Below are 72,089 nucleotides of genomic sequence, written 5' to 3' on the forward strand. Positions count from 1 at the left end.
TAACGGCTATTTTTTTTTCCGTTGTTTTTTTACCGTTAGCATTGATCGGTTACTAATTTGGAATGTTACCGTTGCACTGTAATTTCATGTTTACCCTCATGTTTTTACACCGCCTGCCTTCGACCATACGCATTTTCACTATTTTGCAAACCCTCGCATCATTTTCCTGAAAATTTGAATTACTCTCTGCAATTTTCTCCTGTTTTTATCACTTATATTAGATTTACAAACAATGGCAGGAAAGAGCTTTGATCCCCACGATATTCGAAGTGAAATGGACACGCAGACGATGTTGCTCTCAACAAGACAACATCTGCTGCAACACCCACTGTTGAGCCGCCCCTACCGTTGGTACCTGCTGTTGAAGAACCAGTGCCCCTGGAGATTATTGAACCAGGTGAGCCCGGAAATCCACATGGTCTTGATAACCCCCCAATAATTCCAGTGTTCAATCCTCCGCGCCAGCAAGTTCGATGCTCCAAACGACAGGCTGGGTATAATCCAGACCTCACGTCGGGGCAAACGTTTCCGATATTAGGGTCAGCCATCCATTCGCCCATCGCTGATTGATCCAGCAGAAACCTCGGGTGATGATTCTGATGATGCAAATTACGAGTTTGTGGCTCGCAAGAAGAGTAGTCCTCCGCCTAAGGAAGACAAGTCTACCTCCAGCAACGCCACTGGCTCTTCTGAGAAAACAACCCCTATTCCTCCACAAGAGCCCTCTCCCTCCACTGAAGAAGAAATCACGTTGGCCCAATTTATGGCCACCCTGAAAAATCAGAAGAGTGAAGCCTCTGAAGCTCCCGTTGCTTCCCCCGAAACTGAAAAGTCCACTGGTTCTAGCAGTTCTGCTGATACTCCTGCTGCAGTCAATGAAGCCCCTGAAACAAACGAGGCAGTGGACGAGGATGCTGTCAACGATGTTGCCGACACCTCTGAAAACACTGATTTTAGCGAGTATGACCTAGATGGTTGCTACAACTCCAAGTTTTATACTGAGAAGTCATTCTCCAACTGGGATCTCTATACCAACAGGGAATTTATTGAAGAACGCAACGCTGATATGGCAGCCTTCTCCCAAAACAATTTGATCGAGTTTCTTTATACTCGTGGTCTGCTCTCTACCGTCTCATCTGTATTGCCCTTTTGCCATAAAGTTGTGGCTGAATTCTATGGCAATCTCTCATCGGGGGTCAGTGATCCAAGATCGACCAAATTTGGCAAGTTTTTTGTACGGAACAAGATATATAACTTTAACCCGCAAATCATTAATGATTACTACAGCACCCCATCTGTTCCTGAAGGCCCTCCACCAAATCTTGATGAGGTAGTCTCTGTACTAACTGGTGGATTGATTGGAAGATTCCCTGCCCATCCACACAAAGTCTCAGCTGCAAAACTCAGGACTCTGTCCTGCACAAGGTTGCACCCGGAATTGGACGCCGTCCACAAACACCACGGTGGTTACCAAATCTCATGCACTGACTATGTTTGCCATTGGCAATGGCACTCTTAATTTTGGGCGTATGGTATTTTCCACTGTGATTCAGTATGCTGATGGGGGATTAAAGTCATCCAAGCTCCCGTTTCCCAGTCTGATCTATGGGATACTAGTGTCCCAGGGGTTTGTTCGAAATGTTGATGAGGGTCTGTCTGATTCCCGCGAAACAATCAAAATTGCCAAGGCGCTGTTCAAAGGAAACCGCAAAGTTGACCTTCCATGGAAAGACTCATCCAAAGCACCTTCTGCTACTGGACCAACTACTGCGTCTACCTCTAGACCACCTAAACCTGGTTATGTGAAGATTACCGTAGCGGGTGCCCAGACCCATCTCGATCATGCTCTTAAGAAAATTGCCCAGGCTAAGGCCGACTTGGCCTACTATGAGAGTTTGGCTGCTGCTATCAGTGTCATGTTAGAATTGGCCGTTCATAGACAAAAAGGGGGAGATGATCAAACTGGTGATCAAACTGGTGCTGGTCCGTCAGGGACCAAGGATGATGAAGAGGAAGAGGACAGTGAGGATGAAGAAACTGAGGATGAGGAGGATGAAGATGATGATGTTTAGATTTTGTTGGCTTAAATGTTTCTATTTCTGCTCTTAATTGTCTATTAATATTTGTGTTTGTATTCTTGTCTTGGCTAATATCTCTAACTGTTAATTGAACTGTTGCAGGTGTTGTGTAAAGTGTTGCCAACAATTCTAACAACACCCCGTACTAACAGTATTTTATTCAGGGGGAGAAAATCTAAAACTCAGGGGGAGTTGATTTGATCTTAACAAGGATAAATGGGTTTGATCTCATTTTGTCCAAGAAAGGCTAAAATGGGGAGATTGAAGGGAAATAAGATTTCGATTTTAAATGATATATTTTATTTATTTCCCTAATAGAGTTTTCCTTGTTGATTTGATTGAGCAAATATTTAATATGATTTTGGCTTCCTTAGATAATGAGATCTTAATTCAAGAGATATGATATTAGTGTTTAAAAAGAGTTTATTCCAAATAAAACTCTCAATTTCTTTTTATTTTAGGTTTCCTTGAGGAGATATGATTCTTCACCTATAAATAAGAGGTAAAGCTCGCTGATGAAGGTGGCTTCGATATCGACCATACAAACACACACGTTGCAGAGATTTGTAGAGAAAAATTATTCACAAAGCCGTTGTTGTTTGGAGTGGTGATTCCCGTGTTAAGCTAAATGTTGCCAACATCTACAGACAACATCCGTAACGGTGTTGACTAAAGATTGCATCTAGTTGATAGTGGTTTCCGGGATCAAGTTTTGCTTTCTTGATTACGTTTATTTTTGTTTTGGTTATTTATTTTAGAAAGCTTTATTTTCTCAAATTGTTGAGGAAATTGATTTTGGTACAATCACTAGTGTTAAGTTTTTTTTGTAAACGATTGAGTTTTCTAGTGATTAATTTTTTCCATAAGGCACCGCACAAGTATTTATACTTGTGCATATTTTAATCGCGTCCATCTATTTATTTCAAGTCAATTTGTATTATAAAAGTTAATTTTCCGCTGCATGTAGATGTTGTCCGAGATGTTGTAATATCTGGCACAACATCTAATTCTGACAAAATACAAATTTACTATTTTACATCCCATTCTGATATTCTCATTAATTTACGTATCTGTCGGACAAAATAATCCTCACAGAGCATATTAAATAAAATAATTCCAGGCACACAACAATTAAATTCATTAAAAGAATGAATCTAGAGCTATGAATTTACTTGGTCTCCACTCTGAAATTATTATTGATAATTATACGATTAAAACCCAATTTGTTTATTAACTAAAAACACTAAATCTTTCTATTCCCTTTCACGAGTGTTAAATAGATGTGTATTGTTTACAACTGATTTTAATATTATATCAAAATTTAGTACCCAAAAAAAAAAATCCACACGATGTTCTTATATATCAAGAATTCATTGGGATTATATGCCTTTCGAACAATATAAATACCCAAGAACGTGTTTCCTACTATCTTAATTTATATCTCCTATCCTGACAGCTGGATATCAATTATTTGTTCAATGAAATCATGTCTAATAATTCGAAAGCGCTAATAACATACAAACACAAATAAAGGACAAGGAATGAATTCACGTGTCTCAATAATTTAATAACATAGTTTCGACCAAGTTATATTGTTCTATAGAAAATAGAGCTAGTTAATATCAAAACAATATTCAAGACGAAACATGTTGTTCATAAATAAACTAAGGAAACAAAGAAGCAAATGTGAATAAAAAGAAGAAGAAGAAAGAAGGAAGTCGAATCATAGTTTCGTCCCCGGAATATATATTCTTCAGTCTTCGATCTACGATCCTCGTTTTCCGTCTTTGTCTCTTGTGTTCTTCTCTCAAATTTTGTGTGTATGGCTCTACCCTCTCTTCAAGAGCCTAAGTTTATGATCTTTTATGTAAGAAAAAGTCAAAACTTCCTTTCGTTGTACATCGTCACGCAGCCACGCGTATACCAATGTCATAACATTTTGGTTTGTCTTGTGTGAGTGGCTGCGCGTGCCTGCGTGATGTCCACTACCTCGATTCTCTTTGTTGTCTCGCGTGCACAAGACTGCGCGAGTCGTACTAACTCAAGGGCTTAATTTCACGTCTTTTACTTGGCTGCACGTTGATATCGCGCAGCTGGGCATATGCTTATGTTTCATCCCCATGTTCACTTATTCCTGCTCCAATTTTCCTTCCATTCCAAATCTGCTAGGCCCCGATATGCATGTTGTTGTATAAATATTTATGAAAAATCAAGTGGGCAATGAAATTTGTATATAGGTTAGGCACATCAAATTTGATGCTATCTTAAACGGTATTAATTCCTCCAACGAAAGGTGCAAATGGTTCACAAAGAATTAACATTCCAGGATACAAAACCTATAATCATCACAATTCGAAGTTTGCACTCCCTCGAATTTTCAGAGCAAGAGTTTTCAAGTCTTTATCAAAGTTGAATGTATATATTTTTCTTTCTGTGAAGAACGTTTTAGTATTTATGCAAAGAAGATGCAATTTAAAATATTAGTTATGAAAGGTTGTCATGATTCACAAAGGGACAAAAGACGCATCCAAATGAGAAAAATGTAACCTCTCGATCAGAATGCATCTCTTCAATTCAAATTTAAAATTTAAATCGTTTCATTATTATTTAATTTATTTCTTAATTCAAATTTAAAATTTAAACCGTTTCATTATTATTTAATTTACTTCTTATATTATTATATGTAAATATATTAATATATAACAATCCCCCACTAAATTACATATATAATACAAGAATAATTACAAACTTGTTTTACATAGTGATATCCATGAAGTGGACAAAGCCTTTAACTTATGGTTGAATATGAACACGGAGGAAACATATTCTCACTATGTATGATTTCTTGCTCTTTTAAAATTTTGGCAGCACATTTATATATTACATATACGGGCCTTGTGCTGAATCCTGGATCTCGCAAGTACTCTAGGACTTAACCGTTTTAATCCATAAGAAGCGGCCTCTCACTTCTCTAATTGCATAGGTAGACTCGTCAAGAATGTCCACAACTCATTCCACAAAAGCTACAAGTCTATTAAGGATCTTAGAACCAGCCTTTTCTTGTTGTGGTAAAATAAGTGCATAGGTCAAATATGAGAATTTTAGTAGTGATACCCCCACTATTTTCATGTATGCACTTTGAAATGTATCCAAGTTTCCATTTCCCCAATGTCTCATATTGAATTGCCTTTTTAACTCATTCGTTAAGATGACAAATGCTTGACTTGTACCTTAAGATAGAGTTGGTTTCAATCAAGACATCCTATTTATCGGTAATAGTCTCATATTTCTCATGACCTTAGTAATTTTTTCTCCATTCAAGGATTTTGTTAATGGATCCGCTAACATTTGATTTGTTGGAAGATACTCGAGTACAATCTTTCCTCTTTTAACCATATCTCTTACATGGTTATACCTCGTAGCAATATGTTTTCTATGATTTGATATCCTCTCATTCTTTGTATTGTAAATGGCAGCTTGATTATCACAATACAAAGTAGTAGGACACTTTCTAGGATCTATGAAAGGAATAGTTCGAAGGAATCTTCTAAACCATATTATATCTTTGCTCGCCAAAGACAGCTATATATTCAGATTCCATAGAAGATAAAGCAACACAGGTTTGCTTTTTAGAAGTCCAAGCAACTATGACCCCTCCAATTGTAATTAACCAACCACTAGTCGACTTTGAGTCAGTTACATTAGATGCTCAATTAGCATCACTATAACATTCAAATACAGACGTCTTACACTTGTAATGTAAGCCATAGTTCATTGTGTACTTCATATATCTCAACAACCTTTTCAATTCCTTCCAATGTTCGTTACTAGGGTTGCTAGTAAATCTACTTAATATGCCAATAGAACATGCAAGATCAGGTCTTGTGTGATTCATTACATATATGATGCTACCAATTATTCTAGCATATTCTTCTTGATTTACCGCTTGCCCTTGGTTAGGAACTAACTTCACAAGAGGATCAATAGGACACTTACTAATTTTACAATCAAAATAGTTAAATTTCCTCAATATATTTTCAATGTAATGTGATTGAGTTAAAATGTAAGTTCCATTACTTTTAAGAACTTTAACACCTAAAATGACCTCTACAGGACCTAAGTCTTTTATTTCAAAAGTTTGTTTCAGGAAGTTCTTAGTTTCTTCTGCACATTGTATATTAGATCCAAATATGAGTAGGTCATCAACATACAAAGTCATAACTACTTTATACTCGAGAGTTACTTTAGTAAAGACACAATTCTCTACTTTACTACTTTTGAACCCAAATTTTCTAATTTCTTCTTTAAATTTCTTATACCATTGTATAGGTGCTTGTTTAAGTCCACAAAGTGATTTATTTAATTTACATACTTTATTTTCTTCACCTTCAACTACATATCCTTCGGGTTGGTGTATATAAATTTCTTTTTCTAAAACTCCATTTAAGAATGCAGTTTCAACATCCATTTGATGAACCTCAAGTCCATAAATAGATGCAATAGCAAACATAGTCCTAATTGATATAAATTTAGTAACAGGAGAGAATGTCTCAAAATAGTCAATATTTTCTTTTTGATTATATCCTTTGGCTACTAATCGAGCTTTGTATTTATCGATTGTGCCATCGGTTTTGAGTTTCTTTTTCAAAACCCACTTGCAATTAATTGGTTTAGTACTCGGGGGTAAATCCACGAGAGTCAATGTTTGATTGTCAAGAATAGATTTGATTTCATCATCCATGGCTTTTTTCCACATAATAGAATCAGCTGATGACATAGCTTCTTGAAAAGTTTTAGGATCCTCTTCCAACATGTATGTCAACATGTCAGGACCAAAATCTTTTTTAATTCTACGTCTTTTACTCCTCATTAACTCAATTATTTCTTCATTCTCACCCTTTTCTAAATTTTCATCATTCTCATCATTTTCTACGTTTTTATCATTCATAGAAATGTCACTAGATTTACCATCATGATTACCACGTTCAAGTAGTAATTTATTATCCAACTCTAATTTATTAGCATCCTTAATATTCAAATGTTCATAGAATATAGCATGTGCAGCCTCAAATACGACATTCTCTTTAAGTCTAAGGAATCTATATGCTTTACAAAGTGCAGAATATCCAATAAAACAGATTTAACAGCTTTACTACCAAGTCATGGTCTTTTTATTAGCGCATCCAAAACATATGCAACACAACCCCATACCTTAAAATGTTTAATACTAGGCTTATGCCCATTAAACAACTCATACGGAGTTTTCATATGTTCTTTATTTACAATTCTATTACTAATGTAACAAGAAGTCAATAATGCCTCCCCCCACAAATTCATTGCTAATTTTGAAGGCAAAATCATGGCACTAACCATTTCCATCAAAGATCTATTTTTTCTTTCGGCTACTCCATTTTGTGGTGGAGTATTCGGTGATGAAAATTCTCTAACAATTCCACTTTGTAAACAAAATGATATGAACTCATTTGAGAGATATTCACCCCCTCTGTCCGATCTTAATTTTTTGATCCTTAAATTTGTTTTATTTTCAACTTCTTCTTTGAATATTTTAAATTTTTCCAAAGCCTCATATTTGGTTCTAAATAAGTACACATATGTGAATTTAGAAAAATTATCTATAAATGTAATAAAATAACGTTTTCCTCCTCTAGTCAAATAATTTTTATTATCACATATATCAGTGTGTATAAGTTCAAGTAAACTAGTTGATCTTTCTACACTTTTAAATGCAATTTTAGTCAACTTAGATTGTGCACAATATTCACAATTCTTCATGGAATAATTTTTTATTTACTGGGAATTAGCTCATGATTCATCATTCGATTCATAGCATTTATACCAACATGTTCTAATCTAAAATGCCAGTAATCATGCTTTTCAAGATTAATTAAGGAATCAGTAATATACGCAGAAGAACTAGTAATAATATCATTAATGTTTAACAAGTACATCCCATTTTTCATGCAGCCTTTTCCAACAAATATACCTCTCTTGGTAATAATAATTTTTTGAGACTCAAAAGCTACTTTGAAACCACTTTCATCTGACTTGTGGACCGACACAAGATTTTTTCTCATCGACGGGATGTGATACACATTTTTCAAAGTCAAAGTCTTGCCGGATGTGAGGGGGAGAAGAATGGTTCCAATTCCATAAACCTTGCTTGTAGAGGAATTGCCCATAAAAACTGATTTTTCATCCTTCAACTCTTCATATGTTTTGAACAGATCTTTATTTGGGGTAACATGACAAGTTGCTCCGGAATCAACCCTCCAATTAGAGTCAACATTGTTCACGAAACATATTTCGGTCAAAACAGCAATAAAGTCATCATCTAGAAAATTTGTTTGATCAACATTTTTATGTCCCTTACGGTAACGGCATTCTCGGGCGTAATGATTTGGCTTGCCACATACATAGCATGAGCCTTTTTTCTTTTTCCCAATTCCATTTCTGTTTAATTTTAAAAATTTCTTCTTCTTGATCTTTCCTTGATTTCTCTTGGAACTTTCAGGAAGGTTTTCCACTTGATTCACACCATCATTTTTTAAAGAAAATGTACCATTTCTTTGGAGACTTTCGGTCTCAATTTGGATCCCTTGAAGAAGTTCATCCAAAGAAATAGACTTTTTCTTATGCTTTAATTTCTTTTGGTAATCCTTCCATGACGGCGGAAGTTTACCGATGATGGTGGAAACTTGAAACATTTCAGAAATGGGTTCACCCGCATCGGCACACTCGGTGGCTATATTGTTTAACTCATTCACTTGATCTATAACATTACGTGTATCCACCATCTTGAATTCAATGTACTTGTTAACCAGAAATGATTTATTACCAACATCTTCATTGACATACCTGAATTTGATTCCGTTCCGGAGTTCCACGTCAGTCTTGTGAATGTGAAACACATTCAACAATGTATTGTTGAGTGACTGCAATATCGTAAACCATCACATAAAATCATCGGCTTTCCATTTCTTTACTTTCTCTACAGAATCCTCATTTGATTCAGATGGTTCCCCCGGGTATGGATCAATCAATACATAGAATACCTTTGCAATGGTTAAAAGGTATTCCATCTTCAAACTCCAACGCTTGTAATTCAGGCCATTCAACTTCTCAAATTTTTCTCCATCATTGAGTTGCGCTTTCATCAGAACGGATTTCATTGTAACTGTTAATACCTTTAAAACTGTTGTGGGCAATGAAATTTGTATATAGGTTAGGCACATCAAATTTGATGCTATCTTTAAAAGGTATTAATTCCTCCCACAAAATGTGCAAATGGTTCACAAAGAATTAACCTTCCAGGATACAAAACCTATAATCACCACAATTCGAAGTTTGCACTCCCTCAAATTTTCAGAGCAAGAGTTTTCAAGTCTTTATCAAAGTTGAATGTATATATTTTTCTTTCTGTGAATAACGTTTCAGTATTTATGCAAAGAATATGCAATTTAAAATATTAGTTATGAAAGGTTGTCATGATTCACAAAGGAACAAAAGACACATCCAAATGAGAAAGATGCAACCTCTCGATCACAATGCATCTCTTCAATTCAAATTTAAAATTTAAACCGTTTCATTATTATTTAATTTACTTCTTATATTATTATATGTAAATATATTAATATATAACACATGTATAACTTAGATTCCTGCAGCGACACTAAAACAACCAAAACCGTGTAATTTCGCTCGACAGTGAACATCATTCATCGCAAATCTCAATATTATTTGAATACAAAAGTTACGCCTACAAAGAAATTGAATTTTCGCAGCGCCATATCAACAGCGTGCGTTTAATGCATGGTGTTCATAATATTATTAACAGCGTGCTTATCGGTGCGCGCTGTGGATAAGCTTAAAGCTTATACTAACAACATCGTGCACTCTTTGCACCCTGTTAATAATACACGAGCTGTACCATTAACATCGTGCTAACACTGCACGCTGCTAATAATACAAAACAACAGCGTGCATTCTTTGCACGCTGTTAATAATACACGAGCTGTACCATTAACGGCGTGCTAACTCTGCACGCTGCTAATAATACAATAGTTATACAATAAACGGCGTGCACATTAAACGCTGTTAATTGTAACCCAAATTTCATCTCAATTTCATTTCTCTCAAATTTCATCTCAATTTCATTTATCTCAAATTGGGTTTCTTCTTCGCACCCAAATTTCATTTCTCCCAAATTTCATTTCTCTTCCCCGCCATCCACCCATTTCCCTCGATCTTTATGGGACGTATTGAAACGTCTGCCTTTTTTATTGCTTTAAAAGTATTAGAAATTTTTTTTTCTATAAACACTCAATTTTTGGCAATACACATAAACCTCATGAAAATATTTTTATAAAATATTTTACCCTTTAAAATAAAACATCATCCAACTAGCATTTTAAAATCAAGTGCAATAGTCATAAAATGAAATTGTCAACTGTTTTACCCAACCTAAAAAGCAATAAGTTTGAAAAGTATAGCTCATACTAAACCTCTCAAAAATCTCTCAAAAAGCATAAATAAATAGTCTTAAAATGTTTAACATAAATCATGAGTCATAAGTCGTAAATGAGGAAAAAGTAGAAGCGCTGGTCCTCGGATTGTGTGCGCCTTCAGCCCAGTCAAATCATCCGTCAAGACCTCCCTCAACCTCACCTGCACCCATCACACCTAGTGAGTCTAAAGACTCAACACACCATCATTTTTATAGCAAGTAATACGTAATACAATCAACATATAACAGTGAAAAATACTTGTACTTAAAGTATCGTTTCATGAAGATGCATAAACTTCAAACATTAACATTTTCGTAAACATTTTATAATGCATGAACTTTAAATAAAAACATTTTCATAATGATGCATCAACTTTAAGCATAAACGTTTTCATGACATGCATCACATAAATCTTAACATTTTCTTTTCTTTTTCCTCAACATGATATAACATAAAACCTTTTTCATGATCATAAACATTTTTCCTTTTCATTTTCCTTTTCCTTTGTTGAATTCAGATCGTTAATTGTGACTTTCCTTAAACCTCAACAAGTCGATGGATCCATCTACATGAAACCGCAGTACTGGGCGGCAGGGACACCGGCAATACTCTCACCGGTCAACTGGGCCCTGGCCTATCCTCTTTCGAATAGAAAACGATCGTCGGGGCTCCCTTTGGGGCCTTTTCCCCTCACGATATTCCATTTTTACCGTTACCACATACCGTTTCCTCATATTCGAAATGATAAAAATACGATCGTTAGGCTCCCACTGGGACCGTCACCCTCACGATATCTCCAACATTATCGAATTAGTCACAATTAATTCACTTCTTTCAACGTTTACATTCTCATCACTTTATAAAATCGTGCATAACATATATTTTTACTTTTTGAAACCAAGCATGCAACATGTCTTTTAAATGTCTTCCTTAAATCATAAAAATCCCATTGACATTTAAAAATCATAATTTAATCATGAACATTTCATAAACATTTAAAATGTCATTTTAACCTCAAATCATTTAAAATAACATTTTGACATATTAAATCATAAACATATAAAATTCCTTAAACATTTAAAATATCATTTTAACATATAAAATCTCATAAACATTTAAAATATCATTTTAACATAAAAAGTTCCATAAACATCCATAACTATAGAAAATAATCATATTTGCACATAAAACAGCATTCAGGGCACTGCCATGACGTTTACTAATTTTTAGGTGTAAAAAGACCGTTTTACCCCTGTACGTAAAATTCTTCGTTTTCGACATTTTCTTGGATTCATTAACTCTAACATGTCCCAATAATTATTTAATCTTACATGAATTTTTCCATAATTTTATTTAGCTTAAATATTAGACTTTTAAATTAATCTTTAAATAAGACGTATTACTGCGTTTTAATCCCGAATTAAACCAAACCTTAATATAAAATTTCCAAATTAAAAAATTAGACTTTTAATAATTATTTAAGCTTAAATATAATTTTCCATAATTTTATTAAGCATAAAACTAGGCGTTTCAATTAACTCGTTAATTAGTGTTTCGTGCGGCAATTACATCCCGAATAAATCCAAAACTCATTATTTTGATCCCAAATTTTTAACATAACCTTTTTATGATTTATTCTACCCTTCCAAATCATGAGCCACCCCCGTGGAGCCATGGATTCAAATTTACTTCTTTAATTTTTGTTTTAGACACTTTATCGAACCACCCGAGCCATCTCCCAATTTACTCGAGCTACGCCCGATCCACCTTGAGCCAAAACCTAGCCAACCCATCTAGGGACCCTACTGTGCAAGCCCAGCCCAAAACCCAGCCCTGGCCAGCTCCAAAAACTCCCTGGAACTCGACCCAATATTCTCCTGTGTTGTGTGTGTGCTTCCTTGTATGTCTAGGACTCCTAACCCAAATAGGACTCTCTCAGCCGAGCCACCACAGAGCCCACACGACCCTACCCTTCCCTGGACCACGCCCAGACCAACCCAGCCACCAGAACCCCAAGCCCGAAGCACCTGAATCAAAGAACACCAGCTGCGCGACTTGCTCTCCGTCACGGCTTCCATTGTTTCCTCGAGCCAGCAGCGACCCAGCCACTCCAGCCCCTTGCCCAGCCCCTGTCCATGACCCTTGGACCCTGATGGACCTATCCTGAGCCACCTAGCCCTAGCAGCGAGCCCCCTTGGCTACTGTCATCTTCCAGATCACGCGAGAGGAATCCCTGCTGCATGGGACTCCTCCAAGGCTGCGCACCAGGGGTCCTAGCAGACCTGAACCTCGTCCAGAACGAGCCCCCCCTCAGGACCTGGTTGAGCCCTCTTGCCCCATGCTTAGTGATCGAGCCACATGAACCACAACCAATGACACAACTTACGGTTCTTGTTCTTGTGTGTTTCCTACGGTTCCAGCTTCTATTCTTGTGTGTGTGCAGCATATTGTGCAAGATTCTAGGCCCTTAAATTCATGTAAAACATGCCCTATATCATCCTAATTCATGGCAGCCCCTTTTACAACATAAAAACATGATTTAAGAATCAAATAACACAAGTTTGAAACCTATGTGAACATAGTTACGAAAATAAAATTGTATGTCATGTTTTCTTTCAAATCATGATCAAATAAATATTGTGGTGTGATAGATGATTGAAAGAAAGAAGTATGGCGTGCCTTTGCGTTTTAAGCGCACGAAATAACGTTGACGACGAAGAACGGATCGAAACCTTGGCTTGTTTTCCTTGGACCCTTCGAACTTCTCTTCCAAAAAGCCAAGAGTATAGTGCCGTGTGTGTTTTGAGTTGGGAGAGAGTTTTTAAGAATTTAAAAGTGAGTGGCCGAGAGTTCTTTGTTGCAAAGTGAAGGATTTTGGTGATTTAGCAATTTAAATACCAATTAAATACCATCAAGGTTTTTAGGCCTATTAAGCCTCTAAATTAAGCTCAATAGTTTTAATTAGGATTTAATAACATATTAACAAAGTTTTTGTTTAAATAAATTTATGAATTTATTAGCCGGGTTGCCAAAAAGCTCGTATTTTAGTTGAAAAACCAACACCGATAAAATTTACGTCTCGGCGTATAAAATCACCTCAAAACCCCTTATTTTCAAAAAATAATAAAAAGCATCACCCATATTTTAATTTTAAATAATTAAAAACAATTATTTAATAAAAACATTTTCTATTTTTCAGCCCTCGGTCTCCGTTACTCGATCGCAACTCGAATAACCTTTAAAAATACATTTTAATGCAACCATGTAGAAAAATATATTTTAAACATGTAAATATGCACAACATATTTAATTTATGCAATTAAAACTATTAATTGAAATGCACAAAGAATTTAATAATTTGCGCATGTGGTTCGCGTGGACCTTAAATTTTCGGGGCGTTACACGTATTCTTCTTCTTTACGGGACGAAAAGAAAAGGCAATCTAGACAAAAATCCTCTAATCTGAACAAAAAGAAATTGCAATCGATGTGTATGTAAAGATTTGAGGGCTTGCACTGTTCTTCTTCTTCACGGTAAATATTATTCTTCTTTACAATTTCTCGGTTTTTGATTGTCTACATAAAGTTTTTAGGCTTTCATTCAACATATCTGTGTGAAGGGATCGAATGGGAGGGATTAATGGGAGTGCAGTTTCCTCGTGACGTAACTATTGTCTACCATCTATGTTTCGCATCTTATTTCTTATTTTGATATGTTGTAATTCGATCATTTTCCTTCTTGTAAGAACTAATTGATTTTTACTTGCTTTGTGAAAATGTGCTTGTTTTATAGTTTTTTTAACCACTGTCATATGCCGTAATGATGTTTATTAAATAATATAATGATTTTTTAACCAAAAAAATCACCAAGAGTATATATTGCTGCAGTGGACTTTCATATGCTTATCTGAGTCTTAGTTCACCAACATAAAACTACTCGTTTGAATTTTTAAAACAGAGGTCTTCACTTGGATGAGAAATTGACAGAAAAGATGGTCAAGTAGAGGCCACGAAAAAACTAATTTGATTTGACCCGTCTGATGTTCAAGTTTTTTGTTGGAGAGCTGCCTGATTACCTTGATTCGCACTACTAGTGCGACTGTTTTCTGGTTTATGCGTTGAAAATTGTAATTCATTGCTAAACATAATAGTTTCCTGAAAGAAAGGCTTGTGTCTTGTGTGGGAAATAGGAAGGGTTAATTTGAAATATAGCCTCACTCAAACATTTTATTTTATGATAATTTTTCATTGTTATTATTAATGTTGTCGTTGTCGTCAAATTAACAGCAAAGAAGTAGTGTCCTCAAGTTTCTTAGTTTTCTTTTGGGTTTAATGATACTTGCTGTGAAAATTTTGTTCCTAGCACAGATTATTGTTCAACTTTTGCATATGTGATTACGTGTGCTCGTAAATGATAGCAATGGTAATTATTTATGTAATTATTTATGGATGCTGACTTTGACTATTGAATGAATATATCTTCTCTTCGCATTCTCATTCAACAGTGTTTTTCTCTCCTTAATCTTTGGTTTGTTACCATGTATTCTGAAATCTTTCGAGGTTTTTTTTTCTCTTTTATTTTTTACATTATCTTGTCTTACTGCTTTGTTTGGTCATGCATTTTCGTTTATGTATTTGTGAATTGAAGTGTAACATAGAGTTTATACGAGGAAGGGTTAATCTTTCTCTCTTTCTTTATTTTTTTCTTTTAAGAATTGAAGTGTAACACGGAGTTTATAGTTCTGATTCTGATGGGAGAGTGTTGGGTGCAATAATTGTCCCTGCTTGGTAGAGTGATCGAACCGTGGTGCTTGAGCTACTGTACGGTTTAAAAGATTTGAGTTGCACCATTACTACTAGCTATAGATTTTGGTAAAGCGGCAAGCGCATGGTCCTACAATTGATATCAGAGCCAAGGTCACGGGTCCGATTCCCATTGATTGCAAGGAGTGCAATTATTGGGAGGGAGATTGTTGGGTGCAATAATTGTCCCTGCTTGGTAGAGCGATCGAACCGTGGTGCTTGAGCTGCTGTGCTGTTTAAAAGATTTGAGTTGCACCATTAATACTAGCTATAGCTTTTGGTAAAGCGGCAAGCGCTCGATCCTACATAGAGCTTTGGCATTAACTTCCACAGAGCTTGTGTTCCATAGTAGACACTCCCCCACCACGCCCTTTTTCATGTGCGTGTGTTACATACTCTTCCACCGGTTCCTGTTATCTATTTTACGTCCAAAAATACAATAAATCCATTTTATTTAATATCGTTTTTTTAATTATATATGCGTTATATAATGATATATATTTTAAATGTATTCATTCAATGTAAAATTTTATAACGTGTAACTTGAAATGACAACTAATGATTAACGAATGCGATATTCAAATATAGGTTTAGGTCGATTTTAATGGTGGTTGGTTATAATCGTTTGTAATTGGTTATTTGATGGTGTTGTTGATTTGTTTGTGTCCCGGATTGTTTAGTTGAAAAATACATTGTAATATTTCTTCAATTCTTGTTTTGCTCTGATATGCATATTCGTTTTTATTTTAATGTTGCTCTGATATGCATATTCTTCAATTTCTTCAATTCTTTAAGAAATTTTAGGCTTTTTACTCATGTATGCTTTATTCTACTAGGGATTGATTATATTTTTATGTGTGGTTTTTATTCGTAGGAACTCTTCGGTGAGTAGTATTTTTCAAGGACCAAAAACTTTGAAGAATCCTAACTCTCATTTGTGAGGTAAAACTTCAATTTGAATTGTTTCCTACCGCATGTGTGACCATCCTTAACTGCATTATGTCATTGAGTATCAATCTTAACTGCATTATGTCATTGAGTATCAATCTTAACTGCATTATGTCATTGAGAAAGCTCCTCAAGGCCTAAATTTCTTTTCCCTAGGGAATATCAAGTCTGAAATCTTTTATGTACTTTTTTTGTAATCCTATTAGATCACTGAGAAAATGCGATTACAATTGTTTGCAATATAAGATTGCAATATCTTCGTGGCAGAGCCGTACCTGTGGTTCACAGGGCCTGAGGCAATATGTTAAAAAAAGTTTGTTGTGATAAATAATCGTAAAGTTCATTTTGAAAATTAAAAATAACCAAAAAATAGATATAAGGAAAATATAATTTACGAGTTATATATTTATTTTTTTGCGATTTTTTTTTCGTGCGCCACAACATCAACCTAAGTCTAACGTAATGCAATATCATATGAACAATTATATTGAGAAAAGATTGAAATTGACAAAAAATGTAAGATATGTTGCCAAAATTGAAATTTATCAATATAAACTATCAAAATAACAAAATGATAAATATAATGAACCAATATTGTAAAAATATATGATTTGTTTTAAATAATAAATATAATATTTTATTCAAGAAAATAGAAAATAAAGATATGTAAAATAGGAAAGTATCACAATTTTTTGTGTTTTATTTTTTTGAAATGGGTCCAACTACGTAAATTCAAGAAAAGATGTCAAATAATTTGATTAAATCCACAATAACACAATCATCATATTTAATCATATTTTCAATGGATCAATGTCCAAATTTTTTTAAATGTCCATTACACATACTATTTAGGTGCATACCTAAATAACATGAGACTTATGGTTTTTTTGGGCCCCTGTGGGCGATGGCCTCTCTCGCCTCATAGGAGGTACGGCCATGCTTCGTGGCAAGAATATTTGATAAATGTTGTGTATGTTATTTATTTTTTTATATATATGGAACAAATATAAAATCTTATTTGTATTAAACATAAAATTTGTGTGTGTATTGTTGTATATATGATGATAATAAAAACAATAATATTTTATACTTTTCATTAATTTTTCAGCTGATAGTAAAACTATGTAATGAATGGTGAAGTCATATGTTTGTATCTTAGGGTTTGGGTGATTTACGAAATGGATAAGGAATTGATTCATCTGCCTTCAAAGCTTGTACTTGAGTATGAAGAAAGGGTACAAAAATTTATTACACGAGCTAGGAACTACGTCAAAACACGTGAAGTTGTCTTATGTCCTTGATGTCCTTGCAAGCGTTGTAAAAATAAAAAATATAAGAAATTTGACCAAGTGTACGACCACTTAATCATTAAGGGATTTGATCCTTCTTGCACTATTTGGGTCTTCGATGGTGAAAGTTATAACTCAGAATCTCAAGTTGAATGTAGTTCAGGAATTCATAAAGAAGATGAAAGTAGAGAGGCATATCACTTATATAAGGATGTCTTTGTACCTGAAGATGAGGTTGGACACAATATGTCTGAAGCAAAAGATTATGAGTTTGCTAATTTATTAGAAGATGCAGAAACTCCTCTCTTCCCTGGTTGTACATCTTATACAAAGTTATCAGCAGTCGTCACGTTATATAATTATAAGTCTACTAATAGTCACACTGACAATAGTTTCAGTGAGCTCCTGAAGATCTTAGTTGACATGCTTCCAGAAAAAAATACACTTCCAGAAACTGTTTACTCGATGAGAAAATTGTTGAAACCATTTGACTTAGGATATGAGAAGATTCATGCTTGCCCAAATGATTGTTGTCTATTTAGAAAGAATCTTAAAGATCTTGACTCGTGTCCAAAGTGTGGTTCCTCAAGATGGAAGGTGGACAAGTCACCAAAAAAGTTCGTAAAAGAGTTCCTGAAAAGGTGCTACGGTATTTTGAAGCCCGAATTTATGGACCAAAATCAGTGGGACTTGTTTGTAAAGAGGACACTATCACCCACCTTTCAAGTAAGTATTAATTCACTTTTCTTATCGGTATGAAATAATATAAAGAGCCTAAGGCTTTCGGCATGGTGTGATTCATTCTTTCTGTCAACCGATTTTGTTGTTGTTAGTCCACAAGTTGAGTTATGTATTGTTTCCTGGAAATATGTTGGTTGAAAAGTTGAAATGAAACAATGAGTAAGATTTGGAATATAATGTGAAGGATATATATGGTTATGCTTTTAAAGAACTATTCATTTTGATTACAAATGCTCTTCCGCCAAAGAAGTTTATAATGTTTCTATTTTTTTTTATGAAAAAGGTTCTTTTCCCAGGCTTAAAAATCAAGATTAAGAATCTCAGATACAATTTTTTTTTTTTTTCACATTAACCTAATAAAAAAATAGGCTATAGTAATCTATCTACATTAAGGGATTTGATCCTTCTTACACTATTTTGTGTCTTGTGATCTTTTTCGACTTACCTAATTCATTGAACTGTTATGATAAATATTTTTGTATGTTGTTCTTGTTTAGATGCTTCTCTCTCTTGTCACATTTATTCTCTATCGTTTGAAGCCATTACCCCAATTAACATGATAATACTTGTAACTATATCTTGGTTATGTCATATTTCAGGAAAAGAATGCAAGATTTAGAGCAATGAGGGTAAAACAAGACCACATTCACACAATGAGCCAGAGAGGTTATGCTCGTTTGACTCACATTATGGTAAATATTATTTTTTTATATTTTCTAATCTAAGTAATAAGTAATGGTATATATATACATTTTTTAAATTTATATATTTCTATATTTAAGGAGAAGACAACTCAGGGAGATACAAAAATTACAAGATCGCAAGTTTGGATTGAAGGACACAAGAAAAAAAATGGGAAACCTATTACTCAAGCTGCTGGAGAGAAAATGGTTATAGAATTATGTCTTTTTTATTTGCATCAGATCCTAAGAAAAAAATGACCAACCTAAATTTGTTATTTTCTTAAAAATTATCTTTGTTATTTGCAGAAACAAATACAAGAATGTCCAACTAAATCTCAAAATACAACTAACATTGCTGATGATGCAATTAGCCTTGTGTTTGGCAAGGAAGCTCGGGGTACAGTGTGTGGGATGGGCTTCGGAGTTACACCATCTAAATTTGGAGCTTATGTACAACAAAATAGCACTGTTAAACAACTTCAAGATATGGTGCATAACCTTCAACAAGAAATGCAAGAAATGAAGTCCATGTTTTTACAAAGCATGAGACAACAAAATCAACAAGAACAGGTTAGTAATTAAACAACATACAAAATCAGTTTGATATATTGTACATTTAAATGCTTTTGATTTATCATGAAGTCATGATTGACACAATTTGTTTGTAAACTTAGATTGTTAGTGGTGGCAATGGTAGCGGTATTGGGAATGAAGTTGGTAGCAATAGTGTTATCAATATTGGTGCAAAGAGAAGTTGTGATTTTGATAATGTTAAAAAACATTTTGCTACAGCTCAGGTAACTATCTTAAAAGTATGTGTTTCTAAACTACAAGATTGTTACAAAATAGAAATCGTAAAATTAATAAATTTGTATTGTTTATTTGCAGTCAAATTTGAAGAATGTGAGTTGTGGAGATATATGTGCTAATAGTAAATGTAAGTTGCTTAATTGGTCTGTTGATGGATTAGTTGTTGCGAAAGGTCGAATTGCATCTACAGATCCAAACACAAAAGTGCATCATATTGTTCTTGGTAGATCTTGTTGGAAAGTTTGGGTTGATAAGGTTTTGGTTGAGAAGGTGGATCTAATTCGACCAAATGATGAAATGCAGTTTCTTGATGATGCAATAGGAAGCACAGCCGCGTGGTTATCTAAATTTGTAGTATTGTGTGATTGATATATATATTCTACATATTTATGTGGATTGAAAATTTAATCATCGGTATGTTCTAGCTATTTTGTATCTTGTTTTGAATCTTGAGATCTTCTGTTTTGGTAACTTTTATTAATTTTGTGTCTCGATTATACTTAAATGAATCTGAATTTTTTGTTAGTGAAAGAATCTAAATTTTTCGTTAGTGTGAATGAATTTTTTGTTAGTGTGAAAATCTGAATTAGTGTGAATGAATATGAAATTCTGTATATTTCTCGTTAGTGTGAATAAATCTGAATTTTTTTGTACATATTTATTTTAACGGCGTGCAAACAGAGCACGTTGTCGACGTTTGTATCCACGGCGTGCGTAGCGCGCTGTGGCTTCTTATATCCACGGCGCATCGAGCGCGCTGTCGATTCCTATATCGACGTTTGAATCCACGGCTTGCCGAGCGTGCTGTCGATTCCTATATTCACGGCGTGCGTTGCATGCTGTCGATTCATATATCCACGACGTGCAATGCGCGCTGTCGATGCTTATATCCACGACGTACAATGCCTGCTGTCAATATCATTATTCGCAGCGGGCATTGTTCGCTGTCAATACTTCTGAGTTTCAACAGCTTTTAACTGCGCAGCGTGCGCTGTGCGCTGTGAAAAACCAATTTGCGTGCTGCGAAAATTCATTTTGTTGTAGTGATTTCGGCAACTTTACCGGCGACGTGAGACAAACGCCTTTAAGAGCCTTTAAAATCCTATGATGTGATCAAAGAAACATCATGCCTACGACCAACGAATAAAATAATTGCACCTTGTGTAACTTGTCAAGTATGTCAATTCTCCTTGGTGTGTGGAAAAGGATTTGTTCAAATTCCCTTTTCCGAACAAGGAAAGGATGGTTATTGTTTCCTTTGTCCAATTACTTTTAACAAGTCAAAAAGTATTTAATACAACTTGTAACATAATAAAATAATGTTGGAATCCTTGTTGACGTGTGTATATATAAATATATAAACATATATACATACATGCATAAGCAAAGCAATATCCATCCTAATAAGGATTCGTAACCTTGCAAAGAATATATAATATACCTTGTTTGGAACAGGAAACTTTCTCACATCATTAATCTTTAGAACAAAGAAATCGGCATGATCCTAAAAGCAAAATCATCTCATTTCTCACTTTTACAAATAACTAATTGTGACAAACCAGCTATTAATATATCGAGAGCTTCTAGTCTTCAAGTTCATGGCAGGAAAGGCAAGAATTTGTTTCCTTTTAATGCCTGTTTCCCGAATTCTCCATCATCAAAATCGTGCTTATTTACCTTTTTCATGTATTTTACCCCACAAAACAAGACAAGATTATAAAAATACAAATTATCTGACATCATTGTGAACAAACAGGCTCATTGCATGGTGATGAGGGTCAACCTAGACTGCAATGCTTGTTGCAGAAAAATGAGAAGAATCCTCCTAAATATGAAAGGTAAAACCTCATCATGTATAAAAAATAATTTAATTATTTATATCTTTTTACAGCTCGTAATAGTAAAAAAAATTTCTTGTAGAAATAGAGACACATCTAATAGAGAAACAACAATACAAGGTAAGCGTTTGCGGGAGATTTGATCCCGCGAATGTGGCCATAAAGATAAGAAAGAAGATGAAGAGACGGGTGGAGATTCTTGAAATTCAAGAGTTGAGCAATGTGGACAATGGATTTGTAGATGAAATGCATCATTTTCTACCACAACCTTCGTGATCAGGACCAACTATGTTGTATAACTAGTTGATACGAGTAGAGAATTTCAACGTATTAAATCTACATAAAAATTTACATAGAGTTCCAATAATTGAACAAACCACTTGTCATAAAAAAATCAGGAAGTAAAATTAAAGTAAGAGCGAGCTGAAATAATATTTGAATATTACTCGTGAAGTTCAATAAGAATTGCAAGAAAGGTAATCGAAGTGCCACGTTTCTGGAGTTGCAACTCCATCGAACCCGAGGCTTTGTACCTCGTACAGGTTCATCCTGTACGAGATATGGAATTTAAGGGACAAAGCAAGATACTTTATCAAAATCAATCACAAATTAAAGATTGAAGAGTGCTCAAACGAAGAAACTATGTGGCAAATTCTACAAGTCTGTTGACTCTGCACCATGGTCTTTGTCTTCTATCTTCATAAATGTCTTATATACAGTGTCTGAAAGTAAACTATCTTTATATAATTTATATAAGTAGTAACAATTATTAAACAATCTCTTTCTTTATCCTGATCAAATATTTATTTAATAAAGATTATAGAAAGATATACCCTTTTTTGCTGCAAAAATTATATTCTTTCTCATCTGTTTCCATTTATATGAAAAGCCAGCAGAAAACTACTTTTATAGGGAAACTTATTCTTGTTTCTGCATATGAAAAGCCATGGCTGAAATATTCATTAATTGCCCTTTTATATTCATTAATGGCTTCTAATTAGCGCCAGCAAAGCGGAGTTTGATCCATGAAGATAATTTTTTCAAAAAATATAACATGATGAAAGTGAAAAAATTTAAGAGTTGAATTTCAGAAATATAACCAGGCTTATTTTTTTTATTTTTCAAGTACTGATGAACGCGTATTCATTAGTTAGTTTACTTTCATCATCAAAGATTGACTTCTTCTTTTTTTATTTTGTTTCAGTTTAGAATTATGATATCTGTTGTATCTATCTTACAAGACACAGTGACAAAGGCTAATATTCGTGGTGTCATTTAATTTTAAAATCAAAATTTCTTCCCTTTGCTTGATATCCAAGTTACAAAATTCTTGTGGTTATTACATTCCACAAATACCATTTGTTCAATAACGATCATCAGCCGATATGAGCAAGGAAAGATTGCTTCAGTCATTCCATGGGCTGGAAGGAAATGATGGCGAAAGATGTTCTTGCATTTGGCTTAAAAAGATGCATGATAAACTTACGCGGCGTTGGAACGACTCATTCAATTTTTCCAAGAAAGCAATGGAGTCTGGAGATGGGACGAAATGATCCGAGAAAAATTATGTTGGTTGATATAAAGAAAAACAATATGCAATAGAGAATAAAGAAGTAGTATAGGGAAAAATTCGGGTTTGAGGCGTATTAGGAATACTTTCCTTTAAGGTTTTATTTTCTCTCACTTCTCAAAGTTTGCTAATCAGTTTTGGCAGCAAATTACCCCCAAGATACAATAAACCCTTCAATACCATAATGTAGCAATCATATTGTATTGGAGAATATATATTTATAGATAGACAAGAATTAAATGGAGAGTTGTGTCATTTCAAGAATCAATGTGTCTTTCCATGAATGAATGTATCTTTCCATGAATGAATGTGTCCATTAACAATGCAAATTTTAGTAAATAATTGATAGAGATGCATTTTGGAATCAAATGATACAACCAAGAGACACAATTATACAACCCAAAAGTTGTGAGAGTTGGTTTGACAATTTTATGCTTTAATGTTGCTTCAATTACAATCTCTTACAAATTATATATGCCCTCAAGATGGGATTTGCATTGGCACTTGTGTCATTGTTCATATTCTGGAAAAAGCCTCTTCCTGATATCTCTTAGTTCTCAATTTGGGCAATCCTCACTGTTATTGTCATGTTCGAATTCAGCGTAGGTATTCCAAATCAAAATAACAGTATACCATATGAATTATATCCGTGTTTTATATTTTAGTCCTGCTATACTATAAATCATGATATTTGAACTGTTGAATAAATTTGCAGGTGCAATATTCATAAAAGGATTCACCGTAGTTTAGAGAGGTTCTGTGCTGGAATGCTTGCCTTTCTCTTCGCTGGGTTGTATTAGAGTATTTGCTCAGCAAGCTAACTTGTGGCTTGGGCTTTTATTGACTCTATTGTAAAACAATCTATATTTTAATAATGTTTTACGATTTTGTTCAATTATGATATTATACTTTATCTTTATACCATGCAAACTGCGTAGACAAAGTAGTTGAATATACAATAGGTACCATGAAGTCTACCTCGCAACGTAAGATCATGAAACTCATTAGGACGTGTATCGTAAGTTCTAAACAGGTTCCTAGTCGAATCAGCTGCCTAAAATAAGGATAAATGTCGCTTGAGTTTGAGACTAGATTTTGTGATATAAATACCATGTTTCATTGGCAAGGGCATGAAGATGTTCATTCATATAGATGAGTGATCATATAATGATACACTGAACAACCTTTCCTCAGACTGTCCAAGTGGTTCTCATTTATCGAGTGGAATAGTCCGTGGTTATGGTAAAACACTATTATTCCTTTGACCTGGAACAATGTAGGGGCTATATGTACTAGCATACACTTTAATCCGTTTTCCGACTCCATTGAGGGTCATCAGGTGGCCAGGTTGGGTGCAGCTCCGAAATACGTATGAAAAATATGAAATGTAGTCGGAGATTCACCGTTTGCCTACGAGTGAGGATATCCTATGTGATCTCATGAGTTAATTGTGCAAAGCGTTTATGGCAAGATCAAGAAATGTGCTTTAGGAAAATATGTTTTCCTTGTTGCACGTACGATGCCACTATTAATACTCAAAGATAATGAAACTTTTGCTTATTCGTTTTTTTAAAATATGCTAGAATTTTTTTTTCAAACCTCATTTAGCATTCGACCAAACCATAAAATATTTTTGACATCATTTTAAAATAATAAAACAACCAACTGACATTTAAAAATCCAAAGGAAAATAGTTTGAATCATAAAATCGTCAAACATTTTATCAACCTCAAAACATTATTTGAAAAGTATAGCTGAAACTATAACCTCTCAAAAACCACTCATAAATAAATCGTCTTAAAAATATCTTTAACATCACTTAAAATCATAAATCATAACTAGTGCGGAAAACTAACGTCGGTCATCGGGTTATGTGCACCTTCAGTCCAGCAAAAGTCAACCATCAAGACCTCTATTAACATTATTATCACATTCACATGGATCAATCACACCTAGTGAGTTTAAAGACTCAACACATCATATTCTTGATACCAAATAATACGTATAAGAATCACATACAACAGTGAAAATACTTGTACTTAAAATACTGTTTTAATGAAGATGCATAAACTTCAAACATGAGCATTTTTGTAAACATTTTCATGATGCATAAACTTTAGAAACATTTTCATGATCCTTTTTTGTAAACATTTTCATAAACATATCTATATCATCCTCAACATATTCATGTTCATATTATCATCAACATACGTATTCCTTTTTCCTTTCATTGAATTCAGATCGTTAATTGTGACTTTCGTGTTCATCTAGGTCTACGTGTTGGGCGATGGATCCATCTACATGTAACCACAGTACTGGGCGGCGGGGACACCAGAAACACTCTCACCGGTCAATTGGGCATTGGCCTATTATATCCTCATATGGAAATACGATCGTCAAGGCTCCCTCGTGAGCCTTCTCCCATAGACGGGCTCCCTCTGGGCCTTTTTCCATTAATGGGTTCCCTTTGGGGCATTCTCCCGTAAATGGGCTCCCTCTATGGCCTTCTCCCCTCACGACATCCCCATTCATATCATCATATACGTATCAATGGAAATAAGATCGTCGGGCTCCCACTAGGACCATAACCCTCACGATAACTCCAACATATCATCACATTAGTCACAATTACTTCACTTCCTTCAACGTTTCATATTCTCACCACTTAATAAAAATTAAACATGCATATAACGTTTTTCTTTTAAACCAAGCATGCAACATATCATTTAAATATCAATATTATATCATAAAAATCCGTAGACATTTAAAATAAACGTTTTAACATATAAAAATCATAAAAAGCCATAAACCTTTTAAAATCAACATTTTAACATATTAAATCATAAACATTTAAAATAAAACTTTGACATATTAAATCCATAAACATTAAAAATACATATTTTATCATATAAAAATTATAAAAATCCATAAACATTTAAATAATCATAGTAGCATATAAAACAGCATTCAGGATACTGCTATGACGTTTACTAATTTTCATGTGAGAACCGGATATTTTTTCCTATTAATCAACCTTGTAACTAAATATTTTAAAGGAAATGTTAGGATTTTTATTTTTGATACATATATTGTGATGAGATATATGAGAATTAATTGGAAATACAAGATCAAGTCATTAAATTAAGCATAATTTCGAATTTAGGAGAATAATTCAAGATCATGGAAGATTTGGGCAAGGTAAGGACATAAGGAAACTAAATAATGCATGATTGGTGGGATACAACTCTAGATTTCGAAATTTCCCACTAGATTATATGACTGATTGTGGTAATGGATAGATACATGGTTACTTGGAAGCAAATAATCAAAGATTGCTCAAAATCCTCCCCACATAGCAACCCAAATTTCGAATCAATGGAGGCAAGGAGATCAAGGAATAAATCTCCCCATTTTGGTAGCTGAATTTTCGAAATTTAGCAAGGAGATTTGGAGTCAATATTGTAAGATTGAGGCAATTTTTAGCATGATTTATGTAAGGCCCGAGATTTTATTACTGTAATATGAGATTAATTTGAAATGATTTATTTATTAATTAAGATGATTATGAACGGAACGGATCAGACCGAGAGAACCGAAAGAAGATTTGACGTGAATTACAAGAAGAGTCCCCCACGCACATGCGCGACAGGTTTCGGCGCACATGCACGAAGATTACAGAAGCTATGACGCACATGCGCGAAGAAATGCGCCCATATGCGCGACACGTCCAGAAACATTGGCGCACATGCGCGAGATAAGGCGCGCATATGCGCGACACCTCTAGAGACTTTGGCGCACTTGCGCGAGATGAAGCGCGCATATGCGCGAGTATTGAAATGCCGAGACAGTAGGTCTCGCGCATATGCACAAGTAGAGGGCGCGCATATGCGCGAATCATGCAAAGCGAAAGGATGCCACTTGCCCTTACATGTGCAACGTGTATATATATATATATATATATATATATATATATATATATACATACAAAGGTGATTCAACATTCGGAGGAAAGAAAGAAAACCGAGAAAAAGGGTCAGGGGAAGTGATAGAAAATCCTTACGCCTTTTGTGAGAAATTCGTCTGTCCGATTTTAAATCCGACTTCGGTACTGAGTTCCTATCGACGCAGGCTACAACTGAACGTAAGTTTTGTTACGTTTAGACATGATTTGAAATTATGATATTGTCAGAATTGAATATGAATCAGATATGATGTTCCTGCTACAGTAGGCATTGTATAATTGAAGTCAGATTAAAGAATAGACTGGTTATACAATTATTATGAATTTCAGAGTTGATTTAGTTGAGATTCTATATCAGAGTTGTGTTATTATTCAGATTATGAATTGTACTGATACTGATTATGACTTCTGATATTATATCTGTGATGTTAAGATTGACAGGGTTATCAAGACTGTAGTATTATACCGTCGAAACACCAGTTGATTGATATTGATCAGATTCAGTATTGATTGAGATTGTATTGTTATGTCATTGACATTAATCAGATTGTGTTTGATTTGAGTATTGATCAGAACAGGTTTTGAATCAATTTATATACTGATATTGTATTTATGCGATTGTCATTGCCAGACTGGGTATGGACAGATTGGAATACGAGACTTCGTCTTCATCAGACCGAGAAGAGAAAGGTATAATTTGATGTTAATTGGGAGATCGACTTGAGTTAGATTTAACTCGAGTTTTCCTAAACCACATACTTGTATGGTATTGTTTTTATACCTTTGTATTTTAATGATTATGTTTATTCTATTGAATTAGAAGTAGAAAGCAGAGAGCTATTGAGTGAGAGTCACTGACAGAGGGGTTAGATTTTGACAGTATAGTCACTGACCCATTGCACATTGTCAGATTAGGCTTAGTCTTGGTAGATACGCCAAGGCACTGGACGTTTGGTGTATCGATATGCTTAAGATACAGACATTGTTCTTATTGTAGATTATTCGATACAGCTAGACCAAAGTCCAGAAATAAGAACGTACCGCCACCGCGACTGGTAGTAGTAGGTGGGAGACTTGTTACGTTCTTATTCACCGGGATCCCTAGATTAGAATGAGAGACGAGTCGAGTCTTAGATATCGAGACTAGAACTTGATTACAGAGTTGTATTGATTTATGTTTCGTAGATTACGATTTAGATATTATTTACAGATTGGTATTGATACATGTTGTTTGATTATGCTACATGTGATAAGATATAATTCATGCTTTTATGTTAATTCAGTTAACTGCATGTATACATTATTTATACTGAGATTTATTCTCACCGGAGTTATCCGGCTGTTGTCTTGTTTGTATGTGTGCATGACAACAGGTGGGACAGGATCGGGGTCAAGAAGACGATGAGAGGAGACATATTAGAGTGGTGATTCCGGACTTATTGTAGATATGGTTTTAACACTTGGAATCTAGTAGTTGAACCTTAGTCTAGTTTCATGATTATTGTACATTATTGTACTTCTATACTGAGATGTATATTAGTAAATTCCATTACGTTCCGCACTTGCATTTTAAAAAGAAAAATTTTTAGACCCTATTTATCTGAATTGATAATTAACTCCCAAAGATGATTAAGAAGATGATTAACGTCCGGGTCCCCACAACAGGTGGTATCAGAGCTATAGATCCTTTAGACTGAGATAGAAGAGAATGAGCGGGGTAGATTGAGTTTTCTTTCATTGCATGTGATTTCTAGCATGAGATTTATTTTAATGTTGACTTACATGGTGTGTGCTAGCATGACATTATGCTTTACTGCTTTAAAATACATGTTATCTAATTATCTGATTTGAATTGGTAATATGTATTATTGAGTATGAATCAGATTTGATTCTTGATCAGCAGTAAGATGATCAGAGAAAGATTGGAACAGATTTGTAGTATTTGGGTTACTGATGGTTTTGGTAATCAGATATACCCCTTAGAAGAATTCCAGAACGGGGCAGTACCTTGGTTGAACAGATAGATGTATCAGAAACTCGGATGGAAATACAGTTGGAAGAGTTTCAGTTATTTCAGCCGCCGATTCTGAGTGGTATCGAGACGTCTGAAGATTGTGAGAACTGGTTTGATGACATAGAAATACTGTTTGATTTACTTGATTATTCAGATGAGCAGAGAATTAAACTGATATTACACCAGTTACGAGAGACTGCCAGGAGTTGGTGGATTACAAGTAAAAGAATGCTAGAACAGAGAGGTACAGTGATTTCGTGGGAAATATTCAGAACTGAATTTTATCGAAGATTTTTCTCAGTTTCGTACTAGGAGGACAAGAAAGCAGAGTTTGAGAATTTGAGACAAGGTCAACTGAATATTGAAGGATATGTTGCTAAATTCTCTACTCTACTGCGTTTTGCTCCTCATGTAATTGAGAATGATGAAGCTGTAGCGGATCAGTTCATCAGAGGATTGAACTCGGAGATAGTTGCATTGATGAATATGCAGTGACCTTACCATTTTGTTGATGCCATGAGTAGAGCGAAGAGAGCGGAGGCGAGTCTGATTAGACAACTAAAAAGGGTGTGTGCGATGCAAACCCAGATACAGCAATCCCCTCTCCGATTTGATCGCGGCAGCACGAGTGGAAAACAAGATTTGCTGAAAGCTCGAAAGAAGCCATTCAAGAAGTTAGGTAGTGGACTGAGTGGTTCGTCTAGCTCCAATGGTTCCAGCCCGAGTTATACTGGAGTTTACTGCAGAATGTGCGGAGGAAGACATCCCACGGAGCAATGCCAGGGAGTGACTGGTAGTTGCCATATCTGTCGACAGTCTGGACATTTTGCAAGAGTCTGTCCACAGAGAGTTTCCCGCAGATTTCAGGGAGCTGGATCATCTGGGTGTGGCGATCGAGGAACAGACCCAGGGCACACTTGATGATATAGTAACAGGTACTGATCTTTTACGATTATGTGGCTTATATATTGATATATATACTAATGCATTTTCTACGATTATCTTTGACTGAGTTGCATTAATATATGATGTACCTATTGGGTCTGTATTTACTGTAGTATTGATTCCCTTATTTTGTGGGAAAGAAAGATTGATATTGGAGATTTCTGTGAAATACCGTATACTACAGTAAGATGAGAATAAGATTGAGTTAGATTATGATGTACTCGTGTTTGCTGATTTGACCGCATTATTGATATTAATATGCTGAACAAGTACTAGAACTATTATAGATTCCTTTCAGGAGAGTATAAAATTCATACCAGATATGGCTGATGAGTAAAGATTTCACGGTAAGGATTCTAGATTTAGAATTTCTTTGATATATGTATTGTCTATGACTCGATTATTACAGAAAGGAACAGATGGTATCATTACGTATTCAGTAGATGTACTGAAATCGAGCCTAGCATTGGCAGATTTGCCAGTGATGTACGAGTTGGCTGATATTTGCCCAGATAAGATTTCAGATTTGCCTTGTATTAGAAAGATGAATTTCAGAATTGAATCGATACCAGGTATTGGTTGTCGTTTTAGAATTCAGCACAGAATGATATTGAATGTACAGAATGACACTGAATGAAGTGAAAGAATTAAAGGATCGGTAGAAGAGTACCGACCAGGAGTTACATCTGATTTAGTGTTTCTCTATGGCATGTTTCAGTATGTTTAGAGATATTCTGTTGATTTCATGCTGGTTGTATTTATGATATTTTGATATACTTGCAGCATCTAATTGACTGAATCGAATATCTGAAGATTGTATTGAATACTCTGAGAACTGTGAATATTGTATACAGATATTATTCAGATATGAATCCTGCTTGAAACAGATTGTATTCAGAGTATGCGCTATCTGAAGTTAGTATACCGATTGATTTTGACACAGTTGAGATCATGATCAGTGACTGCGAATGATACCGATATCAGAAAGATCAGAAATATCAGAAATTTCAGAAATGTCAGAATTGTCAGAAATTTATTTTGATCTGAGTTGGCAGATTATCTTATACGATTGTTGTTTTGTATCTGCTTGAGTATTGTTATTGTTCTAAAATAGTATTTGAGATAGCTTATATTGTTTGGGGGCATATTATATTTACAGATGATATATAGCAGTTGATCAGCACGACATGAAGACGTGATTGATTAGTCAGAATTGACAATATTGCCAGAAATTGCAATTTTATGAGTTACTGAACTCACTAGATCAGTATAGACTATTGATATTGTGAATCTGATTTGATAGTACCGTTATTTTGAGTCAGTGTTTGATACAGATTATTCAAACCGAATCAGAGCTGAATTCGAGAATTACGGCAGTTCAGAGATTTAACCCGAATGTTCAGAACTTAATTTCGATAATCAGAGCAGAACATCGATCCGAGTAACAGATATGTGATTTTTACTGTATAAGAATGATTATCTTATGACGTCAAATATTTCAGAATTGTACAACCGAATTTGATATCGATAATCAGAACCGAATACCATGTAGGTATTTTTCTTTAGTTTATATTATTAACTGATTTCTTGTGCTGCATAGTTCGAATTTGAAATGACAGATAGGGTCAGAAGCACAGAAATGGATTAGTAGTCGTTCAGGTAACAGAAAGTGTATGATAATTCGAACAGACAGTTTTGATATAGACAGATTAAATCAGTTATGATAGAATTATACTGAAATGTTGGCAGAATTGTACTGATATGTCTGAATTGTCAATAAATGAAGACAGAAAAATAGAAATCAGAAGATTTATTACAGAATTTGTATATTTCTGACTAGACCTAGGGAGTATATTTCGATGAATTTCGTAATGAGACCACTGCAATACTTTCCAGATTATGATATGATATGATTGTGATTGACAGATTGTTCAATCTATATCTATTAGTTTGTACAAAAGACCGTACAAACATGACCAGAGGACAAAGATCGATGTCAAAGAAATGGTCAGATTGACCAGAATGTTGAAATAGATTATATCAGATTGTGAATTTGGATTGATTTTGTACTTGTGGCAGAATATACCATAAATTTTCTTATATATTATCCACCGACTGACAGATAGTCAGAGGGTACTATCCAGATATTGGAAGGTATCCAGGGAGCTGCAGTGCTGGATGCTAGCACTGATTGATATGACATATGGTCGCTGTGTGAATTATTGTATTCAGATTACCAGATGGACAATGAGATAGTTACAGATGACACATTGTACAGGGAGTACTGCAGAGTTCTTTGATATAAGAATAATATCTCAGAGATACCTGAGATAGGGTCTGATACGATCAGAGATATGACAAAGAAAAGGTAGCTAATTCAGAAAAGAATGAAGATAGCTCAGACCTGACAGACTTAATATGCCAACGTCGGATGGTGACGATTGGTATTCGAGGCTGAAGATTTAATATATCCTTGAATAGGATAAACATATTTGATAACAGCTGATGGTAGTGATTTGTTATGGGCTGTGGTTTGGTATATACGGATGTTATATAGCCAGTATTGCGAGATTGATTTTGTCAGAGCTATTTTGAGAGATAGAATCTAATATAAGATGGAGATTTCAGAATGGATTCATTAAGATGAGTTTCTGATTTATACTCGTTATACATTTCTTCTAATAGATCTGAATTGATTACTTACGAGTTCGAGGACGAACTCAGATCTAAGAGGGGGAGAAATGTAAGGCCCGAGATTTTATTACTGTAATCTGAGATTAATTTGAAATGATTTATTATTAATTAAGATGATTATGAACGGAACGGATCAGACCGGGAGAATCGAAAGAAGATTTGACATGAATTACAAGAAGAGTCCCCCGCGCATATGCGCGAAGATTACAGAAGCTATGACGCACATGCGCGAAGAAATGCGCGCATATGCGCGACACGTCCAGAAACATTGGCGCATATACGCGACACCTCCAGAGACTTTGGCGCACATGCGCGAGATGAAGCGCGCATATGCGCGAGTATTGAAATGCCGAGACAGTAGGTCTCGCGCATATGCGCAAGTAGAGGACGCGCATATGTGCGAGCTGATAAATAAGCGGACAGAGCTCTCGGCGCATATGCGCGGCACTTGGGCGCGCATATGCGCGAATCATGCAAAGCGAAAGGATGCCACTTGCCCTTACATGTGCAACGTGTATATATATATATATATACATACAAAGGTGATTCAACATTCGGAGGAAAGAAAGAAAACCGAGAAAAAGGGTCAGGGGAAGTGATAGAAAATCCTTACGCCTTTTGTGAGAAATTCGTCTGTCCGATTTTAAATCCGACTTCGGTACTGAGTTCCTATCGACGCAGGCTACAACTGGACGTAAGTTTTGTTACGTTTAGACATGATTTGAAATTATGATATTGTCAGAATTGAATATGAATCAGATATGATGTTCCTGCTACAGTAGGCATTGTATAATTGAAGTCAGATTAAAGAATAGACTGGTTATACAATTATTATGAATTTCAGAGTTGATTTAGTTGAGATTCTATATCAGAGTTGTGTTATTATTCAGATTATGAATTGTACTGATACTGATTATGACTTCTGATATTATATCTGTGATGTTAAGATTGACAGGGTTATCAAGACTGTAGTATTATGCCGTCGAAACACTAGTTGATTGATATTGATCAGATTCAGTATTGATTGAGATTGTATTGTTATGTCATTGACATTAATCAGATTTTGTTTGATTTGAGTATCGATCAGAACAGGTTTTGAATCAATTTATATACTGATATTGTATTTATGCGATTATCATTGCCAGACTGGGTATGGACAGATTGGAATACGAGACTTCGTCTTCATCAGACCGAGAAGAGAAATGTATAAATTGATGTTAATTGGGAGATCGACTTGAGTTAGATTTAACTCGAGTTTCCCTAAACCACATACTTGTATGGTATTGTTTTTATACCTTTGTATTTTAATGATTATGTTTATTCTATTGAATTAGAAGTAGAAAGCAGAGAGCTATTGAGTGAGAGTCACTGATAGAGGGGTTAGATTTTGACAATATAGTCACTGACCCATTGCACATTGTCAGATTATGCTTAGTCTTGGTAGATACGCAAAGGCACTGGACGTTTGGTGTATTGATATGCTTAAGATACAGACATTGTTCTTATTGTAGATTATTCGATACAGCTAGTCCAAAGTCCAGAAATAAGAACGTACCGCCACCGCGACTGGTAGTAGTAGGTGGGAGACTTGTTACGTTCTTATTCACCGGGATCCCTAGATTAGAATGAGAGATGAGTTGAGTCTTAGATATCGAGACTAGAACTTGATTACAGAGTTGTATTGATTTATGTTTCGTAGATTACGATTCAGATATTATTTACAGATTGGTATTGATACATGTTGTTTGATTATGCTAATGTGATAAGATATAATTCATGCTTTTATGTTAATTCAGTTAACTGCATGAATACATTATTTATACTGAGATTTATTCTCACTGGAGTTATCCGGCTGTTGTCTTGTTTGTATGTGTGCATGACAACAGGTGGGACAGGATCGGGGTCAAGAAGACGATGAGAGGAGACAGATTAGAGTGGTGATTCCGGACTTATTGTATATATGGTTTTAACACTTGGAATCTAGTAGTTGAACCTTAGTCTAGTTTCATTATTATTGTACATTATTGTACTTCTATACTGAGATGTATATTAGTAAATTCCATTACGTTCCGCACTTACATTTTAAAAAGAAAAATTTTTAGACCCTGTTTATCTGAATTGATAATTAACTTCCAAAGATGATTAAGAAGATGATTAGCGTCCGGGTCCCCACAATTTAGATACCATACTTAGACCTCTACTCCTCCCCTATAAATAGTGCATCAACCCTAGCCATGCTCACACCACAATTTCGAAATCCTAGAGCTGAAAAACTCGAAAATTCCAGCAGCTTGTCCAAGCCGAAACCCTGCACAAAATTGTCCAAGAAAGCCAAGCCGAAGTGCCGCCGAGTGAAGAGCAAGGAACGATCCACTTTGAGAAGCCAAGCACCTACGTTTTTAGCATCAATAATTATTGTAAGTGGGCTTGTTTTTAAAATTTAAATTTTGGTTTTATGCATATGAAATTTCGGTTTTTGGTTTTAAAAATTCGGTCGAGCTCCGTCTCTTGTCTATACGTTTTTTTACGAAAGTTGTCACGTGTATGTGTTGACACTGTTAAGATTCCCTGAAAATGGGTGGAATTCCAACATATGGCCCTTCACAGTGGGATAGAACCGTTTTATAGCCTCGCCCCCTTAGAGGATTAAAACTTAGGGACTGACGTCAGTAAACCGTTAAAGGTGAAAAATCGCAATGTTGTTATGTTACGGATACGATGTTACGTGAAACGTCTGCTTATCCGTTTTCTTAAAAAGTACTTGAAATTTTTTTTTAAAAAAAAACACTCAATTTTCGGCCATGTACATTTACCACATGAAAATATTTTTATAAAATATTTTACCCTTTAAAATAAAACATCAACCAACTAGCATTTTAAAAATCAAGTGAAATGGTCGTAAAAATGAAATCGTCGCATTTTACCAAACTTAAAAAGCAATAAATTTTAAAAGTATAGCACATACTATAACCTCTCAAAAATCACTCATAGATAAAACGTCGTAAAAATATCTTTAACATAACTCAAAATCATAAATCATAACTAGTGCGGAAAACTAGCGTCGGTCCTCGGGTTATGTGCACCTCCAGTCCAGTCAGATCAACCATCAAGACCTCCAAAAACATTAACATCAAAATCACTTGCATCAATCACACCTAGTGAGTCTAAGGACTCAACATGTCATATCATTGATAACAAGTAATACGTAATACAATTAACATATAACAGTGAAAAATACTTGTACTTAAAATATCATTTTCATGAAGATGCATAAACTTAAACATTTTCGTAAAATTTTCATGATGCATAAAAACATTTTCATAAAAATATAAACATATTCATATTCATATTCGTATTCATATCCATATGTATATCCATATTCGTATCTATATTCATATTCGTATTCATGTTCATGTTCGTGTTTGTTGAATTCAGATCGTGATTGTGACTCGTATTCTTGATTGTATTGGGCGATGGATCCATATGGATCCATCTAAAGAAAACCACAGTACTGGGCGGCGGGGACACCAGCGACACTCTCACCCGTCACCTGGGGCTTGGCCAACGTATTAACATATTCATATTCGTATCACGTATTCGTATTCGTATTCGTATCACGTATTCATATTCGTATCTGTATCCAAGAAAACACGATCGTCGGGCTCCCACTGGTACCATAATCCTCACGATATTTCTAACATATTTAGTCACAATCCCTTCACGTCCTTAAACATATTATCACCACTTAATAAAAACATGCATATAATATCATTTTTATTTTGAAATCAAGCATGCAACATGTCTTTTAAATGCCCATATTTAAATCATAAAAATCATAGACATTTAAAAATCATAACTTAACATATTAAAAATCATAAACATCTATGAACAGTTTTAAAATTAACATTTTAATTTCATAAACGTTTAAAATAAACATTTAGATCATAAACATTTAAAATAAACGTTTTAGCATATTAAATCATAAAACATTAAACATATTAACGTCTTAAAAATCCATAAACATTTAAAATTGATATATTAACATATAAACATCCATAATCATTGAAAATAATCATATTAACATATAAAACAGCATTCGGGACATTGCCATGACGTTTACTAATTTTTAGGTGTAAAAAGACTGTTTTACCCCTAGACGTAAAATTTCACGTTTTTGACATTTTCTAAATTTCATTGACTCTTACATGTCCCAAATAATTATTTAAGCTTACATGAATTTTTTCATATTTTTATTTAACTTAATTCGACAACTTTTAAATTAATATTTAAATATAACGTATTAATGCATTTTAATCCCGAATTAAACAAACCTTAATATAAAATTTCCAAATTAAAAACTTAGGCTTTTAATAATTATTTAAGCTTAAACTAATTTTCCATAATTTTATAAAACATAAAACTAGGCTTTTCAATTAACTCATTAATTAGCGTTTCGTGCGGCGATTAAATCCCGAATAAATCCAAAACTCATTATTTTATTCCCAAATTTTTAACATCCTTTTATGATTTATTCTACCCTTCCAAGTTATGAGCCACACCCGTGGACCCATGGATTCAATTTTTCTTCTTTAATATTTGTTTTTGACCCTTCGATGAACACACCGAGCCATCTCCCAATTTACTCGAGCCGCGCCCGAGCCAAAACCTAGAAAATCCATCTAGGGACCCTACTGACCAAGCCCAGCCCAAAAAACCAGCCCTAGCCCGACCAAAAACGTCCTGGAAGTCGACTTAAAATTCTGCACGTGTGTGTGTTTGTAGTGTCCTTGTTGCATTGGGACTCCTAGCCGCCTAGGACTCTACCAGCCCTTAACCACCAACCACCCATGACCCTAACCTTCCCTGGACCACGCCCAAACCATACCCAGACCCTCGAGCCCACCTGCAGCAAGCCACTGAACAATACAGCAGCTGCGCACAACCCTTGCTGCTATGCACCTACCTCACGATTCTCGCCCATACAGCCAGCCCAGCCGTCCTAGACCCTGGCCCGACCCTTGTGCACCCTACTAGGACCCTAAGGACCTAGCCTAGTCCAGCCCAAAGCCCTTGGGCGAGCCTCTTTCTTCCCTGCATCAGCAATAACCTGCGCCACTCTTTACTTGCTCTCGGGTGGAGTCCTTCTTGGCAAGGACTCCTCCCAGACCCTGATTTTCGAGTCCTAGCGTGGCTAGAATTCTTCCCCGACTCAGACCATGACCCAGCCCTGACCCCAGACGAACCATGCAAGGCCTAGCCTCTTATTCCCCAAAAACCGAGCCCTCAAAACTCACCACCACCAGTTTCGGTTCCTGCTTGTTAAATTCATGTTTGTGCAACCTTTAGGTTGTGTTTTATGAACCTAAAGCTTCGTGTAAACATCCTTGATTATACTCCTAACATGGCAGCCCCTTTACCACATACAAAACATGATTTTTGGATCAAAACCCATGCTCTAAAAACTCATGTTTGAACAAAAACGAAAATAATTTAAAAGTATCACTTGATCTTCATGCAATTCATAGTTAAATACATAATATGGTGTGATGATGAGTAAACGGAGAATATGGCGTGCCTTTGCGTATTTTACGCACGAAAAACCGTTGACGACTGCGAAGAACGACGACGAACGACCGTGGCTTGATTTTCCTTGCAATATTTGAAAACTCCCTCTTGTTTGTTGATGGTGTGTGCCGTGAATTATTGGTGGTGGGGGAGAGTTTTGATAGAATTGGGGAGGTGGAGCGTGGGATGATAATGAATTAGGGTGGGGTTTTGTACATATTTTATAGTTAATAAATCATTAATTAAGCTTAGGCCCATTAGGAAGTTAATTAGGCCCAATTAAGCTCATTAGTGATTAGTTAAAATATTTAAAATAATTTTGCTTAAATAAGTTTGTGAATTTATAAGCCGGGTTGCCAAAAATTTCGTATTTTTGTTGAAAAAAACCAACACCGATAAAAATTACGTCCGGCGTATAAAATCACCTCAAAACCCCTTATTTTCAAAAATACTAAAAAGCATCACCCTTAATTTAAATAATCAAAAACAATTGTTTAATAAAAACATTTTACGTTTTTTCAGCCATCGGTCTCCGTTCCTCGATCGCAACTCGAATAACCTTTAAAAATTACATTTTAATGCAATCATGTAGAAAAATATAATTTAAACATATCAATATGCACCACATAATTAATTAATACAATTAAAACATTTAATTAAAATACAAAGGAATTTTATAATTGCATGCATGTAGTTCGCGTGGACCTTTAAATTTTCGGGGCGTTACAATCTCCCCCCCTTAAATTGAATTTCGTCCTCGAAACTCGCTTATCCTTAATAACCCAAAGTTTAGACTTAGTTCTAGTATCCCAAAAATCCACGCTTCCGCTGCGCTACTCTGATCAAACTTAAGTTCTAGAATGTCCTTACGTCTCCTTGATCCCAATTAAATTTTCTTCTAAATCCTTATTTTGCAATTGCAATTTAAAAAGACCCATAATGACTTAGTGTTATTACTATTATAACCTCGAATTTCAATTTTTCTTACAATTCCCCAATATCAAAAGATGGATGACCATACTTATCGAATATTATTTTCCTTATTTTATACCCAAAATATTCATCAACCTATAAAATTTCAATCTTAAAATCCCAAACACATCCGCTAACACCTAGTTTTTTCAAGCTTAGTATTGATTCATCCTTAAAAACCCATGATCAACATACTTTATAACACTATAACAAAGATATCCCAAGGTTCCAAATATTCTTACTAGTCTAAATCATCGAAAATTCTTATCATTTAACTCATTCAATTCTCGCTTATTGCTAAACTAGTTCCCAAATTCCTTAAAATTTCAAATTAATTCTTAATTTCCTCAAAAATCATCGTGATTGGTCCCAAATTTCAAAAAAAATCCTACGATTAATCCATAATTTCTTGGCATTCTTAATTTCCTTCTACCGTTTCCCATAACATAAATTTCGAAAATTTAAACTTATTTACCCAAAAATCAATTCTCACCTTTCATCAAAACTTAAAACCCCAATTTATATATTTCTATACTCCCGAAGTCGTTACAAATCCTCGAATCATTATTACTTATGAGTAATTCCCAAAAATTAATTCATCTAGTAACCATTAATCATAAATATTTTTTTTAGAAAAAATCTATGTGTCGCAAAACATTCATAATATTCACGATTAACTTATGGCCCAAAAGTAGAATGTCAATAGTAAAACCCAAAAATCAACATAGTCCAATTCCACAACGAAGCTAACATGCGTTGAAATCAAATAATTTCTTATTTCATATCGTAACACATATAAAAATTCTAAAGCATATAAATCATATATTACCATAAAGCTATTAAACATGTAACGTAAACATATAATTCATGTAGTCATGCAGGTAACAACATATAAATCATATCTAAAGCATGTAAAACTTACAAATTGAGGTTTGACGACTGATCCTTCTGGCGCTGATGGTGACACAACCCTTTACAGGACCTTTGCTTTGATATCAACTGAAACGTCTGCTTATTCGTTTTCTTAAAAAATACTAGAAAATTTTTTTTTTTAAAAAAAACACTCAATTTTCGGCCATGTACATTTACCACATGAAAATATTTTTATAAAATATTTTACCCTTTAAAATAAAACATCAACCAACTAGCATTTTAAAAATCAAGTGAAATGGTCGTAAAAATGAAATTGTCGCATTTTACCAAATCTAAAAAACAATAAATTTGAAAAGTGTAGCACATACTATAACCTCTCAAAAATCACTCATAGATAAAACATCGTAAAAATATCTTTAACATAACTCAAAATCATAAATCATAACTAGTGCGGAAAACTAGCGTCGGTCCTCGGGTTATGTGCACCTCCAGTCTAGTCAGATCAACCATCAAGACCTCCAAAAACATTAACATCAAAATCACTTGCATCAATCACACCTAGTGAGTCTAAGGACTCAACATGTCATATCATTGATAACAAGTAATACGTAATACAGTTAACATATAACAGTGAAAATTACTTGTACTTTTCGTAAACATTTTCATGATGCATAAAAATATTTTCATAAAAATATAAACATATTTATATTCATATTCGTATTCATATCCATATTCGTATCTATATTCATATTCGTATTCTTGTTCATCTTCGTGTTTGTTGAATTCAGATCGTGATTGTGACTCGTATTCTTGATCGTATTAGGCGATGATTCCATCTAAAGAAAACCACAGTACTGGGCGGCGGGGACACCAGTGACACTCTCACCCGTCAACTGGGCCTTGGCCAACAGTATTAACATATTCGTATTCGTATCACGTATTCGTATTCGTATCACGTATTCATATTCGTATCACGTATTCGTATCTGTATCCAAGTAAACACGATCGTGGGGCTCCCACTGGGACCATAACCCTCACGATATTTCCAACATATTTAGTCACAATCCCTTCACGTCCTTAAACATGTTATCACCACTTAATAAAAACATGCATATAATATCATTTTTATTTTGAAACAAAGCATACAACATGTATTTTAAATACCCATAATTAAATCATAAAAATCATAGACATTTAAAAATCATAACTTAACATATTAAAAATCATAAACATCTATGAACAGTTTTAAAATTAACATTTTAATTTCATAACGTTTAAAATAAACATTTCGATCATAAACATTTAAAATAAACGTTTTAGCATATTAAATCATAAAACATTGAACATATTAACGTCTTAAAAATCCATAAACATTTAAAATTGACATATTAACATATAAACATCCATTATCATTGAAAAAAATCATATTAACATATAAAACAGCATTCGGGACACTGCCATGACGTTTACTAATTTTTAGGTGTAAAAAGACCGTTTTACCCCTAGACGTAAAATTTCACGTTTTTGATATTTTCTTAATTTCATTGACTCTAACATGTCCCAAATATTTATTTAAGGTTACATGAATTTTTTCATATTTTTATTTAGCTTAATTCGATGACTTTTAAATTAATCTTTAAATATAACGTATTAATGCATTTTAATCTCGAATTAAACCAAACCTTAATATAAAATTCCCAAATTAAAAACTTAGGCTTTTAATAATTATTTAAGCTTAAACCTAATTTTCCATATATTTATAAAGCATAAAACTAGGCTTTTCAATTAACTCGTTAATTAGCGTTTCGTGCGGCGATTAAATCTCGAATAAATCCAAAACTCATTATTTTAATCCCAAATTTTTAACATAACCTTTTTATGATTTATTCTACCCCTCCAAGTCATGAGCCACACCCGTGGACCCATGGATTCAATTTTTCTTCTTTAATTTTTGTTTTTGACCCTTCGACGAACACACCGAGCCATCTCCCAATTTACTCGAGCCGCGCCCGAGCCACCTCGAGCCAAAACCTAGAAAATCCACCTAGGGACCCTACTGACCGAGCCCAGTCCAAACAACCAGCCCTAGCCCTACCAAAAACGTCCTGGAAGTCGACCTAAAATTCTTCACGTGTGTGTGTTTGTAGTGTCCTTGTTGCATTGGGACTCCTAGCCGCCTAGGACTCTACCAGCCCTTAACCACTGACCACCCATGACCCTAACCTTCCCTGGACCACGCCCAAACCATACCCAGACCCTCGAGCCCACCTGCAGTGAGCCACTGAACAATACAGCAGCTGCGCACAACCCTTGCTGCCATGCACCTACCTCACGATTCTCGCCCAAGCAGCCAGCCCAGCCATCCCAGACCCTGGCCCGACCCTTGTGCACCCTCCTAGGACCCTAAGGACCTAGCCTAGCCCAGCCCAAAGCCCCTGGCCGAGCCTCTTTCTTTCCTGCATCAGCAATAACCTGCCCCACTCTTTACTTGCTCTCGGGTGGAGTCCTTCTTGGCAAGGACTCCTCCCAGCCCCTTATTTTCGAGTCCTAGCGTGGCTAGAATTCTTCCCCGACTCAGACCATGACCCAGCCCTGACCCCAGACGAACCGTGCAAGGCCTAGCCTCTTATTCCCCAAAAACCGAGCCCTCAAAACTCACCACCACCAGTTTCGGTTCCTTCTTGTTAAATTCATGTTTGTGCAACCTTTAGGTTGTGTTTTATGAACCTAAAGCTTCGTGTAAACATCCTTGATTATACTCCTAACATGGCAGCCCCTTTACCACATACAAAACATGATTTTTGGATCAAAACCCATGCTCTAAAAACTCATGTTTGAACAAAAACGAAAATAATTTAAAAGTATCACTTGATCTTCATGCAATTCATAGTTAAATACATAATATAGTGTGATGATGAGTAAACAGAGAATATGGCGTGCCTTTGCGTATTTTACGCACGAAAAACCGTTGACGACTGCGAAGAACGACGACGAACGACCGTGGCTTGATTTTCCTTGCAATATTTGAAAACTCCCTCTTGTTTGTTGATGGTGTGTGCCGTGAATTATTGGTGGTGGGGGAGAGTTTTGATAGAATTGGGGAGGTGGAGCGTGGGATGATAATGAATTAGGGTGGGGTTTTGTACATATTTTATAGTTAATAAATCATTAATTAAGCTTAGGCCCATTAGGAAGTTAATTAGGCCCAATTAAGCTCATTAGTGATTAGTTAAAATATTTAAAATAATTTTGCTTAAATAAGTTTGTGAATTTATAAGCCGGGTTGCCAAAAATTTCGTATTTTTGTTGAAAAAAACCAACACCGATAAAAATTACGTCCGGCGTATAAAATCACCTCAAAACCCCTTATTTTCAAAAATACTAAAAAGCATCACCCTTAATTTAAATAATCAAAAACAATTGTTTAATAAAAACATTTTACGTTTTTTCAGCCATCGGTCTCCGTTCCTCGATCGCAACTTGAATAACCTTTAAAAATTACATTTTAATGCAACCATGTAGAAAAATATAATTTAAACATATCAATATGCACCACATAATTAATTAATGCAATTAAAATATTTAATTAAAATACAAAGGAATTTAATAATTGCATGCATGTTGTTCGCGTGGATCTTTAAATTTTCGGGGCGTTACATTACGTTTATGAAAAGCATGCTGTATTTATATATATGTTTCGAAAATGTTATAAAATTGTTATGTTGTGTTCAATATCCCCCATTTACTGAGTATTTCCCAAAATACTCACCCCCCTTAGAACCCTTCCCAGATTAGCCCGAAGAAGAACTCGAGGAGGAAGAGTCCGAACAATTCTGGGGATGGTGATAGTTCGAGAATTAGATTAAGTTTAAAGTTATTATTGTTATTCAGTTTTACGTTTCCGCATTAAACTATGTCGTTGTTTTTTAGGATTTCAGTATTGTGAAGACAATGGTTATTTCATTTGAGATTATGATATATAAACTAGTTTCGGTTTACATTATACTACGAAGGCTTGTTGTTTCGATTGTGTGATTGTTAAACAACGTCGGTGTCAATCCCGAGTCTCGGGGCGTGACATTTAAGTGGTATCAGAGCCGCCAGGTTCATAATCCGGGTGGGGAAGAAATTTTTCGGGAAAAATTTTCGGTGTTATTTTGAAAATCAGCCAATGCTATCCCTTCCGAAACGGCCCAACGGGCGATTTTCACGACTATGTCGTGAGGTAGGGGTCGAAATCGCGAAATTATTTCGTTTAGGCCTCCGAAACGTCGTTTTCACCGTTTTAGGAAATATATTTGTAGATCCTATAACTTCTCATAGGAAATTCCGAATTCGATTCCGTCGATTGTTCTGGAATCCTCTCGACATATGCTTCGAACCCATATGTCTAATTCCAAACTTTTCATTTTTGGAAAAAAAAATATATTTATGTAATTTTCGAAAATTTCATATATATTGCATATTGTCCCTTGTTATATACTGTCTCTTTCCGATTCAGAGCATTTCTATTTTTTTGATTTCAGGAAATGGCTCCATCTACTCCCATACGACTCCGCACCCGTGCCCAAGCTGCCATTCGTTTGAAGGAGCTTGTCATTCACTATCAGTCCCGTCAGATTCAGAGACTTAAAGCCAGACTGAGTGAGAGGAGGAGGGAGGTCGAGACTTTAGCCGCTGAGAAAGAGGAGATTCGTTTGCGCCTTAACAAGTCTATCTATTAGGGTGAGCTAGTTAGGGGTGATAACATGGACCTAAGAGATGTCATAGAGCAGTGCAAGTCTCAACATGGAAGGTTACGAGAGGATTCGGAGCTTTATCGCAAGGAGCTGGAGGAAGAGAAACAGCAGAATGCCAAAGGTAAGAGGAGATTGGAAAATTCAGGTGAGGCCGTGAACAACCTTGCGTATGTGAACCAACGTCTGACTCAGCAAGTTGGAGCACTGAAGGACCAAATCAAGCAGTAGAAACAGTACCATATACAGTATCAGCAGTATTGGAATGATGAGATGGACGCGGCTGATGCGGAGATACAGGGACTTAAGGCACAGGTGCCGCAGCTCATGGAAGAGAACGCCCAGCTCACCCATATGGTGGAGATACTGCAAGAGTAAGAGCCAGAGGAGGAACCGGAAGAAGAGGAACTGATAGAGATAGATGAGCCCATAGCAGCAGTTGGCGACGGAGAGATAGATGACTAGGCTGTCTTAGTGACCTTGCTTTATTACTAGGAGTTATTTTATCTTTATTGCTATGTTATTCAGCACGATTGTTTTCATTCAGTACTATTTGTTTCCATTCAGTTGTTCCTCGATATTCAAATTTAATAAAGTTATATTTATTTGCTTATCTCAGTTGTTCCAGCATAACTTATTTACTCAATCATGTCGTTATGCCCCGCAAATTCTTAGAAACGTTTAAAATTGTAGGAAATGGCCGGCAGACCTCCAAGACAAAACCGCAACCCTCGCTATGGTAACAACAACAATGCCAACGAAGGCGATAATGGACCGCCACCTAGGTTCAGTCTGAACCAAGCAGACCTGATGGCTATAGCCACGATCGTGGCGACAACACTGCAAGGGTTAGTGAACCCAAACGCCAATCAACCACCACCACGTCCACCACAGCATGGCATCAAGTTCCATTATGAATCACTGCGCAAGAACAGGTGCCCAACTTTTAATGGCACTACAGACCCTGAAGTTAGCCAGAGTTGGCTGTAAAGTGTGGAGACTCAGCTACGACTGTTGGAAGTCCCCGAGGCACTGAAAGTGGATGTGATAGTGCCTTTCCTGGAAGATAAAGCAGGCAAGTGGTGGGAAGCCATCTTGCCAGCCATGACGGTGGCAGGACCAATCACGTGGCATCGATTTAGAGACGCCTTCCTGAAACAGTATTATCCAGCTGAGGTCAGACTGCACAAACTGAGTGAGTTTGAAAACTTCATTCAAGCTCCGGATATGTCAGTCGTGGAATACACCTCCCAGTTCAATGCTCTTGGATCTTATGATCCGACCATTATGTCAGATGAAGCCTTGAAATTGCATCGCTTCAAGAAGGGATTGAACAGCAGAATCCAGTCGGCTTTGGCAGTCTATCAGCCAAAGAATTTTTCAGACCTGATGGGTGCAGCTATCCGAGCTGAAACGGATATCCAGCGCAGGGAGAAGGAATTTAAGAACAAAAGGCCTATGAGTAGTCAACCCCCGCGTAACGGTCAGAATTTCAAGAGGTCTAACCAGTCAGGTGGACCATCAAAAGGGCCTTCGCCTGCCACAAACTACCAAGCTATTAAGCCTTGCCCAACGTGCCACTTACGACACCTGGGAGAGTGTCGTAGAGCGAGCAGTGTCTGCTTTGGATGTGGGAAATCAGAGCACAGAATTGCAGAATGTCCTACCACCGTCAACCGACCAACAAGGCCGAATAGAGGAACTGGGCCAAATACGGGAGCAGGCCCTAGTAAACCAAAGGAGGACAAACCAAATGCCAGGGTGTGTGCAATAACGCAAGAGGAGGCAGACGACGCAAACGATGTCGTGTCAAGTACCATATTTATTCAGCAAGTGTCTGCTTATGTGTTATTTGACTGCGGTGCTACACATTCTTTTATGTCTAAGAGATTTGCTAAGAAGTTAGGATGTAAGCCGAGAAACTAAATGAGCCCTTTTGAATAGCCACACCTACAAGTAGGGCCATTGAAACATGCAAAATTTACAGAGATTGTAAGATTAGTATCATTAATCAGACTTTTAGCGCCGACTTGATACAGTTGATCATGGTCGATTTCAACATCATCTTAGAAGTGGATTGGTCAGCCAAGAACAATGCTATAGTAGATTGTAAAGGGAAGAAAGTCAAACTCATAACTCCGAATCAAGAGAAAGTCATGTACCAAGGTAAATCCAAGAAACGGAAATCACTACTTTCCGTATCTCAAGCCTGGAGAGCCATGAAATCCGGAGAGGACATCTACCTAACAATGGTCAGTGAAGTAAAAGAAGAAGTCGATCTGAAAATGGAGGACATCCCGATAGTGAGAGAGTTCCCAGATGTTATTCCAGAAGAACTCTCGGCGACGGTCCCGAACCGCGAAGTGGAGTTCGAGATCAACCTGGTTCTCGGTGCTGCGCCAATGTCTAAAGCACCTTACAGAATGGCACCAGCCGAACTCAAGGAACTGAAAGAACAACTCAAAGAATTGCTAGATAAAAGGCAAATTCGACCGAGTGTGTCCCCGTGGGGAGCTCCAGTACTCTTCGTTAAGAAAAAAGACGCGAGTATGAGATTGTACATTGATTATAGAGAACTAAACAAGATCACAATCAAGAACAGATACCCTTTAACTCGGATAGACGATTTGTTTGATCAGCTTAAAGGAGCCGCCGTCTTTTCTAACCTGGATCTGAGGACAGGTTACCATCATTTAAAGGTCAGGGTTGAAGATATCTCCAAAACAGCCTTTCGAACCAGATATGGGCATTATGAGTTCACAGTGATGCCTTTTGGTATGACAAACGCACCGGCAACATTCATGGACCTGATGAACAGAGTATTCAAGCCATTCTTGGATCAGTTCATAGTGGTATTCATCGACGACATCCTCATCTATCTCCTTATGAGACGAGCCACGAAGAGCACCTTTACCTTGCTCTGCAAACTTTAAGAGAGAATAAGCTCTATGCCAAGTTTAGCAAGTGTGAATTCTGGCTGAGGAGTGTGTCATTTCTAGGACACGTGATATCAAAAGAAGGAGTGTCAGTGGATCCAAGGAAAGTAGAGGCAATTACAGAATGGCCAAAACCGAAGAACGCCACCGACATAAGAAGCTTTCTTGGATTGGCAGGTTACTACCGGATGTTTGTCGAAGGGTTCCCCTCGATAGCCGTGCCACTGACGAAACTCACACAGAAAAATTCTAAATTCATTTGGAATGAGAATTGTGAGAAGAGTTTCCAGACACTGAAAGAAAAACTCGCATCCACGCCAGTATCGATCCTGCCTGAAGAGAATAAAGATTTCACTATTTACAGTGACGCCTCTGAGGACGGTCTAGGATGCGTACTAAAGCAAGAAGGAAGAGTGATCGCTTACGCATCAAGGCAGTTGAAACCGCACGAGCAGAACTATCCTACCCATGACCTAGAGCTGGCAGCGGTTGTCTTCGCCTTAAAAATTTGGAGGCACTATCTCTATGGTGCTAAATGTGAAATCTTCAGAGACCATCAGAGCCTCAAGTACTTGTTCACCCAAAAGGAGCTGAATATGAGGCAAAGATGATGGATCGAACTTCTGAAGGACTATGACTTGACCATAAGCTACCATCCGGGTAAAGCAAACAAAGTGGCTGATGCGCTAGGTCGGAAGGGCCCAGGCAAGGTAACTCTAGATTCCCTCTCGGCCCATCCATGTCTGCAAGAGACCGTCAAGTTAAACCAAGATCGAGACCCGGTACTGACTAAACTTTAGGAGCAAGTGAGAGAAGGGAAGTCTCAGGATCATCAGATTGATGACAAGGGAATCTTATGGATGAAAAGAAGACTGTGTGTGCCCGACAGTAATGATCTTTGCCAAAAGATAATGGCAGAGGCGCACAAATCTAAATTCTCAGTCCATCCAGGCAGTACGAAAATGTACAGAGACCTCACGAATAATTTCTGGTGGAATGACATGAAAAGAGATGTAGCTGAATTCGTCTCCAGATGTCAGATATGCCAGCAGGTCAAGGCAGAACATCAGCGACCTGGAGGATTACTGCAACCTCTGGAAATTCCCGAGTGGAAATGGGAGCATATTTCCATGGACTTTGTGGTAGGATTGTCGAAGTCTAAGAAAAGCCACGACGGTATATGGGTGATCGTAGACTCACCAAAACTGCACACTTCCTACCCGTCCGCATGAACTACAATCTCGACAAGTTGGCTTCACTATACATGGACAACATCGTGAGGCTGCATGGAGTGCCAATGAGCATCTTATCTGATAGAGACCCGAGGTTCGTCTCACGGTTTTGGAAGAGCTTTCAAGAGGCCATGGGAATGAAAGTGACCCTAAGTACGGCCTATCATCCTCAAACCGATGGGCAAACAGAGAGAACCATCCAAACCTTAGAAGATATGCTGCGAGCATGCGCTCTTGAGTTCAGCAGCAACTGGAGCACTCATTTACCCTTGATCAAGTTTGCTTACAACAACAGCTATCACAGCAGCATCGGAATGGCTCCATACGAAGCTCTCTATGGAAGGAAATGTCGATCGCCACTTTTTTGGGATGAAGTGGGAGAGAAAGCTATAGTGGGACCCGAACTAGTACAGATGACCGTGGACAAGGTTAAGATCGTTCGGGAAAAGCTCAAGGCAGCTCAAGACCGACAGAAGAGTTGGGCAGATCTGAAAAGGAGGCCTGTAGAGTTCAACGTGGGCGAGAAGGCTTATGTGAAAGTCTCGCCTATGAGAGGTGTTGTCCGATTCAGTAAGGCGGGGAAACTAAACCCTCAATATGTTGGACCCTTCGAAATCCTGGAAAAAGTAGGCACGCTAGCATGCAGACTGGCGCTGCCACCAAACATGTCAAGAATCCATAACATGTTCCACGTGTCCCAACTAAGGAAGTACATTCCAGACCCAAGTCACGTGTTGGAGGTAGAACCACTCTTAATCGAAGGGAACCTGGGAGAAGAACTGAAGTACGAAGAAGTCCCCATCAGAATTGTGGACACCAAAGAACAAGCTCTGAGACTGACGTATTATTTCCTACGTCAAAGTGCAGTGGTCCAACCATACAGAGCGAGAAGCAACTTGGGAAGTGGAAGAGAAGATGCGAAAGGATTATCCCTACCTATTTGGTGACCAAGCCAACTCAAGTTTCGAGGACGAAACTTCTCATAAGGAGGGAGAGATGTGAGGACCGGATATTTTTTCCTAGTAATCAACCTTGTAACTAAATATTTTAAAGGAAATGTTAGGATTTTTATTTTTGATACATATATTGTGAAGAGATATATGAGAATTAATTGGAAATACAAGATCAAGTCATTAAATTAAGCATAATTTAGAATTTAGGATAATAATTCAAGATCATGGAAGATTTGGGGAAGGTAAGGACATAAGGAAACTAAATAATGCATGATTGGTGGGATACAACTCTAGATTTCGAAATTTCCCACTAGATTATATGACTCATTGTGGTAATGGATAGATACATGGTTACTTGGAAGCAAATAATCAAAGATTGCTCAAAATCCTCCCCACATAGCAACCCAAATTTCGAATCAATGGAGGCAAGGAGATCAAGGAATAAATCTCCCCATTTTGGTAGCTGAATTTTCGAAATTTAGCAAGGAGATTTGGAGTCAATATTGTAAGATTGAGGCAATTTTTAGCATGATTTAGATACCATACTTACACCCCTACTCCTCCCTTATAAATAGTGCATCAACCCTAGCCATGCTCACACCACAATTTTGAAATCCTAGAGCTGAAAAGCTCGAAAATTCCAGCAGCTTGTCCTAGCCGAAACCCTGCACAAAATCGTCCAAGAAAGCCAAGCCGAAGTGCCGCCGAGTGAAGAGCAAGGAACGATCCACTTTGAGAAGCCAAGCACCTAAGTTTTTAGCATCAATAATTATAATAAGTGGGCTTGTTTTTAAAATTTAAATTTCGGTTTTATGCATATGAAATTTCGGTTTTTGGTTTTAAAAATTCGGTCGAGCTCCGTCTCCCGTCTATACGTTTTTTTAAGAAAGTTGTCACGTGTATGTGTTGACACTGTGAGGATTCCCTGAAAATGGGTGGAATTCCAACATATGGCCCTTCACGGTGGGATAGAACTGTTTTATGGCCTCGCCCCTTTAGATGATTAAAACTTAGGGACTGACGTCAATAAACCGTTAAAGGTGAAAATCGCAGTGTTTTTATGTTATGGATACGATGTTACGTTTATGAAAAGCATGCTGTATTTATATATATGTTTCGAAAATGTTATAAAATTGTTATGTTGTGTTCAATATCCCACATTGACTGAGTATTTCCCAAAATACTCACCCCTTTTACAACCCTTCCCAGATAAGCCCGAAGAAGAACTCGAGGAGGAAGAGTCCGAACAATTCTGGGGATGGTGATAGTTCGAGAATTAGATTAAGTTTAAAGTTATTATTGTTATTCAGTTTTACGTTTCCGCATTAAACTATGTCGTTTTTTTTAGATTTCATTATTGTTAAGACAATGGTTATTTCATTTGAGATTATGATATATAAACTGATTTCGGTTTACACTATACTACGAAGGCTTGTTGTTTCGATTGTGTGATTGTTAAACAACGCCAGTGTCAATCCCGAGTCTCGTGGCATGATATTTCGGGTGTAAAATGATCGTTTTACCCGTAGTAGCATAATTTTTCGTATTTATCCTTAGACCTCGAAAGGACATCCTAAATCATTCCAAACTTAACATATAACCTTAAAACACTCCCATAAATATTTCTTAGGCTTAAAACTTAGGTTTTTGATAGATTCTCCGATTCGTTTTTAAACTTAGGCGTACTTCCCGGTTTTGACTCGTATGTACTCGAAACTTAACCAAATTTTACCAAACTTGAACCAAAACTTAACAACACCTAATTAAGCCATATTCTACCCAAATAAAGCCCATTAAGTCCCTTGAACACATCTAGGAAGCTACTGAATTTTTCTGCACCAAGACTTCTAGTTTTAATATGATTCAAACATAGGCTAATATCGACTCCAGCCCTTAACCACCATGTCCAGCCTCTACCCAACCCATTCAAGCAAGGCCCTACCCGCGCCCCTATATGCCATCCATGACACCAAAAAGGCTAGCACCCTTCACCCTTCCCTTCTAGCCCTTGCACAGCCCGTATAAGACCATGACTAGACTCTCTTAGGACTATTGAACACATCCCAACAACAGCTAAGAGCCGTGTGCTTTTAGGAACCATAGCAAAAAAACCTAGCCCATGAAACTCAATATTTTCGTTCATGTTGCTACCCTATCTTGTCCAGCCATTAAACATGCACCTAAGAACCCTTAAACATGTGGAAAAACGTTCCTTCTCATAGTCTTACCATGGCAGCCCCTTTGTGCATCACAACCATAATTTTTAATGCATAAAAATCAAATTTTTGGTATGCACAAGCCATAAAAACGAAAATACATGGAGAGATTCATATTTTTCATGCACACATGATTAAACATACATAATATGGTGTCAAAGATGAGAAAAGGAAGAAGTATGGCGTGCCTTTGCGTTTAAAACGCTCGAAATACGAATACCGTAGCTGTGAAAGTCGGCGACGAACGAAGTACGATTTCTATTTTTTTTACCATTTTTTCTTGCCAAAACTCTACCAAAAACCCACCTTGGGATGCACGGGAGTCGGGTGATCATTGTTAGAAGGAAGAACGATGAAGAAAATCGAAGAACAGATGAACAAAAAAATTTGAAACTTCCCCCTTGCAAGTCCTTGAAGGTTCGGCCGTTACTGTTGTTTGAATTTGACGTGAAGTGTTTGTGTGTGTTTCGGCGTGTACGTGTGTGTGTTTAGGTGTTTATGTGTGTGTGTGTGTGTTTAGGTGTTTAGGTGTGTGTAGGGCTCTTTTAAAAAGAATTTAAAAAGGTTTCCTTAACACTTAATTAATGAGCTTAATTAGGCCCATTAAGATTAATAAAATCATTAGGCCTTAAATTAAGTGATTTAAAAATATCTATTTACAAAGAAATCCTTTATGAAATATATAAAATCCCTTGCTCCGACTAATTAATTTAAACTTTACCTTAACAATTTTAAATTATTAAAATATTTAAAATAATATTTTCTTAACAAAAAAATACAATTTTAACTTTCAAATCTTTAACATCTTAATCGTCTACGGTCCTCCGTTTCGGCCACCTATCGATATTCGTCTGAAAACTTTAAATTATTAATTCAAGCAAAATTGCACAATTAATCATTTAGTCACTCAAAATATATCATTCACGCATCTAAAATCATTTAATTAAAATATTTTAGTAATTTAATAATTTTCATACATGCGGTCTGCGTGAATTGATTTTCGGGCGTTACAGATAAATCACATTGTTATCGAATTCATATGCATTTCTCGATATACCAATGGTTGTAGATTTGATCGGGATATATATAATGGCCCGAAAATTCGTGTTTGAAAATTTGCGGAAAAATTAAAAATTTTCTTTTTAAATGATTAAAATGTCTCGTTCATAAAATAAACTGATAAATAAAGTTTTATGTTCGAAATGGCAGCGGAAGTAAATGTTTGTTTGTAAAAATAATAATTTAAAATAATCCAGCAACGTGAAAAATGTTTGATCATAAAATAGTAAATGCTGAAAAAATGAGGTCCTCGGGTCCCACTACTGCCGACTCGAGCTGGCTCACTGGTCCCCGCCCTCGATCCCGACATCATCAGTACTTACAACAATCAAGTATAGTGAGTCTAAAGACTCATCTTGCATATATCGTAAATAACAAGCAAATAAATAATAAAATCGCATGTAAGTTAAAATATCTTGTCATGAGGCATAACGTAAAATATTGTGTCCTGATTAATTATAATACGTGCATAACTGAACTGAAAATCATAAGTAAAAATGTTTGCTCCTTGGAGCCCTGTAATGAAATAGCTTGTAATAATTTTCTGGTGAGATTATGGTCTACGCAAGTAGCTCCTGAACTGAACTGAACTGACCGGTAACTTAAGACCGGGACCGGTAACTGACGACCAGGTGAAGTAATGAGCGTCTGATCAGACTAATGCCACAGTATACTGGGTGGTACAACTGAACTGACCGGTAACTGGCGACCGGGTGAAATAATAATCCCATGATAGTGAAATGGCCACAAGCAATATCGCATAATTCTCAAAATGAATATTTTATATTTTTATGCACGTAATATAATTAAATGGCGTAATTAAATATCCTGTAATAATTTTACCACATGGGTTGAATCGTTCCCAGGCTCGCTGCGACTTAAATCTAACATGAAAAATATGCAAAAAGATTTATTTGACCAAACTATGCAATTAAATCCGAAAACGCAGCAATTACGCCCAACGACTTCGTATTTAATCATGACTCCTTACCAACCCGAACCAACACTGTACCATCATATAGTCATGATTGAAATACGCCTAAAATGATGAAATAATACTCCTAAATTTACAGTACTCGAAATTTAGTGAATGGAGGCCAAAAACATGAAACGCTCTTTCGAGAGTCACTTTGGCACATTGCACCGTAAATTCTCGTACGACCTCTAAACTTGACCAAATAACAAACGGCCAAAAACATGACCTTTCTAACTCAATGAGGTACTGTCCAGTCCAAGGCCATAGACTAAAAGCCCACCAAGAACTCGAAACACACCCCTGAACCACAGCACACTTGCTGTAAAAAATTACAGCAGCGGTGTTTGCGTTTCCTTGCGTCGTTTGCAAGGCTAATGGCCATTGGGGCTTGAACCACTGACTAGAACCTCTCACCAACATCCTAGGGAATGGTTTGAACCATGGCTAAGGGCCCTAGGCCAGCCACAATCAAAACCACACCATGAATCAACCAAAACTTCCCCACCGAGAGCCAAACCTGCGCGTGGGCTGTTGCAATCGTTCTTGCTGTCATGGACCATTCCAGTGGCCATTTGATTGACCATGGTACGATCTAGACATCCAGAGGTATGGAGAGAACTAGGGCTAAGGGCCAAAGGCAAACCGAGATTAACCCCAACCATCAAAATCAAAAAGTACACATGCAGAAAAGGGGAAAGGGTCGAAGGGGCTGTTCTTGTATTTTTATTTGAAAACCGATTCCGTCATGGACCAAGCCTCAAAAGGGCGACTTGGTCATGTTTAGACATAACAAGTAGATGTTCTAACCATGGCTATAGCCCATAGGGCAGCCAAGATCAGAACCATCAACCTTGACAGCAAAACCGAAAAATCGAAGCACAATATGACACTAGAGGGGAGTTGCTGTCATTTCTGAATTTCCAGCGGGTATGGGGCTTGAACGAATGGACCAATATGATCCTAACATGTCTTAGTGCGTGTCTAGATGCAGCCTTGGGAGCCTGGACACGAGCCAACCGCCTGAAACCATCAAAACAGCCAAAACCGTGAAGCATGAAGAACCCCAAAAAAAACTGTGCAGAAGTCTGTGATCATGTTGCTGAAAAATTTCGGTTCTTGGCTATAAATCATGATCATGTAATGTTTTAAAAATCATATTATGACTTGATTGAAGAGCAAGGAAAAATATACACATGCTTGGATTTCGTTTGAAAAGAAAACGAATTAATACGACGACACGGCGCGGCGGAGGCGGAGTTCTCTTCTCTTGTTTTCTCTTTTATTTTTCTTGTGTTTTCTCTCTTATTTCTCCCAAGTTTCTCACGTTTTTTGTGAAGTTTTTACTCTGAAATTTCGAAAATGGGGAGGGGAGGAAAGTCTAGGAAGATAAATGGGAGGTTGATAGATGAATGTGAATTAAAATGGCAAGATAAATCTTTCTATCTTCTAGTTTGTTAGATGGTTGATATCAAAAGATTTTTGACGGATATTTCTAGGGTGTATTTGGTCGATCATGGGGTCTAGGAACAAGGGAGAAATATTGCTTAATTAATTATTTGATTGTGATTTAAAAGTGGGGGGAATATCTACCTAGAAAAAGACTAAGGGTAAGATAATAAAGAATGAGTTGTCCAACTAATTAAAATCTTTAAAAATAAAGGAGGGAAATATTGCTAAATAAACATTATAGAATATTGCTTAAATAAATAATTAGTGGTGAATAAAATTTAGGGAATTATTTTACAAGAAAAGGTAAGGAAAGATATTAAAGAAATGGGTTGTCAAATATTTTTAAATTAATTAAAGGTGATGGCCGATTTTATTAGATAAAGTAGGGTAAGAAATTGATTAATTATTAATTAAATGAGGATTTAAAATTAAGGGATTATCTACCATGAAATGGATATAGAAAGGAATCAAAGTTGAGTTGCAAATCAAAAACTAAATCTTTTAGAAATGGGGTGGCCGAAAATTAGAATAAAAATGGAGGAAAATATTTCTTAAATCTTGTATTTTAATTCTTTATAGTTTTATCTACCCATTAAATATTTTAGTGAATTAATAAATTAATTATGGAATAACATTATCTTGCATGCATGGCTAAATCTTTAAATTAAATTGCTAACATGTTAAGTTGAAATTTCTTAATTAAAATAAGCCTAGATTAACTTATCTCAATTGGTCACATATTTTAATTTAGGCTTTTAATTAAATTATTGGACATAAAGAATTTATTTACTACTTATCTCAAGTTAATTAAATAAATCCTTAAACTTTCTTTTATCTTGAAATAAATTATTCTTTATCTTAAATAAAATTCTAGGAATAATTTCTTAATATTAAATTTTATCTCAATACTCCAACTCCAGTCAGGCCTCACTTATTTAACTGAAAAGGTAGCAACTAAACTACTGCATGAAATAAATAAATTTAAAGAAAAGAATTTAAATACTCATGAAATAAATCATTTTAATTTAAATACTAGAATTATGCATGGCTTCTACGTAGTCTGATTTACGGGATCTACAACCCTTACCCCCTTAAAAGAAATTTCGTCCTCGAAATTCGCTTATCCTTGATAAACAAAAAGTTTAGACTCTTAATTCTAGAATCCTAATAATCCACGTGTTCGATGCGCTAATCTGATAAGATAAATATTAAGCTGTCCTTACGTTTCCTTAATCCTAAATAAATTTGTCTAACAAAATCCTCGTTTGTTACTCGCAACTTAAAACAACTTTTGGTAACGTATTTCTATTCAACTATAGCCCCGAATTTTGACTTATCCCGCAATTCCTCATACTCAAGGTAGATGTTCAAATTTAACTCGTCTTACTTTCCTTATAATATACCCAAGATTTTCATTGATCTATTATATTCCAATATTGAAATCTTAACAGAATCCCTTCTTAGTTTTATTGAATTCAAGATATGTTAAAGCTTCAAGTCCAAGTATTGGCATTCATGCAGTTCGACTTAAGAGGTCTTAGTAAAGCACTTAAAAATTTAAACCTTATCTCAACCCCATAATAATATTAGACTAAGATCCTTGAATCAAATCTTTGTCTTACCGCACCAACCTTACATAACCTAACTATTTAGAAGTACATCCCAATATAACGTTGTTGCAAATCTTAAGTTCGAGTGGTCTTAATCCATAAAACCCAAAATATACGATACCGATCTTTCACCTAAATAATAAAATTATTCTAGCACAAATTACATGCTTAAACTATTTCCTTTTCAATTAGAATAAAGTTGAGATCTAAGACCCTTGGACTTTCCTTATTGAAGCGAACGTCGCACCCTTACGTATCTTTAATGCTTAATTAATACTAGCGTATAAAACTTAATAAATTAGCTCATTGTAGCATTAGACTACCTCTAATAAATCAATTTCACTTATAACCCATAGAACTCTAGAATCCCCATATCAAGCTTTTAGATTCCTTACTTGATACAAATCTTAATATTAATCAATTGATAACTTATATTGAACACAACTAATTCCCTTTTGTTTTTATTTCACTCAAAATTTCCGTATGAACAAATATCCCATAAATTTGAAATTCAAACTTACCTAATCCAAATAGTTTTTAATAAAATAATTCCAATACGCATATCCGTTTAGTCCCAAGTTTGTTAATGACTTCCAAAATTTCTCAAGACAAAGTGTCCACCTCACCTCTTACGTGCGTCTACCAATTAAACTAATCATCATCGTACCCAACTTTCCTAAAAATTTTAAATTCTCACAAGGTATAATCTTAACTGTTAAGATCATGACTAAAACTTATGACACATCAAACTTATGTTACCAAAAATTTACTAACTCCATGTTTATCCTTATAACTTAACTAGCCGATTAAATTTACCTTAAATCATCATTAATTTAAATCCTTAATTTGCCACAACATGATTTCACTAACGCTTAAATTTTCACGCATAAGATTGATTCATCCTACAATGTCCTTGGTTACCATTCATTATAACATTATAATCCAAATATCTAAATATTCTATATCTCCTTCGAGCCTAAATAACCGAAAATTCCTACCATTTAAACCGTTCAATTCTCACTTACTACTAAATAAGTTCTCAAATTTCTTAAAATTGTAAAATTAATTCTTACTTTCCTCGAATAGCATCAATTTTTTTTTCCTAAATCTCGAAAATTTCACAATTATCCATGAGTACTCAGTATTCCCAATTTCATTTTATAGATTTCCCGCATCATAAGGTTCAATAGCCTTAAGTTTGTTAAACCAAAAATTAATTCCCATAACACGTCTTACATTTCTATAAATACTTAAAATCCCAAGTGTTCCGCAAAAGTTCGCATTTAATCCTTAAAATTTTAAAAATTGCAATCTGACCCTTACAGTTCTCCAAATTTACATTTTGGCCCTACAACTCTTCGAAATTTGCATCATTGTCCCCATAAAATTTTCCATCTTTACCTCATTAAACTTTTAGATTCTCGAACTCGAAATTTAATCCCAAAATTTGGTAAATTCGAAAATAGTCCCTTAGAATTTTATTTTTGAACCTAGGTCCTCAAATCATTGGTTATTACAATTAGGTCCTTAAAATTCTCAATTTCTGCAATTCAATCCTTAAATTCAACTATATAGAGCATGCATCCTAAATAAATTCTCATAATTAATCTTACATTTCCATAGATACTTAAAATCCTCAAATTGTACATTTATAATCCTAAAGATTGTCGTAGTCTTTGAATCGCTATTGCTTATATGAAATCCTCAAAAATTTACTCGACTAGCAACCAAGAATTATCAATAATTTCTTAGAAATTCTACAAGTCTCAAAAGCATTCATAATTTTCAAGATTAACTTATAACCCATAAGGAGGACATCAACACTACTGACCTAAAAATTAATATAGTCAAATCATTTTCAACCTCTCCTAAAGCCCAATATTCGAATTCTTAGACATGTCCAATTCCAAACGTACCCAACATGCATAATTCCATAATTTATTTTTAAATTTAAATAAACACTTAACAATTAAAATATGAACGTAAAATATTTTATGGAAACATGCTTTAAATAAAATGCGTAAATGTAACCTTACAGACCGAAGGCGTGACTTCGTGAGATTCTCGAGGTCAGTAGTAGTACAACCATATACAGAACCATTGCTCTGATACCAGCTATAATGGCCCGAAAATTCGTGTTTGAAAATTTGCGGAAAAATTAAAAATTTTCTTTTTAAATGATTAAAATGCCTTGTTCATAAAATAAACTGATAAATAAAGTTTTATGTTTGAAATGGCAGCGGAAGTAAATGTTTGTTTGTAAAAATAATAATTAAAAATAATCCAGCAACGTGAAAAATGTTTGATCATAAAATAGTAAATGCTGAAAAATGAGGTCCTCGGGTTCCACTACTGCCGACTCGAGCTGGCTCACTGGTCCCCGCCCTCGATCCCGACATCATCAGTACCTACAACAATCAAGTCTAGTGAGTCTAAAGACTAATCATGCATATATCGTAAATAACAAGTAAATAAATAATAAAATCGCATGTAAGTGAAAATATCTTGTCATGAGGCATAACGTAAAATATTGTGTCCTGATTAATTATAATACGTGCATAACTGAACTGAAAATCATAAGTGAAAATGTTTGCTCCTTGGAGCCCTGTAATGAAATAGCTTGTAATAATTTTCTGGTAAGATTATGGTCTACGCAAGTGGCCCCTGCACTGAACTGAACTGAACTAAACTGACCGGTAACTGACGATCGAGGTGAAGTAATGAGCGTCTGATCAGACTAATGCCACAGTATACTAGGTGGTACAACTGAACTGACTGGTAACTGGCGACCGGGTTAAATAATAATCCCATGATAGTGAAATGGCCACAAGCAATATCGTATAATTCTCAAAATGAATATTTTATATTTTTATGCACGTAATATAATTAAATGGCGTAATTAAATATCTTGTAATAATTTTAACACATGGGTTGGATCGTTCCCAGGCTCGCTGCGACTTGAATCTAACATGAAAAATATGCAAAAAGATTTATTTGACCAAACTATGCAATTAAATCCGAAAACGCGGCAATTACGTCCAACGACTTCGCATTTAATCACGAATCCGTACCAACCGAACCAACATATAGTCATGATTTAAATACGCCTAAAATGATGAAATAATGCTCCTAAATTTACAGTACTCGAAATTTAGTGAATGGAGGCCAAAAACATGAAACGCTCTTTCGAGAGTCACTTTGGCACATTGCCCCGTAAATTCTCGTACGACCTCTAAACTTGACCAAATCACAAACGGCCAAAAACATGACCTTCCTAACTCAATGAGGTACTGTCTAGTCCAAGACCATAGGCTAAAAGCCCACCAAGAACTCGAAACACACACCTGAACCACAACACACTTGCTGTCAAAAATTACAGCAGCGGTGTTTGCGTTTCCTTGCGTCGTTTGCAAGGCTAATGGCCATTGGGGCTTGAACTACCGACCAGAACCTCTTATCAACATCCTAGGGAATGGTTTGAACCATGGCTAAGGGCCCTAGGCCAGCCACAATCCAAACCACACCATGAATCAACCGAAACTTCCCCACCGAGAGCCAAACCTGCGCGTGGGCTGTTGCAATCGTTCTTACTGTCACGGACCATTCCAGTGGCCATTTGATTGACCATGGCATGATCTAGACATCTAGAGGTATGGAGCGAACAAGGGCTAAGGGCCAAAGGCCAACCGAGATTCACCCCAACCATCAAAACCGAAAAGTACACATGCAGAAAAGGGGAAAGGGTCGAAGGGGCTGTTCTTGTGTTTTTATTTGAAAACCGATTCCATTATGGACCAAGCCTCGAAAGGGCGACTTGGTCATGTCTTAGACATAACAAGGAGATGTTCTAACCATGGCTATAGCCCATAGGACAGGCAAGATCAGAACCATCAACCTTGACAGCAAAACCGAAAAATCGAAGCACAATATGACACTAGAGGGGAGTTGCTGTCATTTCTGAATTTCCAGCGGGTATGGGGCTTGAACGAATGGACCAATATGATCCTAACATGTCTTAGTGCGTGTCTAGATGCAGCCTTGGGAGCCTGGACACGAGCCAACCGCCTGAAACCATCAAAACAGCCAAAACCGTGAATCATGAAGAACCCCAAAAAAAACTGTGCAGAATTCTGTGATCATGTTGCTGAAAAATTTTGGTTCTTGGCTATAAATCATGATCATGTAAGGTTTTAAAAATCATATTATGACTTGATTGAAGAGCAAGGGAAAATATACACATGCCTGGATTTCGTTTGAAAAGAAAACGAATTAATACGACGACACGGCGCGGCGGAGGCGGAGTTCTCTTCTCTTGTTTTCTCTTTTATTTTTCTTGTGTTTTCTCTCTTATTTCTCCCAAGCTTCTCACGTTTTTTGTGAAGGTTTTTACTCTGAAATTTCGAAAATGGGGAGGGGAGGAAAGTCTAGGAAGATAAATGGGAGGTTGCTAGATGAATGGGAATTAAAATGGCCAGATAAATCTTTCTATCTTCTAGTTTGTTAGATGCTTGATATCAAAAGATTTTTGAAGGATATTTCTTGGTTGTATTTGGTCGATCATGGGGTCTAGGAACAAGGGAGAAATATTGCTTAATTAATTATTTGATGGTGATTTAAAAGTGGGGGGAATATCTACCTAGAAAAAGACTAAGGGTAAGATAATAAAGAATGAGTTGTCCAACTAATTAAAATCTTTAAAAATAAAGGAGGGAAATATTGCTAGATAAACATGGTAGAATATTGCTTAAATAATTAATTAGTGGTGAATAAAATTTAGGGAATTATTTTACAAGAAAAGGTAAGGAAAGATATTAAAGAAATGGGTTGTCAAATATTTTTAAATTGATTAAAGGTGATGGCCGATTTTATTAGATAAAGTAGGATAAGAAATTGATTAATTATTAATTAAATGAGGATTTAAAATTAATGGATTATCTACCATGAAATGGATATGGAAAGTAATCAAAGTTGAGTTGCAAATCAAAAACTAAATCTTTTAGAAATGGGGTGGCCGAAAATTAGAATAAAAATGGAGGAAAATATTTCTTAAATCTTGTATTTTAATTCTTTAGAGTTTTATCTACCCATTAAATATTTTAGTGAATTAATAAATTAATTATGGAATAACATTATCTTGCATGCATGGCTTAATATTTAAATTAAATTGTTAACATGTTAAGTTGAAATTTCTTAATTAAAATAAACCTAGATTAACTTATCTCAATTGGTCACATATTTTAATTTAGGCTTTTAATTAAATTATTAGACATAAAGAATTTATTTACTACTTATCTCAAGTTAATTAAATAAATCCTTAAACTTTCTTTTATCTTGAAATAAATTATTCTTTATCTTAAATAAAATTCTAGGAATAATTTCTTAATATTAAATTTTATCTCAATACTCTAACTCCAGTCCGGCCTCACTTATTTAACTGAAAAGGTAGCAACTAAACTACTGCATAAAATAAATAAATTTAAAGAAAAGAATTTAAATTCTCATTAAATAAAATCATTTTAATTTAAATACTAGAATTATGCATGGCTCCTACGTAGTCTGATTTATGGGTTCTACAATATATGTATTGAATGGACTGTATTGTAAGCTAACCATGACATAAGGTTGTTGCAGAAACTATCAGCGATACCTAGGGGATCATGGAGCGATGCTACTAGATGCTCTTATCATGATCTGATGGGTGCAATCAGAAATGAATTCTGACATTCTTGATCAAAGAGTTGATGAAAAGAATGTGGCTAATATGAGTAAGCTTGAATAAGAATAAATGTTATTCTGAATCACATGGAGATGTGAACCCACAACTAGCTGTATCCCTGAATCGTTGAGGGTCACACAAGCATCAGATTTTGTGTTCCCATTGAGAAAGTCAAGATTCAAAGAGCTGAATTTGACGACTATAGTTTGATGACGATCAAACACAATGCTTATAAAAAAGAGTTTATAAGATGATTTAATAAGATAGAAGAAATGGAAGTTAGCTTACTTGCTAATTAAGGAAGAAGAGTGAAACTGTCTGTTTTAGTGAAAGGGTTCACTAAACTGACAGCTATTGATAAGTGCAAGATTTGCACTTATTTTATATTAGAATCCATTTTGAAATTATGCTTGTTTCGAACAGAATTATGCGTTTTTGGTTTTTTTTGTTGTCATTTCAGGAATGGAGAAAATAGTGGGCACGAAACCAAGTGGACTAAGAAAACATGCAACTGTTTTTGGCGCCGTTGCCAGGGAGTGTCAAAATTTGAATTTATATCAGTATTGTTACCAATTAGTCTAGATTTTAATTTAGAACCTTTATTTTTATTTTATATCAATTGAGTCATTCATTTTTCTCTGTGTGACAGTGCATGCAAAGATCGCAAAGCCCTGACTTGCTTATCTTTGATCCAGAAATCGAAAGAACTGCACGGAGGCTAAGAAAAGCTAGAAGGGAAGAAATCCTAGCCATGGCTGAGAACAGAGAGAATGAAAGACATATGCCGCCAGAGGCTATACCGATCAGAGATCACTTCAGACCAGTGATCAATGCACATTATTCTGGCATTGCTCGGGGGACCATAAATGCCAACAATTTCTAGCTGAAGCCTGCCCTGATCAATATGGTTCAACAAAGCTAGTTCGCTGGAACTGCTACTTCAGATCCTCACGTTCACCTGAGAACCTTCTTGGAAATAACAGATACGGTAAAAATTAATAATGTTCCTGACGATATTATTAGATTGCGTTTGTTTCCATTTTCTCTCAGGGACCAAGCAAGAGGATGGCTCCAATCACTTCCGCTGAGGAGCATCACAACGTGGCAAGAGCTGGCAAAAAGGTTTCTGTCTAAATATTTCCCCCTGCAAAGTCTGCACAGTTGAAGATTGAGATCAGTACTTTCAGGCAGAATTATTTTAAGCAACTCTATGAGGCGTGGGAAAGGTACAAGGAGTTGTTGCGGAAGTGCCCAAATCATTGTTTTGAAGACTGGGTGCAAATCGAGCTTTTCTATAATGGATTGAATGGTCAGACGTGTACAACAGTGGATGCCGCGGCAGGTGGCACAATTTTCGCCAAATCTCCTGCTCAAGCCTATGACTTGCTTGAGCAGATGACTATTTATAGCTACCAATGGTCGTCTGAAAGGTCAGGAGTACCGAGGACAACTGGAGTTTATGCTGTGGATCCTATCACATCACTCACTGCACAAGTATCAGCATTGACTACACAGATAGCGACTATGAATAAATTGAGTACATCAAACACTGAGGGAACATCGTTTGTTGTTGAAGAATCGCAAATTCCTGAAGAAGTGCAATACATCAACAACAAGAATTTTGGAAGCTATGGAGGATATCGAGGTAACCTTCCTCCTAATACTTATCATCCGGGATTGAGAAATCATGAGAATTTTTCATACGAAAATAATAAGAATGTGTTGAATCCTCCACCGGGGTTCAATATATCAAATGGGGAAGGGAAGCCATCATTTGAAGACTTGGCCGGGACATTCGTTTCTGAATCTGGTAAGAGGATGGCTAAGACTGATTCTAGGCTTGACAACCTAGAGACCCACATGGCAAGTATTGGTGCCACCTTGAAAATCCTTGAATTGCAAGTGGGGCAGATAACGAAGCAACTCACGTCTCAACCGTCAGGCGCAGTCCAAATGATTGCAGATCCGAATCTGAGAGAAGTGAATGCCATTTTTATACAGCATGAAGAGTTTGGTGTGGTAGGCAGAGAAGAGAAGGAGGTTGAACCCCCACACCTGTTCGGGATGAAAAGCCAAATCCAACCAAAAGAGCCCGAGGTAAGAAATATGAGAGGTATGATTTAAATCAATGCATTGATATTTCTTTACTTCCCTACCCCAGAGATTTTTACAATTACAAGCTGAATTTCAAAAGAAAAAAGGTCTTGAAGATCTCAAGAACCTACACACTAATAATGAGTTTGCAGATAAGGTGGAATGTGAATTTACCGAAGGAACACGCATAAATCGTCCTCAGAAGTTGCTAGATCCCCGTGAATTTATTATGCCATGTGAAATAAGGGGTCATTTAGTGGAAAAAGCTATTTGTGACTCAGGAGCGAGCATAAATATAATGCCAAGTTCTCTCTATGAGAAACTTGGATTGAGCAGGATGCGGCCCACTTGACTAAGTTTACAGATGGCAGATAAATCGATCAGGACACCGTTGGACATCACGGAAGATGTTGAACTTCGGATCGAAAAATTGAAGGTTTTAGCAGAGTTCGTGGTACTTGACACGGAGAATAGTCAGAACATTCACGTCATTCTAGGACGACCATTATTGGCTGCTGTTGGAGCCATCATTGACGTGAAACGAGGAAAGATGACCATGGAAGTTGAAGGTCAACTGGTGGCAATAAGGGTATCCAAGAAATCATACGACCCACCCTGAGCAGTCTATTTATAGTCGGGCTGACGACGTTAAACCAAGCGCTTGTTGGGAGGCAATCCAATCAGTATCTTTTATTGCTTTCGTTTTCTTTATTTGTTTCTATTCTACTTTCAGTAGTAATTTTGTCATTATTTTTTTTATGTTATTGAACTCCGCATATGACGATTAGATATTTACATGTGTTTTATTGTGCAGGTAAAAGTTGAACCAGACGTCAATTGGAGTATTTAAAAAAATAATAATAAAAAAATAAAAATAATAAAAAAAAGTGGACAGACGCATGCGAGCATCCGCGCAACATCTCGCGCAGCAGCGCGCTGAGAACCAGTGGGCAGGCACAGAAGCTCGCGCGCTTCCGCGCCATTTCTCGCGCAACCGCGCGCGCGCCCATCAACCCTAAAGAACAGAAGCACGCGCGCATCCGCGCCAGATCTCGCGCGACCGCGCACTCTCAATTATTACAGGAAGACAGAAGCTCACACGCGGCCGCGCCACTTCTCGCGTGACCGCGCGCGCCGCGTACCGGCCCCTCTTTTTAAAACCCGAATCTATTATCTTACACACTCATTCTTTAGAAACCCTATTCCACCACATCCAGCCTGGCCACCACATTACCGACCACCAGATCTATCACCGCCGCAGCCCATGGACGATGATGCTGAAGATGCTGCGAACGATGACTCAAGCACCGAGTTCTGACACTCGTGCGCGAGGTATGTGTTGTCGTGTTCTTTATTTCTATACATTGAGGACAATGCATACTTTAAGTTTGGGGGGGTAAATTTGCTTGCTTGTTAAAATTATTATTATTATTAATTTTTTTTTTTGGTCAGTAGTTAAATTGATTTTTTTTCTTCTTTAGTTATTTATTTATTTTTTGCATGCTAGATTTGTTAGGAAGAGTCATGGATAAGTAAAATGTGTGACCGATGATGAAAATTGAATTGCGGTCCTGAAGTATATATGTGTTCATGATAACTTAGGAGTCACAATTATTTTGCACTGTCATGTTTGTTGATACTATTGTTGCTTAGAGACAAGTTGCATGCCTGTGATGCTAAATAGACTATGGAGATCTGATTCTTGGTAATTCTATCATGACATTGATTGACACTTTTGCAATCATAGAAATGATCTAGGCAATTTTTCACAATATCCTTGGGCCTGTGTTTTTTGTTTACTGTCAATTGTAGCCCTTTGAGCTTTGAGTTAATTGAGATGCTTAAAATTTCTTTTGTACCTACCTCATATATCATTTTTGGTTGAACAAATGCATGTGATTGGTTTATATGAGTTGACTAACGGATTGACGGAAATCTAGAACTTGCTAGAACATTTTTCGAGGCGAAATACAGATAATATTTGACATATGAATGATTTAGGCAGTCTTTGGAACCGTTTAAGCCTTTGAGCCTACCAATTCAACATGAAATATCCATAGTTTCCTATTTTGAGCCTACAAAAAAAATATATAAAAAAAAATCAAGTGGTGTGTGTCAATGACATACAATCAGCCCCCACTTGTATCTATTCTACATCCCACAACAACTACCTAATGAAGCTTATACACTTATTGTCCTACCTAATTTTGAGAGAAATAAGTTCATTGGTGTTGTAATTATTCAAACACTCCTTGAAAAGAAAAAAGAAAAATCGAAGTGTGCAAAAAGGAGTTGAAAATAGACAAAAAGAAGGAAAAGAAAAACAATCAAAGGAATGAATTAAACAAAAGTGTTGAAAAAGGCAAAATTGGAAAATGGAGGATATGATTTGGAAGAAAACAATAAAGTGATGGTGAATGAAATGATAGTGAAAATGATGAAGATTTGATTATTTCTCTCAAATTTTGATTTCCATACCCTTTATTGTAGCCGTGAGCCGTGACCTAACGTTACAAGCCTACAAGACCTATTAACCTTGTCACATTTATCCAATATACTAGTGGAGAAAAGTTGTTCAAGTCAAGCCTATGGATACCTTAAAAACATTGTCAACACGTATAGACTTTAAATCATTTGCATGCAAGCATCTCATGGTGTGATTTCATCTTTGATATATTTTTGTTGAATATTTATTGAGCCAATTAATCACCAATAAAGTCCTATGTGATCTATGAATGTGAATTTGGATTTTAATGAAGTGTGAGCTGCACTGAGCTGATGATTTCTTGAGTTTGTAAGGCGAATGGGTATGACAACTCTATTTGAAAATTCGATTGGGTAAATGAACATTGACATATCACACACGTACGTGACTCATGAGAAATCGTGAATTACATGAAATTAGATAGGTTGGAGGTCAATATCTTCGCAGATCCATGACTATAGTAGTTTGCGTAATTGTTTTTCCTCGTTTATAGCATTTATTTTATTTTGCTCGGGTCTAGCAAAAGTTCAAGTTTGGGATGTTTGATAAGTGCAAGATTTGCACTTAATTTATATTAGAATCAATTTTGAAATTATGCTTGTTTCGAACAGAATTATGCGTTTTTGGTTTGTTTTTGTTGTCATTTCAGGAATGGAGAAAATAGTGGGCACTGAAACCAAGTGGACTAAGAAAACACGCAACAGCTGTCCAATATGGTAAGTGAAAATTTTGATATTCGAAATTTTCAATTTTTATTATATGAACAAGACTTGTATCCTTGATACATCGGCGCTCTTGAATCGTCGATCAGGGTTATAATGAGTTCGAAATCATTTCTTTTATGATTTGAGAATTTACTAATTAAATGATGGTACTAGTAGTGGTGATTACAAACATATATAATGTAGAACCCGTAAGTCAGTAGACGTATAAGCCATGCATAATTCTAGATTTTTTAAATTTAATTGACTTCATTGCATAATTATTTTAAATGCATTTATTTGAAGTTAATTATTCATTATTTCAGTTCAGTAGTTTGATTTTTAGCATTTCAGTTATTTCAGTGAGGCCGGACTGGAGTTGGAGTTTTGAGATAGAATTTAAGATTTGAGAAATATTTCCAGAAGTTAATTTAGCTAGCAAGTAAGTTCATTTAAGTTAAAAAGAAGTTTAAGTAATTATTTAAGTTAGTTGAGGATTTTAATTTAATTATTGGAGGTGATTAAGAAATGAGCTCATTTAAGTTACTTAATTAAGGGGTTAGTTCACTAAATTAATTAAAGGATTAGTAAGGCTTTTAAGGGTTATTAAATTACTAGATAATCAATTTTCCCCCTACCATTTATCATGCATTTTCGGCCACACCCTAGAAGAACAAACTAGGACTTGCCAACTCACATTTGACCCATTCTTGGTTGATTAGCATGCTAATTCTTTTAGCTATTTTTCCACCTTAATTAATTAATACTAGACCACTATCCTAACCCTTGTTTGGCATGATAAAATCGGCCACTATAGTCTAGAATCACCCAAGAGATCATTTGAAAGCAATTCAAAATTCAAAATTCAAATGCATGAAGACTTGGTCTTGATATGATCCTTATATCTTGCACCATCCTCCTCACCCCTCATAACCACTCCATCACACTCCCTCCCCACCGAAATCAGACCCATTTTCAGTAGAAAAAACGTGAATAACAGCTAGGGAGAAAGGGAGAAAAATCGAGAGCAAGAAAGGTAAACAAGAGAAGCGCTCCACCTCCTCCGTGCCGCGTCGTCGTCGTTTCGTTCATTTTCTTTCGAAACGAAACCAGGCATGTCTAGATTTCTTTCAAACCTCAATCAAGTCATATTATCATTTATTTTTCAGTACATGATCATGTTTATTCAAGTAAAAATCGAGATCCATGTCAAAACATTTTGAAACCACACATGCAGAATTTTCGATTTCCTTGGCAAGCTTCACGGTTTCTTTTGTTTTGTGAGTTTCAGGTATTGGATCGACTCCAGGCTCCCAAGGCGGCTTGTATACATGTATTAGGATGCATTAGGACCATGTTGGTCCATTCAAACCAGCCCCATGCTTGCTGGAAATTCAGAATGACAGCAAGTCCCCATAGGTGCAGAAAATGTTGTTCGAAAATTCAGTTTCTTGTCATGGAGGAAGGATCTGATCTTGGCTGCCCCAAGGGCTCTTAGCCATGGTTGGATCACTCCCCTAGCATGTCTAAGACGTGACTAAGTTGCCCTTTTGGTGGCTTGGTCCATGGCCCCTCGGTTTTTAATAAAAACATCACAACAGCCCCTATACCCCTTCGACTTCTTCATTTGTTCAGCTTTTGGTTTCGGTTTGTGTTTGCTTGGTGTGGATCTTGGTTGGCCTATGGCCCTTAGCCACGGTTCATATCATGCTCCTAGATGTCTAGATCGTGCCATGGTCAATCAAATGGCCATTGGAACGACACGAGACATCGATCATAGCATAAACACTACACACGCATGCACGTTGCTCTCGGTTGGACCCTTCGGTTGAGTTATGGTGTGATGCGGATTGTGGCTGGCCTAGGGCCCTTAGCCATGGTTCAAATCATTCCTTGGGATGTTGGTAAGAGTCTCTGGTCGGTGGTTCACGCCCCTAATGGCCGATAGTCTCGAAACCAACGCAAGTCTTGTAGTTGCGCAGCTGCTGGAAATTACAGCAAGTTGCGGTGTCGTTCAAAGGCTCGTTCGAGTTCTTGGTTGGCTTTTAGCCCATGGCCTTGGACTGGACAGTGCCTCATTGAGTTAGGAAGGTCATGTTTTCAACCGTTCGTCATTTGGATCATTTTTGAGGTCGTACGAGAATTTACGGTGCAATGTGCCAAATTGACTCTCGAAAGAGCGTTTCGTGTTTTGGCCTCCATTCCACCTAGATTTCGACCCTATCATTTTAGGAACATTATTTTATGATTTTTCAGCGTATTTTAATCATGACTATACGTCGGTTCAGTGTCGGTTCAGGTTGGCTCGGAGTCATGATTAAATGCGAAGTCATTAGGCGTCATAGTCGCATCTTTTGAACGTAAATTGCATAGTTGGTCATGTTTAAGCTATTGCATATTTTTCATGGCACAGTTAGGTTGCAGCGAGCCTGGGAACGATCCAATCCAATCCAGTTGGTAAAATTACAGGAATTTTCATTATGCCAGTTAATTATTTTACGTGCATTAAATAGAAAATGATTATTTTTTAGATTTATGCGATATGGCTTGTGGTTCATTCACTATGTGGGAGTGTTATTTTATACGGTCGCCAGTGACCGATCAGTTCAGTATGGTACCACCCGGTCGCCAGTGACCGGCCAGCTCAGTTCAGTTTCAGCCTCCCCGGTAGCCAGTTACCGATCAGTTCAGCTTAGTGCAGTGGCCACAGGCGTAAAACATAATCTCAACAGAAAATTTTACCAGTTATTTCAGTACAGGCTCCAAGGAGCAAACATTTTTACTGTGATTATCAGTTCAGTTATGAACGTATTATAATTGCTCAGTACAGATTATTTTTCAGTATGCCTCAGGACAGGATATGTTAACTCATGCATATTTTAAATTCAGATTTTTACTCGTTACCTGCGATATATGCATGCTGAGTCTTTAGGCTCACTAGACTTGATTGTTGTAGGTACTGATGAGGCCAGGGCCGAGGGCGGGGACCAGTGAGCCAGCTTAGGTCGGCAGTAGTGGCACCCGAGGACCTCAGAGCAGCAGTTGTTAATTTTTTTCGCAAACAATTTTATCAGTCGTTGGATATTTTTAAATCGTTGTTGTTGGCAAAACTTTAATTTTCTTCCGCTGCAATATTTTGAAATATTGAACTTGATTCACCAGTGATTTTATGAATGAGGCCATTTAAGTTCTTTTAAAAAATAAATTTTAATTTTCCGCAAATTTCAAGAAAGGAGTTTTAGGCCTTTCACAGTTGGTATCAGAGCGAGGTTCTGTATAGGGTTTCACTACTACTGACCGCGAGAAGCTCACGAAGCCACGCCTTTGGTCTGTAAGTTTTTCAGTTCAGCATTTTGTTCAGCATTTTAGTTAAAGCATGAATTATTTTGTCAGCATGCTTCCAGATTTTCAGTACTTTAGTGTTCATTTAAAATAAATTATGGAATTATGCATGTTAGTTACGTATGGGTTATGTTGGACCAGTATGCCCCCTAGACGCATTTTAGAGCGCAACAGAGAGGTGGAGCCTCGCCTAGAGGACAGAGAGGAGCGTAGACCGGAGGGAGACCTACCACCTCCTCCACCGCCACCACCGGACATGAGTGCCCAGATGTTAGC

At 36.2% G+C, this 72,089-nt stretch overlaps 3 protein-coding genes across 5 annotated transcripts; all 3 read left to right on the forward strand.

Moving 5' to 3' along the window:
- Positions 1-14,011: 14,011 nt before the first annotated feature.
- LOC142525160 (uncharacterized) lies at positions 14,012-20,290 on the forward strand. 3 transcript variants are annotated; one of them, XM_075629337.1, is made up of 6 exons: positions 14,012-14,136; positions 18,983-19,075; positions 19,166-19,273; positions 19,373-19,636; positions 19,741-19,863; positions 19,955-20,290. In XM_075629337.1, exons 2-6 carry the CDS (start codon positions 19,007-19,009, stop codon positions 20,243-20,245), a joined length of 855 nt encoding a protein of 284 aa, XP_075485452.1. In that variant the 5' UTR covers positions 14,012-14,136; positions 18,983-19,006; the 3' UTR covers positions 20,246-20,290. The 3 variants fall into 3 exon arrangements, with proteins under 3 accessions (XP_075485452.1, XP_075485451.1, XP_075485453.1); XM_075629336.1 differs by lacking the exon at positions 14,012-14,136 and adding an exon at positions 18,298-18,368; XM_075629338.1 differs by lacking the exons at positions 14,012-14,136; positions 19,741-19,863 and adding an exon at positions 18,298-18,368.
- Positions 20,291-20,977: 687 nt separating this feature from the next.
- On the forward strand, positions 20,978-22,501 carry LOC142525198 (heavy metal-associated isoprenylated plant protein 19). Its single transcript, XM_075629390.1, has 2 exons — positions 20,978-21,714; positions 21,797-22,501. The coding sequence occupies exons 1-2, from the start codon at positions 21,642-21,644 to the stop codon at positions 21,988-21,990; spliced, it is 267 nt and encodes an 88-aa protein (XP_075485505.1). The 5' UTR covers positions 20,978-21,641; the 3' UTR covers positions 21,991-22,501.
- Positions 22,502-46,148: 23,647 nt separating this feature from the next.
- Positions 46,149-49,450, forward strand: LOC142523788 (uncharacterized). Its single transcript, XM_075627519.1, has 4 exons — positions 46,149-46,805; positions 47,084-47,819; positions 48,044-48,468; positions 49,298-49,450. The coding sequence occupies exons 1-4, from the start codon at positions 46,149-46,151 to the stop codon at positions 49,448-49,450; spliced, it is 1,971 nt and encodes a 656-aa protein (XP_075483634.1).
- Positions 49,451-72,089: the final 22,639 nt, after the last annotated feature.

Source organism: Primulina tabacum, chromosome 14 (genome assembly GCF_025594145.1).
Source record: "Primulina tabacum isolate GXHZ01 chromosome 14, ASM2559414v2, whole genome shotgun sequence".
Taxonomy (NCBI): Eukaryota; Viridiplantae; Streptophyta; class Magnoliopsida; order Lamiales; family Gesneriaceae; genus Primulina; species Primulina tabacum.

What these genes read in the sequence shown, in the direction of transcription:
- LOC142525160 (XM_075629336.1), top strand. Translation starts at nt 18,312, where the DNA reads ATGGACCAAAATCAGTGGGACTTGTTTGTAAAGAGGACACTATCACCC. An exon ending in CACTATCACCCACCTTTCAA is followed by an intron (nt 18,369 to 18,982) that starts GTAAGTATTAAT and finishes GTCATATTTCAG; the next exon opens with GAAAAGAATGCAAGATTTAG. An exon ending in CTCGTTTGACTCACATTATG is followed by an intron (nt 19,076 to 19,165) that starts GTAAATATTATT and finishes TCTATATTTAAG; the next exon opens with GAGAAGACAACTCAGGGAGA.
- LOC142525198 (XM_075629390.1), top strand. Translation starts at nt 21,642, where the DNA reads ATGGTGATGAGGGTCAACCTAGACTGCAATGCTTGTTGCAGAAAAATG. An exon ending in AATCCTCCTAAATATGAAAG is followed by an intron (nt 21,715 to 21,796) that starts GTAAAACCTCAT and finishes AATTTCTTGTAG; the next exon opens with AAATAGAGACACATCTAATA.
- LOC142523788 (XM_075627519.1), top strand. Translation starts at nt 46,149, where the DNA reads ATGACGGTGGCAGGACCAATCACGTGGCATCGATTTAGAGACGCCTTC. An exon ending in GTTCACAGTGATGCCTTTTG is followed by an intron (nt 47,820 to 48,043) that starts GTATGACAAACG and finishes TGTCATTTCTAG; the next exon opens with GACACGTGATATCAAAAGAA. An exon ending in ATGACCTAGAGCTGGCAGCG is followed by an intron (nt 48,469 to 49,297) that starts GTTGTCTTCGCC and finishes CTTATCTGATAG; the next exon opens with AGACCCGAGGTTCGTCTCAC.